The following is a 72,089-nucleotide window of genomic DNA, read 5'->3' on the forward strand; positions in this document are numbered from 1 at the left end:
ATCATCACCTCTCATCACTTTCTACTTTAAAATAGATTAATGCCAGGGGCGCCTGGGTGGCTCAGTCGTTAAGCATCCGCCTTCGGCTCAGGTCATGATCCCGGGGTCCTGGGATCGAGCCCCGCATCGGGCTCCCTCCTCCACGAGAAGCCTACTTCTCCCTCTCCCACTCCCCCTGCTTGTGTTCCTGCTCTCGCTCTCTCTCTCTCTCTCTGTCAAATAAATAAATAAAAATCTTAAAAAAGATAAAAAATAAATAAAATAAAATAGATTAATGCCAATGTTTTGAATGTTTCATAAGAGTCTACATTAAATTTCCTTCATCTTAATGCAATGCAGTTGTGTGTGTGAGAGAGAGAGGGAGGAAGGGAAGGGAGAGAGAGAAATCAGGGGTTTGTGTAGACTTGTTAGAGTGAATTACAGATTTCCTTTTTAGGAAAAATTTAAAGTTCCCTTTAATTTTGCAGATGAGGGACTTGAAACCAGGACAAATGGAGTTACTTGTCCAAGATAACAAGAGTAAGACCATCACTCAGATCTTCTGATTTCTTCAAATTGAGACAGACTATTCTGCCTATGAATATGAATTTGAAATGAATATGAAATTCCTTCCATTAGCTGCATCCATATTGAATAACTCAAGAGAACTTTATCTTGGCAATTCACAGAACACTACACAAATTCAGAATTGTTCAAAATATTTCCAGTGCTGTAGCAGAAATATACTTTTGCCCCATGGAGATTACCATACTGGACATACGGTGACATCTTCAGTGTATATGCTGCCAAAGCGAGCACAATACGGTGACATCTTCAAAAGATTGTGGAAAATACTGCCAATTCACCATTTGCATTGCTGACCCAGCATCAGAGTAGATATTGAACAATTCAAGAACTTTTCCTCTCTTTTTTTTTTTCTTGCCCACATCTTCACTTGGGTGCCATCACACACTCTTTACATCAGGTTTTTTTTTTTTTTTTTAAGGAGCACATTACAATCCATTATTAGTTTATGAAATAAACTAAATGGGACACAGCATCTTTAAAATGAAATTAATTAGATTAGAAAATGTATGTTGTACATTAGAAATTAGAAAATTAGAAAATTAGATTAGAAAATTAGAAAATGTATGTTGTACATACATAAGTTAGGGCAAGGACTATTTCATGAAATTTTTGTTTTAGTCGTATACATATGTGCGTACACTGGGTGACAGTATATTTGTTACTGTCAATCACAGTCAAAAGCACTTGAGAGCCAATGGTTCTCAGAGGGTCTCATAAGGACTTTAATGTTCTGATTACTCCTTTCTCAAGGAGTTTTGTCACATGTTTTGTTGTGCTGTTTGTGTTGTCTACATGTTTGTGTTGTCTACTATTTTAATTTTCATTTTTAGAACCACAGAAATGAGACATTATTATCATCACTTATATAATGTCTGGATTTACCTACATGTTTGCTAGTTTCTGTGCATCTATGAAATAAAAATTTTTTTGTAGAGAAGGGGAGAGAAAGCACGTGTGTGGGTGGGATGGGGGAAGGGCAGAGGGAGAGAGGGAGAATCTTAAGTACCCTCCGTGCTCAGCATGGAGCCTGACGCAGGGCTTGATCCCTGAGATCCCGACCTGAGCTGAAATCCAGAGCCGGACCCTGAACCAACTGAGCCACACAGGGGTCCCTGTACTTTTTTTGTATTGTGGCAAAATTCACATAAAATTCACAATTTTAGCCATCTTAATGTGTATAATTCAGTGACAGTTCATTTACAACACTGTGCAACCATCACTTCTATCTGGTTCCAGAACATTTTTATTATCCCAAAAGGAAACTCCACACCAATTAAGCAGTCACTTCACATTCCTTCCTCTCCCCAGCCGTTGGCAACCAGTGATCTTCTGTTTCAATGGCTCTGCCTATTATGCATATTTCAAATGGAATCATACAATATGTGACAACCTGTGTCTGGCTTCTTTCACTCAGCATAATATGGTTATTGTGAATAGTGCTGCTATGGACATTTGTGTACAAGTATCTGTTTGAATACCTGTTTTCAATTTGGGGGGGTAATATAACTAGAAGTGGATTTGCTGCTTCATACGGTAATGCTACGCTTTAACTTTTGAAGGAACCACCAAAATTTTTTCCATAGCTGCTGCACCATTTAAAATTCCCACAAGCAATGTACAGGGTTCTAATTTCTCTACATTCTCCCCAACACTTGTTATTTTCCATTAAAAAAAACTATAGCTATCCCACTGAGCATGAGGTGGGCATTTCATTGCAGTTTTGATTTGCATTTCTCTAATGACCAATGATGTTGTACATCTTTTCATATGTTTGTTGGCCATTTGTGTATCTTCTTTGGAAGATGTCTATTCAAGTCTTTGCCCGCACTTTTTTTTTAAAAAGATTTTATTTATTTATTTATTTGTCAGGGGGAGAGAGAGAGAAAGAGAGCACAAGCAGGGGGAGGGACAGAGGGTTGAAGCAGGCCCCCTGCCAAGCAGGGAGCCCGATGCGGGACTCGATCCCAGGACCCTGGGATTATGACCTGAGCCGAAGGCAAACGCTTAACCGACTAAGCCACTCAGGCATCCCTTTGCCTGCACTTTTTAACTGAGTTGTCTTTTCATTGTTGAGTTGTTTAAGTTCTTTCTAAATTCTGAATACTAGACACATGATTTACATAATTTACAAATAATAGCTCCCATTCTGTAGGTTCTTTCATTTTTGATCATGTCCTTTGATGCACAAAATCTTCAATTTTGAAGTCCAGTATTTTTGTTGTTGTTGCTTGTGCTCTTGGTGTCATATCTAAGAAACCATCCCCAAATCCAAGATCATGGAGATTTACCCCTATGTTTTCCCCCAAGGGTATTATGGTTTTAGCTCTCAGATTTACGTCTTTGATCCATTTTGGGATAATTTTTGTATACTTCATTCTTCTGCATGTGGGTATCTTGAACTTGCCTTTAGAACCATTTTTCTTCTTTTTAAAGTACACTTTTTTTTTTTTAAGATTTATTTTTTGAGAGCAGGAGGGAGGGGCAGAGGGTGAGCGAGAGAGTCTTAAGCAGACCCCATGCTCAGCTAAGAGCTCGATCTCACAAACCCAAGATCATGACCTGAGCCAAAACCAAGAGTCGACGCTTAACTGACTGTGCCACCCAGGTGCCTCAAAGAATATTCTTTAAAAATTCCTTTACATAAGGTTTCTTGGTTGCAAATGTAATCTATGTTTATCTGAAAGTCTCTTTATTGCCTTTGTCCTTGAAAAATAGTTGTGCTAAATCCACGAATCTAGCTTGACAGTCATTTTCTCTTCAGAACTCTAAAGCTATTATTCCGCTGTGTTCTGGTTTCCATTGTTGCTTTTGAGAAACTGATATCTACTTGTCCTCCTTTGTAAATTATCTACCTTTTTCCTCCCCCTACTTTTAAGATCTTCTCTTCGTCTTTGATATTCTTTGGTTTTACTAACATATATCTGGGTGTGACTTTCTTTTTATTTATCTATTCTATTTTGGACTCTTGTTTCCTCTATCTGTGGATTCGTGTCTTTTCGGCAGTTTTGGGAAAATCTCAGCCTTTATGTCTTCAAATATTGCCTTTTTTTCTATTTCCTCCTTCTGGAACTCAAATTAGATATGTTATACTTATTCATTATACCCTCAATGTAGCTTAACATCTCTTCCATATTTACTGCCTTGTCCCTATGTGTTATAGCCTGAGTATTTCCTTCAGATTTAACTCTCTTCAGCTACATATATTCTTCTGTTTAACTCATCCACTAAGTCATTAATTTTAATAATTATATGTTATCTATAAATGTTCTAAGTGTTAAATGTGCCTGGTATCTTTATTAGAATTATATTTTGACCCTTTTTCAGTTTTTATTCCATCTTTAATTTCTTTTTTTTAAAGATTTTTTATTTATTCATTTGAGACAGAGAGAGAGCATGAGCGGGGGACAGGCAGAGGGAGAAGGAGAAGCAGACTCCCCACTGAGCAGGGAGCCCAATGTGAGGCTTGAACCCAGGACCGTGGGATCATGACCCAAGCCGAAGGCAGATGCCCAACCATCTGGGCCACCCAGGCGCCCCCCATCTTTAATTTCTTGAAACACTGATCCATAATTACTTTATACACTGTTTCATAATTTCAATATCTAAATTCTCAGGAACTTCAATGTGTTGTTATTGTTTTCTCCTGACTTTCATTCATGGTAGGTTTGTTAATTTCTTATATATTTGATTGCATTTAATTTTAACAAATCAGGAGGCTTCAACTGGGGATTTATATTTGTTCCTTCATGGATCTGGGGTGGGGATCACTCTAGGCCCCTTCAAAGACTGTGGCTTAAGGGAAGAGTCTCACTCTCCACTTCACAGAGAGCCCACAACTTTAAAGGTCATATAATTAAATAACATCTTAAATTTACAAACAAATAACTTCAATCACAGTTTTAGGCAATTTATCCCAAGGTCACACAGCTACTATAATAAATTGTGGGAGTAGACCCAAAGTCTCCTGACTCCAAGCCATGCTTCTGTATTACACCACACTCTACCATTGAATTGACTTGATACAAATTGTTCAAGTATGTGACATTGCATACCAAAAAGAAAAGGGGGGGAATGCTCTCTTTGAACTAGTTGTTTTCTTCCTTGCCTTTTACAGAACTGATGACTTCATACATAATCTTGTTTGCTGAAAGAAGCACATATTCTTGATGAATATAAATCCTCTATTGTGTGTGTTTTTTTTTAAATAATTTGTGCTATGAGGACAAAAATCTTTTCTTTCTTTCTTCTTTTTTATTTTGGTGACAGTTCAACTCCTAAGTTCGGTAGATAAGGATGGATACTGCCCAACAGTAAATGAGAAACGCAGTTCTAGTTAGAGCCCAGGAAAAAGCTGATTGGTGCATCAGAGTCAAGGTCTCGGAGATATAAATAGAAAATGTCTGATGAATGAGGTTAAGAGGGAAAGGAAGAAGTGTACATGTGTGGAGTGGGGCAGGGTGAAATTTGAAATTCCGGAAGATATATATGCTTAGCTGATTTGGAGTAGGTTTTAAAGGGGAAAAGACTCAATGCACATTAATGTTATCTACTTTTCTACCTCCCTTCAGGGTGAGGCTGAGTAGAACTGGACTGGAGTTTCTTTAGTGATTTGCTTAGTGAAAGGTTGCTACATGGTTGAGCCTGTCGCACTAATAGACTTCCATTTGGTCATCAGGTGCTACACCTGTTTCCTCCAATGCTGGGAATCCAGAGTAACATATACAGGACATCCTAACTTCCTCCCCAGTAACAGAGGTGAGCTATGGAGGCAGAGTGGGGAGGCAGAATGTATAAGATAGATGTAGCTAGGCTGGGTAGAGCAGGGAACGGTGAAGGATAGGCATGTGTAAACATACAGGTGAGGAGAGAGAGAGACAGAAGTCACATACAATGATAACCCTCCATACCCAAGAATGGCACAAGACTCTGTCCCATAGCTCACAGCTGGGATTAGTAACAGACTAGCTAGGAAGACACTACACATGTTTCACTACTTATATAGCCTTCTCTGACATGTCACTTGTCATTTAAGGTCTTATAGCTCTTTTTGGCCCACTGATGGGTATAGCAGGAAATGTTAAAATATGGGGTAGATGCATAGCAGGTGGTTAGAGTGAATATGGGAGACGAGTCAGGAGGTTATGCAGTCAAAGAGAAATGAGGGCAACTTGATTAAGAAAAGGATTATTAGTACAGTCCAAAAAGATTTGAAATTTATAAGAGAACACTACATAAAATTTTGCCATAAACTGGAAAATCTACATGAAATAGATGATTATATAGAAAATACAAATTACTAAAAGTAATTAAAGAAGAGATAGAAAAATGTGCATAGACCAAGTAGCACCAGGTGGGAGGTGGGGTTGAGGGAGTAAAAAGCGTGTAAAAATGTCTACCCTCTAAAAAGTCCCCAAGCTAGGGTGATTTACCAAGAGAACTCTAGCAAACATTCAGAGTGCAGGTATTATCTATGATAGTCACATTTTTCCAAAGTATCAGAAAACAAGGAATTTTCCCAATTCATCTTATAAAGTTATAATAACGCAGGACCAAAACCTTGTCAAGAATTATTCAAAACTGAAGACCAGCCTCTCTAAATAAATAAGTAATCATAAAATATATAATAATTCATTCTAACAGTATATTTATAAAATATACTGTGCCAAAATAGGTTTTAGTTCAGAAATTAAAGGATTGTACTGAATACTAGAATAACTATAAAGTGATCCATTCATGAATTTTAGTTAATAGAACAAAAGATTTAAAAAGCAAAAGATCAAGAGCAAGTAATTACAGCAGAAGTCAGAGGCTGAAGAAGCAGCCTACTTGAAGTCTAGTCAAAATGCAATGAAGATGGGGGCGCCTGGGTGGCTCAGTCAATTAAGCATCTGCCTTCGGCTCAGGTCGTGATCTCGGGGTCCTGGGATCGAGTCCCACATCGGGCTCCCTGCTCCATGGGGAGTCTGCTTCTCCCTCTCCCACTCCCCCTGCTTGTGCACGCGCTCTCTCTGTCAAATAAATAAAATCTTAAAAAAAAAAAAAAGAAAAGAATGCAGTGAAGATGATTATTGTAAGCAAAGAGCAGGGACAAAGAGAAAATAAAGTATAGGGACTGTCTGTAATTTAGATGTGTTTGGTGATCTTTCCTGTCATTTTTTTCCCTTTGGGGACCTTCTACTATAGTAGGAAGATCCTTTCTCACACGAATAATTCAAGCTATTTAGTATCCCAAGAGGTTCCCAGTAGTATACTACCATCAAAGCTGGAATTAAAAATATACGTATTAAAAATATCTAGACTTACTGTGAAGTTGGCTGATGATGAGGAGTCGTATCAGCCTACTGTTCACACCTGTGAGATGTTAGGACCTCTGAGATTTCAATCAGTCAACAGATATTTGGGGTAGATGCTGAGTGTGGGCTATGGCTGCGGTTCGCCCCGAGGAGGACATACCTGCTCTTGTCACTCACTTGGTGGCCTTGGGTCATTTATTTCAACTCTCCAAGGCCCTATTCTCATCTGTAAAATGGGGATAATATGAAGGTATCTCATAGGGTTGTTATGAGAATGAAAATGAGATCACAAAGATGAAGAAGCACAGAGCCTGGCTATAGGAAGGCATAGGAGCCCTTAGCTGAAATTGATCACTACTGTGTTCTTTCAGAAAGACCCCGTTGCTAACCCCTTCACAAGCGCTCGCTCCTCTGAGCACCACGCAGCGCATCAACGCTGCCCTTCCCAAGTGATGACCCCTCTGAAGTTCTGCAGCCTGACACCTCAGAACTGCTCTGATTATACTGCTCCTCTGTGAATTTTGTCAGAGCAAACCAACATTCAACAGGCATAAGTGTAATATCTGCTTTCCTCCTTATGTTAATTGAGCAAGGAATCAGCAGGACGTAAACTAAATAGCCCTTGAATATGGACTTATACATAAATACTGAGATACACTAGGTTTCTGGCATTAAGAAGGAAGATAATTTGCGGTATTAATTTTTTTTCTTTTATATTTTAGAACACTTCACTACTGTTTTGAAGCACTATTCTACAGGTACAAGTATTTCATTCTGTCCTCACAATAACACTGGGAAGTACACAGGGTAAAGTACATTTTTCCCATTTAACTGGTGTAAAAACTGAGGCTCGGAGAAGTGTAGTGATTCATCCAATGCCAAACAGGTATTTCGTGTCAGAATTTGAACTACCACCAACTAGATCCTAAGACACCATATACAGGAATGCTTTTTTGTTTATCTTTCCTTCCCTCCATCCTTCCCTGTCTCCTTCCATCCCTTCTTTTCTTCCTCTCTACTTTTTCCTTCTTTCCCTACCTCCAGATCCTCCCTCCCTTCATTATGCAATATTTCACACATATATATTCCTGCCTAAATGAGTGTCTATTAACCCATCTTTCAGCTTAAGAAATGATATTACCCATACCTCTGAAGCCCACTGCATCCCACCCCCTACCTGTAACCACTATCCTGGATTTTGTAGTTATCATTCCCTTTTCTTTCTAGCTTTATCATCTTATCTTTTGTGCATCCCTACAAATGTCTATATTATTTCATTTTGCATGTGGATGGATTTTAAGCAAATGCAATCATACTGCAGATTTTCATCTCTGTGTAGTATTATATGTCTGAGATTCATTCATGTTGGTGTGTGTAGCTGTAGTTCATTTCCATTGCTTTAGAGGATTCCACTTTATGAATATACCACACTCTATTCATCTTTTCTCCAACTGACAGGCATTTGGGTTATTTCAGTTTTGTGCTATTCTGAACAAAGTTGTGCACACTCCTGTCACACACGGGCAAGAGCTTTTCCAGTAGAAATACTGGTTCATGGAATGCACCTACCTACAACTTTACTAGCTAATGCCAAATTGTTTTCCAAACCGATTGTACCAATTCCCATAAGCATATGAATTCCAAGGACTGAATTTTCATCAACTTGAAATTGTCAGAAATTTTAGCCAGATCTTGTGCTCAGATCTTGGTTTCCAAACACCACTCTAAGACAGACACCAGAACTCCTTGGAGAAATAGTTGATTCCAGGGCCAAGGCAGGTAATATGTGAGATGAACCTGGAATGTCTTGTGGCCCCATAAAGTAAGAACATGCTCCAAAACAAAACAGAACTGGGGACCAAACTGAATTAGCTTTTAAGTGCCACAGTTGGAACAACTTGAGCAGCAAGATAAATAATCACAGCGTTAGAGTCTAATCCATAAATATAATAAATATCCATGAGTCCATACTGAAAAAAGTAATTAAATAAGTAAGTGGGGGAGATGGGACGCCTTACAGTAGAATTTGAGTGAGTAAGTGTAAAAGGAAAGAGAAAAATAGAAAATTACCATGAAATACCACAATAATAATGCTTGCAGACAAGCTCCATCAATAGATGATAAAATTAGTGGGTCAGAGTTTGTGGAGAAATAAGGTTCCCATCACTTTAAAATATCTGCCCCAAGATATTTATTGATTACAAAGGAAAATTCAGTAATTTTAAGTGGGGAAACTTGGCAGAAACCACCTTAAACCAAGTGATCAAGGTTAATACCACCAATTATAAGATACGTCAACATCATGAACCCCGTTATAGGAGGCAGTACGAAGAACACAGTACTCCATGGTAATCTCACCAAACGTACGTCACCTCAGGTCAATTATGAGAAAACATCTGGCAAACTCAAACTGAGAGACATTTGACAAAATCATCTGTACTCTTCAAAAATATCAAGGTTGTGAAAGACAAGGAATGACTGAGGAGCGATTACACACTGCAGGGGACTCAGGGCAACTGCCAACTTCTTTGTACCCCCAGAGCCTCCCCTACACACACTTAAGTGTCCCCTAGCCTTCCACCAAAACACTGCCTTCCACCAAACCATCTCAATAATTGCACTGGCATTTATATTTGTTGGGCTGTAATTAACAATTCATGAGTTGGGTCTCTTTCCTATTGGGCCATGCTCCTTAAGGACACGGAAAATATTTCCCTTATATTTATATCTCTTGCTCCTAGCACAGTTCATGGTAGGCACTAAAAGTATTGTTAATTCAATTTATTCAAAATTCCTACCACGATTTTTTTAACTTTAAAAAATATTTATTTATTTTTGAGAGGGAGAGAGAAAGAGAAGGAGAGCACAAGTGGAGAAGCAGACTCCCCGCTGAGTAGGGAGCCTGATGTGATGCAGGACTCCATCCTAGGACCCTGGGATCATGACCTGAGCAGAAGGCAAATGCTTAACCGACTGAGCCACCCAGGTGCCCCCTGCCACAATTTCTTATGTTAGGAGACATTTAATGAATAATTGGTTACTTTTGGGTTTGATTTGCTGGTTGAGACCAGATCCTGTGCATTTCTGAAGATTTTACTATTTTCTTATTCTTCCTTTTCCTTTTTTGCTCTTCTTTCTCCTCCATTTTTAGAGAAGGCAGAGATGCTATAAAGCATAAGGAAATATATGAGTTTAAGCAAAGAGGAATACATATGTATATTTATATATTATATACCTAATAAATTATGTATATATTTCTTAAATTTACCCTTTTTTGGAGATAAAAATGTAACTTTTTCCATAATACTTTATTAAAAGTTGGTCTGTTATTAATATTTTGCCTAATATTATTGGGCTTGGAGCTGAGAACACAGGTTCTTTCCTATTGGTCTTAAAAATACTTTTCAGGGGGGCACCTGGTAGCTCAGTTGGTTAAGCATCCCACTCTTGATTTTGGCTCAACTCATGATCTCAGGGTTGTATGACCGAGTCCGGGTCGAGCTCTATGCTGGGCATGACGCTTGTTTGGGATTCTCTCCCTCTGCCCCTCCCCACTCCCACCCTGCTCTTGCATGAGTGCTCTCTCGCTCTCTCTAAAAAAAAAAAATAATTAAAAAAAATAATTTTCAACACAAGGGAAGTTTTCGCAAGATATAGCCGCCTGGCCTTTATACACTTGCTTAGGGTTCCAAAGATGAAGAAATGTAGGTCATGTGGCATTGTAGTTCTCTGCTTCAACTGTCACTGAGTAATCGTGGATCACAGTAATCAGAGTTTCAGCACGTCATTCAGCATGTCAAGAATCATCAGCATTGGTGCCTTTGCCATTACTCACCTTATAAATCGTAACTAGTTTACAGAATAACCTTTTTTGCTAACTTTTACATCCTGTGGTTACCAACAGGTGATTTCCCTATTTCTCTTACCTGACATCTCACTGAGAGATGATGTCAAGGACTAGTTAGGATACTCAATTGGCATAAAAAGACCAACGCTCAGTTGCTGGTACTGGCTGATGGTCACAAAACTGGTAACACATTGCTTATTCTCATTATTCTGTACATGATAAATGAAGCCAGTCAAGCTATTTTCTAAATTTAATTAGTGAAGATTCAAACGGGGAACGTGGAGAGCTTCATCTCACTCATGTTGAAGTCACATACCTATAGGTAAAGTAGCTTCTCTCTGGACACAAAACAGCACTTAGAAGTAGCTATAGAAGGGGCGCCTGGGTGGTTCAGTGGGCTAAGCGTTTGCCTTCAGCTCAGGGCATGATCCCAGGGTCCTGGGATGGAGCCCCACATCAGGCTCCCTGCTCAGCGGGGAGTCTGCTTCTCCCTCTCCCTCTGCTTCTCCCCTCTGCTCCTGCTCTCTGTCTCAAATAAATAATCTCTTAAAAAAAAAGTAGATATAGGAATGACAGCTCTGGAAGCCACCAGAAAACATTCTGTTAAAAAATTCTGGGACCTCAGGTAGCCTCAAAAATGTCTATTACATTTGACAAAATACAGCATCCTTTCCTGATTAAAACTCTTCAGAGTGTAGGGATAGAGGAAACATTCCTCAATTTCACAAAAACCATCTATGAAAAGCCCACAGTGAATATCATTCTCAATGGGGAAAAGCTGAAAGCCTTTCTCTTAAGATCAGGAACATGACAAGGATGCCCACTCTCACCACTATTGTTCAACATAGCACTAGAAGTCCTAGCATCAGCAATCAGACAACAAAAAGAAATAAAAGGTATTCAAACCGGCAAAGAAGAAGTCAAACTCTTTCTCTTCGCAGATGACATGATACTTTATGTGGAATATCCAAAAGACTCCACCCGCAAATTACTAGAACTCATACAGCAATTCAGTAATGTGGCAGGATACAAAATCAATGCACGGAAATCGGTTGCTTTTCTATACACTAACAATGTAACTGTAGAAAGAGAAATTAGAGAATGAATTCCATTTACAATAGCACCAAAAACCATAAAATACCTTGGAATAAACCTAAACAAAGAGGTAAAGGATCTATACTCTAGAAACTACAGAAGACTTATGAAAGAAATTGAAGAAGACACAAAAAGATGGAAAAACATTCCATGCCCATGGATTGTAAGAATAGACATTGTTAAAATGTCTATGCTGCCCTGAGCAATCTACACTTTCAATGCCATCCCTATTAAAATACCATTGGCATTTTTCAAAGAGCTGAAACAAATAATCCTAAAATTTGTATGGAACCAGAAAAGACCCCGACTCACCAAGGAAATGTTGAAAAAGAAAAACAAAGCTGGGGACATCATGTTGCCTGATCTCATGCTATATTGCAAAGCTGTGATCACCAAGACAGCATGATATTGGCACAAAAACAGACACATAGATCAATGGAACAGAATAGAGTCTCTAAGAATCGACCCTCAACTCTATGGTCAACTAGTCTTCGACAAATCAGGAAAAAATATCCAATGGAAAAAAGACAGTCTCTTCAATAAATGGTGCTGGGAAAATAGAACAGCTATATACATAAGAATGAAACTCGACCATTGTCTTACACTGTACACACAGATAAACTCAAAATGGATGAAAGACTTCGATGTGAAACAGGAATCCATCAAAATCCTAGAGGAGAACATAGGCAGTAACCTCTTCGACATCGGCCACAGCAACTTCTTTTGATGACATGTCTCCAAAGGCAACGGAAACAAAAGCAAAAATGAACTTTTGGGACTTCATTAAGATAAAAAGCTTCACACAGCAAAGGAAACAGTCAACAAAACTAAAAGGCAACCCACGGAATGGGAGAAGATATTTGCAAATGACATTATAGATAAAGGGCTGGTATCTAAGACCTTAAAGAACTTCTCAAACTCAACACCCAAAAAGCAAATAATCAAGTCAAAAAATGGGCAGAAGACATGAACAGGCACTTCTCCAAAGAAAACATACAAATGGCTAACAGACACATGAAAAAATGTTCATCATCATTAGCCATCAGGGAAATTCAAATCAAAACCACATCAAGATACCCCCTTACACCAGTTAGAATGGCAAAAATTAACAAGGCAGGAGACAACAAATGTTGGAGAGGATGTGGAGAAAGGGGAACCCTCTTACACTGTTGGTGGGAATGCAAGTTGGTACAGCCATTTTGGAAAACAGTAGGGAGGTTCCTCAAAAAGTTAAAAATAGAGCTACCCTATGACCCAGCAATTGCACTCCTGGGTATTTACCCCAAAGACCAGATGTACTGAAAAGAAGGGCCATATGCACCCCAATGTTCATAGCAGCAATGTCTGCAATAGCCAAACTATGGAAGGAGCTGAGATGCTCTTCAACAGATGAATGGATAAAGAAGATGTGGTCCATATATACAATGGAATATTACTCAGCCATCAGAAAGGATGAATAGCCACCATTTGCATCGACATGGATGGAACTGGAGGGGATTATGCCAAGTGAAATAAGTCAAGCAGAGAAAGACAACTATCATATGGTTTCACTCATATGTGGAACATAAGGAACAGCATGGAGGACATTAGGGGAAGGAAGGGAAAGATGAAGGGGGAAAATCAGAGGGGGGAGATGAACCATGAGAGACTATGGACTCTGGGAAACAATCTGAGGGTTTCAGAGGGGAGGGGGGTGTGGGGAAAGGGTAGCCTGGTGATGGGTATCAAGGAGGGCATGTGTTGTAATGAGCACTGGGTGTTATACGCAAACAGTGAATCATAGAACACTACATCAAAAACTAATGATGTAATGTATGGTGACTAACATAACATAATAAAATGTCTGTTACACAGGGAAAAGATACTTTACATAACAAGGCTTGGTTTAGAAGCTTATTTTAATTTCATTTGTAAATAGGTTGTCTTTTGTTTGCTGTTGTGATTTCTTTATACCATTTTAGATTTCTTTAGTATTTCCCCCCCTCCGTATTTTTAAAAACCACTAGGCTTCATGTTATCTCAACACACTAGCATCTGTGGCCTGGTCCTTGTTTTTATAAGTAATCATACGCCTTACCCTCCGTAGTGCAGCCCCTGCAACCTTATCTGCTAAGACCAGCCTTCCCCTGCCCGAGGAGGGCCTCCCAGTTGCTTGCTCTATCTGTTTTTCTCCAGAAGAAAACAAGAGAATATCAACAAGGTTGATTTTATTCTATACATAAGAAATAATATTGGGTCCTTAATCTATCGTGGAGACTTTTTAAAATGAAAACTTATTGAGCTCCTTTCCATGTGTTAACTTATTTAAATAATACAACTTTATAAGGTAGGTACCTTTACTGTGCTCATTATACAACAGAAGAAATAAGGCAAGGATGCTCAACAAGTTGCCCAAGTTTGCATGGTTAGTACAGAAGACGGCCAGGATTGGAACGCAGGCAAACTGGCTCCAAGCCCACACTCTTACACTTCTTTTGAACCTCCAAATCATATTTTCTTCCTGCTGGATAATTATTAGTCCCCAGTAATATACCTGCATTAGAGAGTCAGCCTGGGAGTTAGGAAACTTGGATTATTGTTCTGTGCTTTAACTGGGGAGGAAACAGCGTTCTAGGCAGGGAAAGTGCATGTACAAAGGCCTAGTGGTTGTAGGGAGGAAGAAGTAAGACCAACATTAGGAACAATGGGAAAGCACTGCAGTGTTTTTTGTTTTGTTTTGTTTTAAAGATTGATTTATTTATTTTAGAGGGGGTTAGGGGCAGAGGGACAGGGAAAGAGAGAATCTCAAGCAGACTCCCTGCTGAGTGCGGAGCCTGCCATGGGGCTCAGGCTCTATCTGAGGACCCCAAGATCATGATTTGAACAGAAATCAAGAGCCGGAGGCTTAATGGACTGAGCCACTCAGGCGCCCTCTTCCAGTAAAAAGATTTATTTACCATCGCAGTGTTTTAAGCTGGAGGGGGCTGGGAAGTTAGTTGTCAGATGACGACAAAGATACTCTACCCATATCACCTTGGCTGCATAAAAGAGAGCAACAGTGGATTCAGGAAAATTTGGTTAGGAGTTTACTGAGAAACTCCAGGCAGGAGGTAATGGTAGCTTGGGTTAGGGTGTTGATAGTGTGTGCGAAGAAGAGGAGGAATGGAAAAAAGGTATTTTAAAACAGGTACCCTTGATTGAAACTGACTTTGATTAGATTGTATAAAAAGACTTTAACAAAACGTTCTAGTAATTACACTTCCAAATAAGGATTATGGGCTTAAAAGCGTCATATTGGGATGTTATATACCCATTTCAAGAATGCTTCATGGCTCTAAACAATTCTGGAAAACCTTTTTTAGAATTTCCTCCAGAAACAGTTTATGAGCCAAACCAGAAAAACAGGCTTATTACTATATACATTCTTCATGTCATATATATCATACTTCAAGTCACATTTCATACCATATATACACATATACATATATATACACGCATACATATATACATATATACATAAACACACACACACACACGTACAGTCATACTTCATAACTCCCAAAAGCTAAGGGAGTGTAATATTGTTAAAATTGTTACAGGGTTTTAAGAGCTTCCTTTTATGACTCTAAACTTCCAATATATACAGTAAGGTCACTTATGTAAGAAAATAAGCAATATGTAGGAAAAAAGCTAAGTCATCTGACTGTTCATCAAAAACTGAAGATAGGGGCCCCTGGACGGCTCAGTTGCTTAAGCATCCGACTCTTGGTTTCCACTCAGGTCACGATCTCAGGGTCGTGGGATCGAGCCCCATGTCGGGCTCTGTGCTTAGCACGGAGTTGCCATGTCCCTCTCCCTCTGCTCTTCCTCCGTTCCCCTTGCTTGTGCTCATTCTCTCTCTCAAGTAAATAAATAAATAAAATCTCTAAAAAAAACCTGAAGATATATTCTGCAGGCAAAGAGTGAGCCAACTCGGAAAACCCACAGATGGAAGGAATTCTTGGACAGTAGGGGATTTTTTTTTTTTAGGGAGTAGATAACAAATATATCCTAGAAGATTGACAACAAATTCCTCACAGAAAAAGAATGAAGTTACATCCATCAGCTTTTAGGAACAGTGGGAAGCTTGGTGGGAAAAGTCCAAATTTCAGAACCAAGCGTAGGAGTCAATGTCTGGTTCTCTAACTAGCTCTGCAGGCTTGGACAAATTCTCTGAGCCTTACTCTCATCTATAAAATGGGCATATAAATGCCAGGAATCTGGTGAGGTTCTGTTAATGGAGTCCTGACTTCCACTCCCTCCCCCCATTTTCTGTCACCTAAACTCCTTTACTTCAGGTTAAAGAACCAGAAACGCTGAGGGAAGAGGCAGTAAAAGGGCAACCCTCCTTCCTGGAGCTTTCAGGCTTACATGGCTTCAGTGTTCAGGCTCTGCAATACCCCGCACAGAGAAAAGAATTCCTGGCCACCTTTATCATCAGCCTTGTCAAAAAAGAACTGTGGCCAGTAGGTAGTCCCTTTGGTTCAAAAGACATTCCCAGAACACCCTGTCATTTGGGGACAGAAGCAGCCCATTTAAATCCCCGAATCTTTTCAAGAAACTGAAACCCCCTCAATGTCTGAGAGCAGCAGATGAGTTGAAGAGTGACACATAATACTTGAAGGCAGGTGTACATGATGCAATTACATCTTGAAAAAGAGTATTAAATGACAGGGGGACATGTTCATGATAAATGAAGTAAATGTTGCTGTAAAACAGTATATACATTATAGATTCCTTTTTTTTTTTAAATAATTGATTTATAGGGAAAAACAGAAGGAAATAAAAATTGTCAATGATAAATTCTGAGTGGTAAGGTTATGGGGCTTTAAATTTTTTCTTTTCTAAGCCTTATACGATAAATGTAATATTTTTTTAATATAGAGTTATAATACGTAAATATGATACAGCTTTTAAACAACAACTCCACCAGGCAGAAATTGTGACTTTTTCTTCATCACCACAGAAAAACAAGCGTTTTAAAGAAATGTGGCCTTTTCCTCAGCAGTGAGGTAAAGAATTTGTATAGGGGCAAAGTGCCTCTTGATTTTCTATAAGTTTCCTCCCTTTCTCCCTTGTCTCACCTTTCAAAGAGTTTTGGGTCCCCACCCACCCTGAATTGAGTGTGGAAAAAAAAAATCAACCTGGCTCTTTTCCTGCCTGAAGATGCTCAATGTTGAGACTTAGAATAGGGAAATTGCACATCGTTCAGATTTCCCAATACCAGTGGCTCCTGGCCAAGCCGGTGGATCTGTACCTTCCCCACCTTTGCCTCCCGACAGTCACCTCCTGTATCCTCTGCAAGAGTTCAGGTCTCTGCTTGAGAGCAGGAAAGGAGGGGAAAGCACAAGGCCCAAACTTTCTTTGAGTTCTTAAAATAAGAGTACTTCTAAGTAGCTAGGACACTTTACATTTATCATTACTGTGATTGTTAAGAGTAACTACCATTTATTGAACGCTTTTCATAGACACTGTATTATTGCATTGAATTTTCACATTAGTCACTTAGGGCTTCTCCCCATTTCATGGATAAAGACGTAGGCTGTGGTCAAGCAGCATGCCTAAGTTCCCAGTGCTAGAAAATGGCTGACGTCAGGCGCTTCACAGATTACAAAATTATTTATTGCCTGTTATTCTTCACACTACTCTGTGAGATAAAGATTCTATGTTTTCACCTGTGAAATGAAGGGACAGGTGCCTTTAAAGTCCGTTCTGTGGGTCTACATGACTGATCCCTGAGAGTATTTCCAACTTTTGGTTTCACTGGAGGAGACCTGTACTTAATAGGGCAATGGTGGGAGCCAAACATAAGCCTACTATCCTATTCAAATTTTAATCTGAATCTGAAGAAGGTAGGGTGGGGTGGGACACTAGATACTAGCAGTGAACAACCAGATTATGATGTGACCTGATACCGTGAAGACAAGGAGACAGTTGTATATTGGCTATAGGGCCATAGAATTCTGTAGTTTGCTGGTGGGAGGGCGTGGGGTAGGAAACTAATAGCTCTACCAGGGTAGAAAAAGGCAGAATAGCCTAGGTCGGTGGATGCTTTGATGCTTGGTGGACGGGCTCAACCCTACCTCAAAGGTAGGGGCTCTGTACAAATAGCTGTGAAATTATTTGAGCCAAGTATGTATGCGATTATAAAAGTATTTTATTCAGGTCCTGAATAAGACAATCTGCTACCAATCTTTAAAGTACCACATGTGTTAACACTGACTTTTCAATACACATAACAGAAAAACAAAGAGACGACACAGCTTACTGCATTTTCATTTCTTGCTTGGATGAAAGTGGGACTACACCAAAAGTTGCTGGAAGTAAAGTAGTGAAACTGAGACACTGAGTTATTTTCATATCTATACCGTTTGCTATATCAGAATTAAATTTCTCCTGATTGGCCTTAATGGAAGCTAATTTTAACATTAGTAATCTTGATGTTTAAAAAAAAAAACTATTGTTTTTTTGGAGGGTGGGACGAGGCAGTGGAAGAGGAAACATTTTCTCAGAATTGTGAATTGGCAACCTTGGATCCTCACAGCTCTGCCCTCAACGAGCTATGTGACTGTGAATAAATCTCTTAAACTTCAAATTGCTCACCTGTACAATGAGATTCTAAAAGGCAGGTGATGTTTGATATTGTTAATGTTCTATATGACAAGCTAGCATTCCATGGGTATCCACAACAGTAAAACCAAATCCAATGAGGAGGTGCACTTAAGTCCTAGTAAGTATCCCTAAATGTCAAGTGCTCTAAGACTCTGACACATGTAAATGGTTGTCTTTATCCTCCAGAGTAGGGATGGTGGGCCCTGAGTAGGGACCTTTGATGTTACACTACAGTAGGAAAGTTTTTCCCTCACTTTGTCCCCATCTGATATGGAGAAGAGGAAAAACAAGTGAGTAAGAGTACAGGATTTGGAAGCTGCATTCCTGGGAGTCGAGACTTGAAGCTGCTTCCTCCAGTTGCTCTGACCTGACTCTAGTCATCTTGTGCAAGTTAAAAATTCCAACTATCACAAGGTGGGACCGATCACCTGCTGGGACCTGTTAAGCCTTGGATCTGTGTTCTTCCAGAAGTGAAGGTATGTTCTTTGAGATCCCAGGAGGAACTGTTACACTCTAAGACAGATAAATAGGATGTAGAACTAACTACAAACACTTAAGCATTAATGAAGTCAATACATAGTATGTCAGAGTTTAAAACGTGGAAAGATTATCTTTTCAAAATTATGTTTATCATTTGTTTGTTTACGCTTGGCGGTCACAAACCTACTGAACTTGTTATGGGGATGAAATAGGAAAAACTCAAAAGAAGACACTAAACACTAGGTAGAACGGCTTCTAGAAATCTAGAAGGGCGATTTCCCATGTGGTCAGACAAACATATCATTCCTTATCTTTCTCACCCACCCAAGAGTTCTGACACTTGCGTCAAAGTTTTGTGGAGTAGTTCAAGCCTACTTAGATGCCTAAAGGACCTAGTGCCAGGCTTTGGGTATTTTCATGGATTTCTCTTGTTCAGTAATTGTGGCCTCCAAGTTTTTATAATTCTCCTCCTCATTCCATTCCATCCTCCTTTCAAACTGTGAGCTTTTAGTGCAATCCGCTTATCACTTTTCTTCCCCAACCAAAATAGTGTCAGGGAATTGCCTAAGGGGAGTCCCTATAAAAGTACTAAGAGAAAGGGGGGGATAAGTTACTGCCTATAAAACAGGCACTTTAAAGGCTTTCGCTTTAAAGACGATTTAAGACTGACAACCGCAAGGAAAGCAGGAGCTTTCATCCGCGCGAACTCCCACCTTCATCCCCAGGTTGAACTTCCCCATGAGTAAAAGAAGGTATCACCTCATCACTCCCTGGACTCCGCGGACACTTCTCTACACTGGCAGGTACTTCCTTTGCGACCCGAAACGCTTTCTAGCACTTCAACGACTTAAACTCTCCCCGCGCCTGAGGTTCCTCTATCGCCTGGGCGACGCTCCCGGCTTTGTTTTTTTTTTTTTTTTTTCCCTACTTCCCCAGGCCTAAGCCCGCCCACCAGCGTCGACGTCAGCTCTTTACTGGTCCTTGAGTGTGTTCGTCTCCTCAGAGAGCCAATCAGAGCCTCGCCGTCCACGCTAGGGATTTGGGAAACGGAAAAGACCCCGACCTGTTCCCGAGAGTGGGGCGGGGCCTTATATGAGTGACCGCTCGACCCTCCAATACGCAGAGCGCTAGGACCTCCCCCTTCGGGCTCCAGAGCTAGAAAAGAGCGTCGATGCCGGCGGCAGTGATGAGTTATAGGAGGAGCTGGGTGCTTGGAGGAGCTGGGTGCTTGGCGGCTCTGAGGAGCGGCTGCTGCTACTGCTGCTGCTGCTGGTGGCCTCTTTACAGGTGAGTGGTTTTGTTTTAGAATTTTGCTCTTGCGAACCTTTCTGTTTTTAAGTGATGTGGTGTTTTAATTTGGAGTGCAGGAAGGCCAGTTCTTGACTCCTCCGATTCCGTCTTTGGAGGGAATCTGGTGCTCGCTCGTCTGCCCCTCGAGCTCCCACCCTCACTTACTCCCGAGATCCCTCTCAGGCCCCTTTCTCAGAATAAGCCTTCCTGGGACGCACGGATCTGTCAGCTGAAAGGAGGACTCCGCCTTGGTCGTGGTGTCTTGACGGCAAGAGTAAACAGGAGTTGGAGTGATGGACTCAACTCTCCTGGACGTGTGAGGCGCAGTTTGGCGGAGGAGGGGTCCTGGAAGCAAGCTAGGGGTGTTTTCAGGGCCACGCCACTCTATTTAGGGCGATGGCAGACCTGGCCCTAAACGTCTAAGTAGAGAGAAAAAACCCTGCATGCCAGGGAAGGAGAAAGAGGTGAATATCTGCCATGGTTTCACATAGCTCTCACATCGAGCTAAATCACAGGTTCTTAGAACCACTAAAAATTAAAAAAAAAAAAAAAGTATGTTTCTCCTCTGTTCAAAGGAATGGGGGCTGCATTACTAGAGAAGGACAGGAGAAATGCATAATGGAAGTAAAGTTCACAGTTACTTTGAAAAAGTAAAGTTAAAGGATAATTAGTTGTTTGCTAACTTATTATACTCCTCTTCCCCTACCACCTCCCTTCCAAATTATGGAGGCTTTACAGCTTGTGAGTGGTACCAGAATGCGAACTGACCGAATGCAGACTTTTGGGGAAAAAAAAATCAAATGGCATCTTTCACCAGGCGGTACTACAGTTTTCTGTAATGAAAGCAGAACACATGTCAGCTTGTACTTTGGTTTAAAACTCTCTCCCCTGAGGCCAGGGACTGGGTTTTATCCATCTTTGTTTTCCTGGAGCACCTCACACACCATAGATGCCCCTCATATGGTGGTGGGCCTTCTTTTGTTTTAAGTTTTTATTTTTAATCCTAGTTAGTTAACATGCAGTGTTATATTCGTTTCAGGGGTACGATGTAGTGATTCAACACTTCCGTGCATCACCCGGTACTCATCACAAGTGCACTCCTTAATCCCCACAGTGGTGGACTTTAGAGAACTGTAATTCAAGCGAATGGTGTAATGGAAGAAGCTCTGAGCTGGAAGTCAGGACCCCTAGGTTTTAGTGTCGAAGATGTTGCTATTTGTGTAATCTTAAACAAATCATTTCAACCTTCTGGGTTAATTTTTGCATCTTTAAAAAAGCGGATGTTGTTGAAGATTATTTTGGAGGGCCATGCCTGTGTTAAAAGTCTGTTTTATTTTTTTTTTTAAGATTTTATTTGTTTATTTGACAGAGAGAGCAAGAGAGCACAAGCTGGGGGAACAGTAGAGGGTGAGGGAGAAGCAGGCTCCCCGCCAAGCAGGGAGCCCAATGCAGGGCTCGATCCCAGGACCCTGGGATCATGACCTGAGCCGAAGGCACATGCTTAACCATCTGAGCCACCCAGGCGCCCCTAAAAGTCTGTTTTAAAATAAAGATGATTAGACATTTTCCACCACAAGTACATAAGCAAAAATCTCATAGCAGTAAATTCTGGGCCAATCTGTTAGCAAATAGAAGTTCCCATCTACAAAGGGTAGTACTTGTTCTTTTGTGCCCCTCTTTAAACCAAACCCAATGGATCATTGTAGAAAATTTGGTCATTGTACAGAATGACCATTGTACAGAGTATAATGTGGCAGAAAATGTCATCCTTTATTCCATCACTCAGAGGTAACCACTGTTAAGTGTTTGGGCAGATCTTCCAGTCTCTCTTCCTCTTTTGCCTTCTATGGTTGATTGAGATTAAGTGGCATATTTCATTTTAATAATGACTGATACATCTAAATTCAGCTGTGCCTTCATTTTTGTGGGTCTGGTGCTCAGAGAACAGAGGACACAAATATTTGAAACAACAGGTCTCTTGAACATCCTTGGAATGAAATCTGGTGTGAGAGAATGTTTACATGGAGAAATAAGACCAAAAATATTACTCTTTCATGGAAATTTGGCCACAAAAACTGAAAAAAATACTTTATAAAATGTAGGGAAAACGTTAGCCACTTGATTAAAGCATTTGGATTGTAGAATACTGCTTAATATTTGGTATGCTTTTAGAGCTATGTCTTACCATCAACCCCCCACAGCCCCAACACATAAAACATTCGCTTGTATTTCTCCTTCCACTGCCTAATTTAACCTTTTCTCTTTATCCCCATCCTCATTTTACTTTGTTCCCAGCTTTTACTTCCGCACATACCTCAGCAAGGTAGGATCACTTTCAGGGGCCTGAGGTCTGGGCAAGTTTTCATTAGTCTGCTCCGTTCAACCCAGAACACCTCTCACTCTTTGGCAGAGTGCTTCACCATAATCTCATTTAGTCTCCCTAATAGCCCCTTGAGAACAGCAATTATCCCTGTCTTTATGGATAAGGAACCTGAGGTCCAGAAAGTTTGAATCACTCGGTCCATATCAAACCATCAGTAAGTAGCAGAGCTGGGACTAATGTCGGGGTTTCTTGACTCCAAACTTCTGGGACTTGGTGGCAATAGTTTCTGTTGACAAAAGCTATTATCCTGGGGGAATAAGTAACCAAAGTTAGGAAGGAGGTGTCAGGAGTGGGTGTTGAGCTCATCAGTGATGCCGCACAGGCTGGAACAAGCAACATGCCCCGGGCAAACACTCATCTCATGACCCAAGTAGATCTCTTCCCTGTTAATAGGGGTCTACCTGCTGTGGTTTGCTACCTGTGTAACAAGTGATCAGTAGAGGCTGCTGGTAGCGGTAAAGTTGGAGAATGACTGGGGTTACAGTGCCTGGAAAACACCAGGAAGTGATAGCATTGGCTCCTGGTAAAGAGGTGCTCTTAGGGTGCAAGTGGAAAAGTTACTGTAAAGCTTTAGGAAGTAATAGATGGTGGAATGCAAGGTACTTTTAGGGACACTCATGTTTGAACTTTTAATATTGAGCTTGATTTTGGGGAAAGCATATTTTGTTAAGACTCTAAGGAACTGAGCTCTGGATTTCATTTCCCTTAAGAACTATTCCTTTTTTAATTTATCCGAAACATGATTAACCTCTCTTTTTTTCTATCCTCGAATATGCCAGCCTATCTTTTATAGAATTAGATTCCTCTAGAGTTAGATTAAGAGTTGTTCAAAGCCATGCAATGGGGATTTGGACTAGGGAAAACATCCGAGTGGTGAAGGGTAGCACTGGACTATCTAATATTTAAGGGGAAGCTTTTGATCACAGCAACTCTGGCTCTGTATCCCTTATTTTATGTTACTTCAACATTATATCATTGATCACACTTCTTACTCAGTTTTTAGAAGCAGAAAACTAAGTTTTTATTTTTAGACTGGTCTTTATCCTATAATTTTCCTCACCCGTTCATGAGTCATTATACTAGAGCATTAGATATTATGTTTCAGACACCCGAGGAAGGGAAACAGCAATATCTCAGGAGCATTAGTTTGGAAGACAGGACGAGCCTCAGTTATGGTGGGGGGCGGGGAAGGTATGTGAAAGTATATGGTTTAATGAGGGACAGGAGTCGGAAGCAGCAGCAAGATCGTCTAGTGCTACATTTGTTGAAACTACCTAGAGGTCCTGGAAATATTGTAGAAGTAACCTCAGTAAATGCAATGCTGTGTATTTGCACCAGTCCCCTACCTACCTACTGTCTCCAGCCCTGCCTTGCCTAAAGGATGTGCTAATTCTAAAAAAAAACATAACTTCAGTTTTATGGTGGCATTTATGGAAAGAATAGCTTTTGCTCTGTAGGCAATTGAGATGGAATCACTATACATACACATAGTGAGAAGTCTTTGAAAATATGTCACCTGCATAGTATGTTTTCTTTGAATCACTTGTCTCTTTGCTGCTAAGCCAGTTGTTCAGCTTGTATGCCCGAGCCAGTCTACATTCTCCTGAAGTGTGAGGCACAGTGACAATTTATGAAGACGGTGTTTGAGAGAAGTAAAGCATGTCAGAATGACATACTTTTGAAGTTGGTTAACAGCGTGAATACTTTTTCTCTATAATTTTACCTTGAACCCATTATTAAATCAATTAAGCAGAAGTAAACAGACTGATTTGAATATGTTCAGTATTGTCTTCCGCGAGGAATAAAAAACAATTATGAATGGGATTCTATTACTCAAGGTACTTGCAATTCTGGCCAAGAATAAAATCAGGTGATTTAATAATTCTGAGATTATCCCACGACAGGATGCTTAAAGGTTCAAAATGCTGATGTGATTAGTAGATCTGAGTATGGTATCCAGCTAGGCCATGGTTTGGCAAAATAAGGCCTGCTGGTCTACTACCTGTTTTTGTACAGCCTACAAGCTATGATTGGTTTTTATGTTTTGTTTTGTTTTGTTTTTACTGGTTGAAATACATCAAAGAATGGACTTCTTTGGGCATGAAAATTATATGAAATTCTAATTTCAGTGTCCATACATAAAGTTTTGTTGAAATAAAGCTTCATTTATTCATTTATGTACTATCTGTGGCTGCTTTCAGCTGCAGTGGCAGAATTGAGCGACTCTAACAGAGACCATAGAGCATAAAAAATTTACTGTTTGGCCAACACCAAATACAGAAAAAATTGCCAACATCTCAGCTAAGCTGTAGTGTCTTTCATATCCATCTCCTGCATCCCATCTCAGTAGCCTTTATCCTGGTCCAGTCAAGGTCCATTGCAAAAGCCTCTCACATATTCATATCAGTAGTTTTCCCCATCTCATTCTGTGTTTGTAAGTGTTGCCTGATCCTCCTAAGATACACATTATTAAATCTTCAGTGATGTCCCAGTACTTATAGAAGAATCTATCTTCTTTGGCACAAGGCCTTTCTGGGGCCACTATTCAATCTTATCTTTCTAGGCTTGTCTCCTCCCACTTCCTTGATATACCCTGTACTTAGGATAGGGATCATATAATTTTCCAAATGGGACACTCACAGGTGAAAGGGGCCCTATAATAATTATGTTGGGGAAATAGGCCTAAAGCAAGACTGTTCTAGGCAAACGTGGAAATGTGGTCACCCTTTCCATACTCCAGCCAGTTTGAATGGCTCACCATTCTCCATATACACCTGTTCCCTTGCCTCTACTCACTATTTCTTTAGGCTAGGATTCCTTTTCCTTTTTCTATAAATCTAAGTCTTGAACATCTTTCCAAACCCAGCTTAAATGGTACCATGTCCATGAAGCCTTACTCAGAAATAATCTCCCCTTTTTCATCTCCCTTATGAATGAAGTGCTTTCTCATGGTGTGGATTACTTTCTGCTTTAGTGATAACACACACACACATCCCTTTCCCCCATCAGTTCTTTGAAGACATAATCTATGTTGGATTCTGTACTTCTTACAGTCCTGTGTTATGCCCTGCTCAAATGGGGTTTGCAACACATGTTTAAAGAATGAGTTAATTGACTAGACTAGGGAGACTGATGAATATTTGGGACTGTCAATTTATAAATCATCCATTTTAATGTGAGCAAAGTAGTGAGAAAAGTTTCCAAGGACTGAGGACAGAGCCTTGGGTGCCAATGTGGTGATGTAGCAGAGTGGTTCAAGGCCTAAGGATAGGCTTAGGGGGTCCAGCCTGCCTGAGACTGAACTCCAGCTCCCGCCATTTGCAATCTGTGTCACCTTGGACAAGTCGACCTTTCCTTCTAAGTTTCTGCATCTGTAAAAGGGGAGTAACCATAGAACCTTCTCTATAGAATGGTTGTTGAAGATTCAAACAGTCCCAAACACATGATGAGCCCTCCATGAATATTGCCTGCTATGACTTCATATGCTGTCTTCATCATCATAGATAATACTGGTAGTGGTGGGTAGGAAAATATAGAGACCCAACACCAGGATGTAACAACAGAAGAGCTGAGAGAAACACAGCGCCGGAATCTCAGAATAATTCTAACCCCTCTATTGAGGTAGTCAGCTTCAGAGGGATCAAAGAGGTATGAGTCCTGAGAGAAGATGGTCTTCACTTAGTAAGAAATAACTGATTGGCAGTCTTTGGAGAGACCATTTCAGCAGAGTGGTCAAGGCTCAGTTTAGGTGTCAGAGGACTAAAAAAGTAATGGCCAGAAGGCGGGGAAAACAGCAAAGAGGGAGGGGTGAGACGATGAGACACAGAGTCATATAAAAGATATGTTTGTTTAGTAAACTTTTTCTTTGAGCAATATCATACTTTAAAAAGGAAGAAACCCTGGGGCACCTGGGTGGCTCAGTCCATTAAATGTCCAACTCTTGATTTCTGTTCAGGTTTTGATCTCAGGGTCAAGAGATTGAGTCCTGCGTTGGGCTCCATGCTCCGCAGAGGGTCTGTTCCAGATTCTCTTCCTGTCCCTCTGCCCCTGCTCTACGCCGCCCCCCCCCCCCCCCCCCCCCCCCCGCCACAAGCTCTCTCTCTTTCTCTCTTTCAAATAAATAAATACATCTTAAAAAAAAAAAAGGAAGAAACCCTGGGGTATGCTAATTCTGTGACCTGTGTGGCCCTTTTTGGTATGAAGTAAATCATTGACTAAAATTAGTGCTTAATTCAGGTGCTGGTAACCCTTGCCAAGGGATAAACAAGGAATCTTGAGAACCAACTCCAGAGTGGTGAGCTTTACCAAAAACAACACAAAAACAAAGCTCGATTTAAAAAAAAAAAAAAGTTTTTAATTTGAGGGTGGGGAGTGTATATTTGTAGTATGGTACCTCTTTGTAAATTGCCCACTTGACTTTGTGCCTTAAGGTTTTTCTCCAGAGCAGTCATAAGCTGAGCCCTCCTTTATACTCACCTTGTTTGTATGCACTTTATGAAATGACTGCCTGGGTTTGGAAGGACAAGTTGTGACTGGAGATGCTCCTGTGAAGTGAAGCCAAGTGAGCCTAGATACTCAAACCCGGACTCTGAAGTCTCCATGGTGAGGAGAAAGAGCACAGGTATTTGGAGGCCGATATGGATTGCAGTTCCAATTTGCCACTTAGTGGCTCTATGTGTTTTGTTTGTTTGTTTGTTTTTTGGGGTTTTTGTTGTTTCAGGTTTTTATTTAAATTCTAGTTAGTTAACATATAGTGTAAAGTTGTCAGTTGGAGTCTCTCTTTTCTCTGTGCAGATTACAGCCATTCGTGAATATGCTAAACCGTGAAGGATACAGAAATGTAATGGATGATCATGATTGGCTCTGGCTTTGCCATTAAATACACTGCAATTCTTGAATTAAGGCTTCCTAACCCCTCAGGCCTGCAGTTACCACTCAAACTGTCAAGCCTTAGGCTCATTAGCACAATGTAATCACTTCGGTTGACTTCAGTTCAGTCAACACACCTTCCTACTAAGTGCCCAACATGTGTCACATGTCACGCTAGGTTTTAGAGATCGGGCAGTGAGTGAGGGCTGCCGTGATGCAGCTGACAGTCTAACAGGGCACATAGAAAATGAACAAGTAATCCGTACAAGTGACCCATCACAATTCTACCCAATGTTGTAGAGCGGGGTGCTTCGAGTGTCTACCAAGCAGGACTGACTACTTCCCTGGGGGTAAGAAGGAAGGGCAGAGATGTCGGCCTAGAGACGAGGTGGTCTCAAACCAGCAGTATCTCAGCATCACCTGGGAGCTTGTTAGAAATCCAGATTCTCAGATTCACAGGCCTGTATTCAGATGTACTCAGTCGGGCCTTGGAAGTGAGGCCCAGCACTCTGTTGTAACCACTTCTCTTGGTGATTCTGATGTACGTTCAAGTTTGAGAACCACTGGCCTAGAAGAAATAACCTTAAAACCCAGCTCTAAAGCTGTTCCAATCAACATGGTAGCCACTGGTCACATGAGCCTTTGAAATGCGGCTGGTCCAAGTTGAGCTGTGCTTTAAGTCTAAAATATCCATAAGGTTTCAAAGACTTACTATGAAAAAAAGAATGTGAAATACCCCCATGAAGAATTTTATATAAATCATAGGTTGGAATAACATTTTGAACATATAAAGTTAAATAAAATATATTATTAAAATTAATTTTATTTATTTATTTTCCCTTTTTAATATGGCTTTTAGAGAAATCTAAAATTAAAGGGGTGCCTGGGTGGCTCAGTCGTTAAGCATCTGCCTTCGGCTCAGGTCATGATCTCAGGGTCCTGGGGTGGAGTTCCACATCAGGCTCCCTGTTCGGGGGTGAGCCTATTCTCCCTCTCCCTCTGTTGCTCCCCCTGCTTATGCTCTCTCTGTTTCTGTCTCTGTCAAATAAATAAATAAAATCTTTTTAAAAAATCTAAAATTACATATGTGGCTTACAGAATATTTTGATTGGACACAGCTGTTTTTTCTTTTTTAAAGATTTTATTTATTTATTCATGAGAGACGGAGAGAGAGAGAGAGGCAGAGGGAGAAGCAGGGTACCCACTGAGCAGGGAGCCCGATGCGGGACTCATTGCCAGGACCCTGGGATCATGACCTGAGCTGAAGGCAGACGCTTAACCATCTGAGCCACCCAGGCGCCCTGGACACAGCTGTTCCAAGGGATGACTAGAGGTTACCTAAAGCTGGGTGGGACCATGGTGGCTGTGGAGGGGAGGGGAAGCTGGGCGAGGGTTCTGGATAGGGTACAGTGTGTGCAGAGGTCCTGAAGCAAGAAAGAACACGGCATGCTCAAGGAAATAAGAGAAAACCAAAGCCTCGCAGTTCACATTAAGAATTTTGAACTTTATCCTAAGACCAACAGGAAGTGATTGAGGATTTTAAATTAGGGTGCTCACTTTTCAGGACTTTTGCAGCTAATCAGTGAGGGCATGAGAGCTACATCTGAATATAGCAAGACTCTCAGAATCCAAGCTTCTTTCCTCCCCCAAAAGATGGTTGGGGGGTGGAGGCATTTGGTCAGGACCGAGAGGGAGCAGGACCCTGCCCATCACCTGCGCGTGCCCTAGGATCCGAGGCACAAACACCCCTGACGAAAGGCAGAAGCAGACACCTGGGAGAGGTAGTTATGCTTTCAGTTCATTTTCAGCTGGGTTAAAGCTCAGAGCTGGCAGAAGCATTCCCGGAAGAGTCCAAAGTTGAGTGGAAGTTTGATTACAGAGCTGGGGCTCTGCAGGGAACTGGCCAAGGGTTTGGCGAAGGAGGATCAGGGACAAGGAGGCCAGTACGTGTGGAGGACAAAGCAGGGGAAGCCAGGATTGGAGCCTGGAGGCTGGGGGTCTGACCATCTCCCAGGGTATGGTGGCCTCTTCCTTCGTCTGTGGCCTGGAGGAGATTCTTTGTAACTCATGGACTCAATCTAGCCTCCAGACATTTCGTTGAGCTCACATTTTTCAAATGTATTTAAATTCGTCAGCAGTATTAATATTAGATGTTACATAAAAAAATGTGCATTTCTGGGGTTTTTGAAAATTGGAAGATCCAGGAACCCCAGTTCTAATCCTCACAGAAAAATGGGGGAGCTAAGTAGTCACTACTCCTTTTAGTTTTATATGAACTTTTAGGAGATGAAATGACCATTTTTATGTTTTTTAAAGAAGACTTTTTTTTACCCCGAAGACAAAATTGAGTTCATAGGTCACTGTGGTCTGACTCGAAGTCTTACATTCTCTCCAATGTTTGCTTTGAGGAGTCCCATCTTCTGTTTGTTCTCCAGAAAGTTTCTAAGAATGGGAGCCTTAGTTCAGTGAGACCAGGTTATACAAAAGCTCTGTCCACTGACAAAGGAATCACGTCCATCAGAGAAGCACGCGTGGTCCCCAAAGTTCTCCACAGTTCCCATCACCCTTGTGACCCAGCATCGCTGCTCTTCACCTCAGTCTGGCCCCTGGGACGTGTGAGTTTGCAGCCCCTGCCTGAAACTTTAAATGAGACTGACTGCACTCCGGTGTGTTTGTTGGTAAACACTTGGTATACCAGCTCCCATGGTGATTAAAATCTTAAAGATTGCAAACTCTAAACCTCAACAGCTCCTCTGTACATATTCAGCAGTTAATTAAGTAGGGATTCAGTTGATAGCAGCAAGGAAGAGAGAAGGAAGTAACTTTGTTTACCCAAGACATGCACTGTCTAGTACCTTATCCTGTATTCACCACTGTATGCCGGAGTGAGGGGACGGTGTGTATTTGTGTAGTCTTCTGGCTCTAGTACTGTTTCTCTGCTCCAGTGTATGTATTTGGGGTGGCGGGGGGGGGGCTGGAAACGGAGAAATTGTTCTATTTCTTTTTTTTTTTTAAGATTTTATTTATTTGAGAGAGTGAGAATGAGAGAGAGAGAAAGAGAGCACATGAGGGGGGGAGGGTCAGAGGGAGAAGCACACTCCCCGCTGAGCAGGGCGCCCGATGCGGGACTCCATCCCGGAACTCCAGGATCATGACCTGAGCCGAAGGCAGTCGCTTAACCAACTGAGCCACCCAGGCGCCCGAAATTGTTCTATTTCTTAAAGAAAGTAAGGATATAGAACAGATTCAAATACTGCCAAGCTTTGCAGTTAAGTGCCTGGGTGTTCATGATGTTATTGCTCTCTCTATATTTTGTTCTCTTGATATAATTCATAATCAAAGACAAGGGAGAAGTGCTTCTGCCTACAGAATTTGTCCATCATACCCTTTTCCATTTGAAGGGAAAATAGCTTCATTAGCATAAGGAGGCTTCTTGCTTGACAAGACAAAGTAAGGGTTGAGGTGGCTTCTCTTTTCTCCATCCCCCTTCACCAGCAGCAAAAAACAAAACAATAAATGTTACAAGGGGGTGGATCTAGTTTTTGACTGGTCAGAAGCTTCTACTGCTTGGTGAATTAGGGCTCTTTAAAAAAACAATACAAAAATGTCTTTCCTTTGCAAATTAAACACACATGCATACATGCATGCATGCATGCATGCATGTACAGACACATGCATGTGCGTGCGTGCGCGCGCGCACACACACACACACACGTGCGTGTGCATTCATTATTTGGTTTCTCCCAGTGCCTTAGAAGGAGTTTGTTCAAGGGAAGGAGGCTGAAGCTTGAGCTTCATTAGCTTCATAATTATTCTGCTTCTGGGCACCAGTAATCATGCAGCAGAACACTGCCCAGATGTCTTTCATCCTGTTCTCTGTTCTGCCACCCCAAAGGAGTGCTGAGGGAGGGTAGAGGCATCGCTCTCCCTCCAGAAATTCTCAGCTCTGTGAACTGCCTTTGCCTGAGCCCTGAGCCCAGTCTCTTCCAGATGCTTTCGCTTCTCGTGCAGTAAAGCTTCAGACTTGATGCTTGACAAGAAAGGGAAGTCCTAAACCTAATCACCCTCATCTTTCACCTCTGCTTCCTCCTTCAGGTCCTCTTCCGTTTGCTTCATCTGAAATAAGATGAAGCCTTATTTTAAAGGCTTTTTCCCCCCTTCAGAATCTCTAGGAATTATTAAAGAAAGGAAGAAACTCGATACCCAGATTCCAGTTAACTTTGTCACTGATTGTTATGTAACTGTGGGTGAATCACAGGTTAAGTGGGACAGAAAATCTCCAGTGAACGGGGCTTGCCAAGAATGGCAGAGGACCAGGCCCTGATGTTCCTATCATTTTTACTCCCCAGTGTGGAAAACCCTGGGGTGGAAATGGAGAGCGCTGGGCCAGGAGAGTGAGCGGCATTTGTCAGGGTAAGTACGTCTACTGCAGGGAGAGTGGGGCAGTCTAAGGCAGCCAGAACTTAGCCAGAACCTAAGGCAGCATACTCTCCAGGGGACAGAGTGGGCCCAGCAGACCTTTGGGCCAGCAGCTTAACTTGGGGAATTCAGAAACACCTGAAGGTTGTGTGTCCCACTCTACCAGATTCTTCACCTGCTGAGATGTGGCTGGTTTGTGTAGGACAGTTTAAGGTCAAGGAAGAGGAGACAGGGCCTCCTTATCAGCGTGCTTCCTCTCACTCCTCCAGACACCTGCTCCTGCTAATCTGTTTCCACAGGCAGCATCTCTTAGCTGCTTGCAATTGATAGCTTGTGTGGCATACGGATTTATGCCTGCTGAAAGCTCTACCTTGAGGCAGGTGAGATTATTTCGGTGAGTACCGCATTCAGTGTTAATGTTGCTTTAAATCACTTTTAGTGTTTGAATGTTGCACCTTAGATTTTCTTATAGATTGTGGAGCCTATTGCACTGAAGAGCGAGCTGCCCCCAGTTAGTGATTTATATACCGGATAAATGTGGTGGGTCATTGAATGAACATGTTTAACTTCTATAATAAAAGGAGACTGGTAAATATTTCTCTTTTCACCAGAGGAAAAACAAAGTGAGGAGGCTGCCTTCAACCCGGAGTCAGCTGCTAGGAGCTGGGAGTTCCCAGCTACTAGTCATACTTTTAGACATCTATAACTCATTCCACTAAATCCTCTCTTTTGTAAGCACGGACTGCCTTTTTATCTGGTGGAAATGCAGCGTGCCATTAGAATGACGTGGTCTGTTAGTGTACCTCATAGAATTAACATACTGTCCAGCCGTCAGAAAATTTAAGTCGACGAGGTTCCCTGTAATGAATTATTTGTAGAATATGCCTGTATGTGCCATAATGTATAAGGTGTCTGATGTCTTGATGTCAAATCTGGTCAAAGGAATGCCTCCAATTTAGTTTTAGACACCGACTGTTGTAAAGTTGTGCTTCCATTCCCAGGAGTCAGTTGAATGAAGAATATAACAATATACTTTTTGTTCCTTCTCTTTCTAGATGTATTGCTGTCATTGAATATTGGCCCATTTGAAAGTGCTAGGGAAGCTCAACCATCAGGATGTCCAAGTACAAACTGATTATGTTAAGACACGGAGAGGGCGCTTGGAATAAAGAGAATCGTTTTTGTAGCTGGGTGGATCAGAAACTTAACAGTGAAGGAATGGAGGAAGCTCGGAACTGTGGAAAGCAACTCAAAGCGCTAAACTTGGAGTTTGATCTTGTATTCACATCCATCCTGAATCGGTCCATCCACACAGCCTGGCTGATCCTGGAAGAGCTGGGCCAGGAGTGGGTTCCCGTGGAGAGCTCCTGGCGTCTAAATGAACGTCACTATGGAGCTTTGATCGGTCTCAACAGGGAGCAGATGGCTTTGAATCATGGTGAAGAACAAGTGAGGCTCTGGAGAAGAAGCTACAATGTGACCCCACCACCCATTGAGGAATCTCACCCTTTCTACCATGAAATCTATAATGACCGGAGGTATAAAGTGTGCGACGTACCTGTGGATCAGCTGCCCCGATCTGAAAGCTTAAAGGATGTTCTGGAGAGACTCCTTCCCTTTTGGAATGAAAGGATTGCTCCTGAAGTATTAAGTGGCAAAACCGTTCTGATATCCGCTCATGGAAATAGCAGTAGGGCTCTCCTGAAGCATCTGGAAGGTACCATCTTTATGCTACTACTTCCTAGAGGTTGCTGATTGTTATACTTGGGCCTTAATCTAGAAAGGACATGGTTTCTGAGCTAACAATACACAACTGGCATGATAGACTTTCTTTCCCGTCCCTTTTTGCCACTTTAGTCTTTTAAGAATCATTTTGTTCTATAAATGAAAAACCCTGTGCCTTTTACATTCATATTATAGACAGCAGTGATTCTCAAACTTTAGCAAGCATCAGAATTACCTGGAGGGAGAGTTTGATCTAACAGATTGCTGGCCCCACCCTTGGAGTTTCTGAATTCGTAGGCCTCTGGTGTGGCTGGAGAATTTGCATTTCTAAGACATTGTATGGTAATGCCCATACTGCTCCTTGGGGTTCTCCACTTTGAGAACCCTTGATCTAAAAGATTATATGGCTTTTGTTGTATTAAGGGAAAGGGAGGCTAGGAAGGGTATACATTTCTATAGAAATAGTATGCAAAGCCAATTTACTTATTTGGGTCTTTCCAGATAAATAAAATGATCTAGACTTTGGTTTTGCCCATGCTCTTCCAACTTTAAACAGTTATTCCGGTGTTTCAGACCTGGCCTTCTTGAACAATTCCTTTGTTCCAGTACTCTCTTTCCAGACCAGCCTGAGTCATTGCTTGGGAGAAAGTTAGGGGGACAGAAAAGGAAAGGATGGCTTTTTGGAGATAATCGGTTGCCTCCATTTAACTCAAGCATTTAACTACTTGATGTTGTATTCTTTTTTTTTTTTTAAGATTTTATTTATTAAAAAAAATTTTATTTATTTGAGAGAGAGAGAGAGAGAGAGAAAGAAACAGCATGAGAGGGGAGAAGGTCAGAGGGAGAAGCAGGCTCCCCACTGAGCCGGGAGCCTGATGTGGATCCGGGATCATGACCTGAGCCAAAGGCAGTTGCTTAACCAACTGAGCCACCCAGGCACCCTTGATGTTGTATTCTAAATGTATTCCGAAATGTACACTATTGTTATCTTCCTCTTAAGTAATGTGAACTAAATGAACTCTTGAGGACTCGAGCTCCCCAGTTTGGGGCATCAGTGATGGCCCTGTGGCACCTTCAGGGGGTCTTTCCTTCCCCTTTCTCCCTTCACTAAGAAATCCTAAGCAGTTGTGCATTTTGAGTGATCTGCTCCATCCACTGTTTTCCTGTCTGTTAGCCCTCTCAGCAATTAGCCCGTGACACTAGAATGCATTTCTCCAACATTCCCTTCCCATTCTGCTTTTTTTTTCTCTACGAGCCTGTGAGAAATAAAAAGGTTGACATTGCATATGAAATAAGTGAAAATAGGTTATTGGTAACAAAACAAAGTGATCTTTATGAGATTTTATTGTAAACTTTTTAGCATGTGTTTTTACCCCTGATTTTTATATAACATGGCCAGGAGCCAAATCATTACTCCTATACCTGCATCCATTAGTCGTGCAGAGATCTAAACTCTACAGATTTTATTGGCTATTAAAAATGTTACTGGCTAGACATGGCGCTCAATCTGTTGGTGTATGTTTGTGTATATATCTTATTTACTCAACTATATAAAGGGTTCTATTCTTCCTCTTTCAGAATAGTCAGATACTGGATTAAATGATAAATAACATCATCGTTATTGGACTATAGTACTTTATTGTTTGAAGAAGAGTTGAGCCTTCTCTTAGGACAACAACAAACTGAAATTGAGAATTCCGAAGTTTCTGCCAAAAGATGTTTTCTGTCCCACGACGCCAGTTCCTTTTTTCCAGAGATGGGACTTAGACCTCCTTGTGGACAAGCTCCCTTCCCTAAAGAAAATGCCATCACTTCCTTCAGGATCCTCTTTTCTTCCCTGTCTTAGCTAGGAAATTCTCCCTTTAAAAATGATTTCTTGCTGTTTAATACCATTTATTCTTCAACTGTCTTCAGGTTTAGATGTCTTTAAGATTATTCTGCATCCCCAACCACAGCTCATCTTAGATACCCCCTTCTGTTAGTGCATCAGTGACTTCACGATTTCTTACTGTTCTTTTTTTGAAGGGAATAGGAAGGTTTACAGATGGTGGTGAGGACAACTACCACCGTGGTGGGGGTGGAGGCCGACCTGCCTGTGGAAGGCAAGGTTACCCATAGAAAGCTTACTTTCTGCTTTTGAAGCAGGTTTTGAAACCACTAATAATTTATTTAAAAAACAATCATTTGGGATAGCTGCTGTGGAAAACAATCTGGCAGCTTCTCGATAGATTAAACATGCAGTAACCATATGAGCCACCAATTGTACTCCTAGGTATTTACCTGTATTCATTTCCTAGTGCTACTGTGACAAAGTACCAATCACTGCATGGCTTAAAACTACAGATACTAGTTTTCTCACAGTTCTGGGGCCTGGAAGTCCTAAATTAAAGTGTTCGCAGGGTCATATTCTCTCTGAAGTCTCAAGGTGAGAATCCTTTCTTGCCTCTTCTAGCTTCTTGTGTTCGTTGGAAATCTTGGGCATTCCCTGGCTTGTAGATGCATCATTGCGGCCCTCAGTCTTCACTTGGTGTTTTCCCCATGTGTGTCTCTCTTCCTTGTCCAAATGTTCCCTTTTTGTAAGAACACATAGAATAGTAGAGTAGGGCCAAAGACCTCCTCTTAACTTGATTAGCTTGATAAAGACCCTATTTCCAAATAAGGTCACATTCTCAGGTTAGGACTTCAATGTATCTTTTTGGAGGGACATAATTCAACCCATAACAGTACTTAAGAGAAAGGAAAACATATGTCCACACGAAAACTTGTACACAAACCTTCATAGCAGTATTATTCATAAGAGTCAAAACATGGGAGCATCCCAGATGCCCATCACGTAGTGACTAGATAAGTTAAATTTGGTACATCCATGCAATAGAATATTATTTGGCAATGAAAACAAATGGAATAGTCTTCTGTGCTGTAACATGGATGAACTTTGAAATCGTTGTTACCTGAAAGAAGCCAGTCCCAAAGGAGCATATATTGTACTTAAATGAAATGTCAGCATAGCCAAGTCTTGAGAGACAGGAAAGATTGTTTCCTAAGCCTGGGGTGGAGGTGGTAGGGGTGTGGATTGAAGAGTGACTGCAGTTAGGTATAGGCTTTCTTGTTGGGGTGGTGAAAATGTGCTAAAATTGAATGTGATGATGGTCACACAAGTCTGAGTATACTAAAAGCCATTAACCTGGACACTTTATGTGGGGAAATGGTATGGTATGGGAATTATCTAATTAAACCTGCAAAAACAGCTTAATCAATGGGATTGAAAGATGAAAGGATTTGACATTGACCTAGAAGAAAAATATTTCAGGGCAAATACATAGAATTGCTATCAAAGTAGACATGCATGGATGTGGAGTACAGAATAAGGAAAAAATAAAATAAAATACAACTTTGACCGTTAGGGCAGAAGTGGATTTATAGGGATTGCTGAGAAATTAGCAGACATTTGTCCTCAGGCTTTATTTAAACTTTCTTCTGAAGGTCTTTTTTTTTAACCTTGGATGTATAGAACTAAATTACCTTTCAGAGCTTACTGAAGTTTGAAGCAATCTTAAATTATAATTCCTATCCCTATCACTATAAATAGGCCTTAGACAAAATGTGTTTATTTGGGACATAGTTTAAAACAGCGGTATTCATGCTGGAAGAGGTAAATAGTACAAGGAGATTCGAGTTGGAAGTATGTGCAAGTGGAAGAGGTGTGGGGTTGGCCCAGGTCTGCAGCGGAGGACGAGGGAGGTGTAGATGAGGGAGACAGGGACTGGAAACGGGACAGTAGGTGACCAGGGAGGATGGCAGACATTCAGGGGGAAAAAATGGCCAAAAGTCCAGAGTATGCCATTGGCACAAGCCCACAGGTGGGGAAACCAATGGAGTGGATGGGAAAATTGGGATTTGTCCATGGAAGACATGAGCCTGGTATGTAATCTTGGCTCACCCATCCTGAGTAGAACAACTTTGTTCCTTTTTGGCCTGTAGTACCCCCTGGTGGTGCTGTTGTTAAGATTCATGGAGCTCTTTGATGTCGCTGTGATTTCCTATAATGACTTCCATGCCTAACATGGAAGAAATTATTTCATGTGCATGAAATGGACTAAACTAGATTTTAGGGTCACTTGATAAATTAGTTATCATGTCCTATTTTAGGAGGTCTCTAAGTACCAATCTCCACTAAGAAATTTCTCTTACGGTGTGTACTGAAAAATAAGATGCAAGTATTCTATGTCACGGCTCTAAGAATTAAGTATAAGTGACTTTCCCAAGATCAGAAGAAATCGTGTGTTATTTCTTCCATGTCATTTCTGTTAATGAGATTTTAGGTTTTTTAAAATTTATTCTGGATGTATATGGTCACCAGAATAGGAATCCCAACAGGAGTCCTCTTGCCTCGCATGTCTGACCTTCAGGAGCTCAAGTTATAGGGCTTTATGTGGCACTTCATAAATTCCCAACCTAAAAGAAAACATTCCTTTGAATTTGGATGCTAACTTTTTAAGACTCCAAAATATTAGGTTAATCTCCCTTACTTTTGGGGGAAAAATGGAGATTTTTATCTGATAGTAAGGACTACTTGCAATTTATTTGTGATTATATGTGTTTGGTGTGTTAAAAACGTATCATAAAATTTACCATCTTAATCGCCAATTTATTCTTACTGTAAAGTTACATGACTATACATACCACCATTAGCCATTCTCTGGTTAATACCTACTGTCCCAGTGCAATTATTAATAGCCTCTCCTTTCACTTTCAAAAGTGCCCCACTTGAATGATAAATCATGTGGTCATCTTACTATAAAGATGTTAGCCTTCACTAGTATTAAGAATGAATCCTTGGGGCGCCTGGGTGGCTCAGTCGGTTAAGCGTCTGCCTTCAGCTCAGGTCATGATCCCATGGCCCTGGGATTGAGCCCCGCATCAGGCTCCCTGCTCAGCAGGAAGCCTGCTTCTCCCTCTCCCACTCCCCTTGCTTGTGTTCCCTCTCTCGCTGTGTCTCTCTCTGTCAAATAAATAAAAATCTTAAAAAAAAAAAAGAGTGAATCCTTGAAATGGAATGGCTGTGACCAGATTCCATACTTCCTGTAAACATAAAAGTTGCTAAATTCTTTGCATTAATTACAAAAGTAAGAATGCTTGTGGCTATAGATTCATCTGATTCCTAGTCATACTTTCTAGATGTTTATATAAAATTCTCCTCTATAAACAGGATCTTTCAAGGAACTGGGTGATGTTTCCCTGTATTGTCCTTAAATTGTTTGACAGACTTAAAGCTGTTACTTCCTGCTGAGGAGGAGTATGGTAGCTGATAGAATCCAGTGACCGCATACTGTCATATCATAAAAACACATTATTGTTTAAAGACTAGAACTTGGGGTAGGAAGGGTGATGACCCTGTTAAATAACTACTTAGAATACTGGTTTACCCTGAAATCTCAACGTTCCTTATGATCTTTTTACTTAAAAAGTATACTCGTATTCCACATCTGCTCTACATTGTATATACCTCAACAATGAAGAGCGTGGGTTCTTAAGACATTATTTTGTTTCTCAGCTATTTGGTGCTGTGACTTTACCCTATAAGCAGTCAAGTCCTGACTGACACTTCTTCCATTTGTGAGAAAGAAGACAGGTGCTGTAGGAGGAAAATGAAACCCAGACAGACCTCAGATGACTTAGCCATGATCATGATAATTAGTTGGAGTCGTGAACTCCACCCAAACCCAGTTCACTGAGTCTCCACACATGATTACCACCTGGGCTTTTCTGTTTTAAATTTTTTCTAAAAAGTAGCCCTTCCCTTGATCCATTTTTTGTTTGGAGTACTAAGTTTTAAGAAGCTGAGTCAAGAGTATCCTTGGCAGGTAAACCATTAAAAGTTAATTTGATGCAACTAACTGAGTCCCCGATTATTATCGCTGTTACCCTAACGTTGTGGCTTGTGTGTGGTGTTCCCTGGTACAGCTATACAAGGTGGCCTTATTTTGAGTGCATACTATGTGCTAAGCGCAGTTCTAGGCATTTTACCTCATATCCTGTTTAATATAGGAACTAGTGCAAGGTTCTGAACTGGCTGGAAAGCTGTGTTTCAACCCTGTGTTTTACTCTGCTGTTTAGTGTATCTAGGTCATATTCTTTAATTTCATTTGACCAATCATTGATCACTAAGCTATTTTGCCTAAAGAAACTGCTTTAATAAAAAGGGGCGCCTGGGTGGCTCAGTTCGTTAAACCGCCGCCTTCAGCTCAGGTCATGATCCCAGGGTCCTGGGATCGAGCCCCACATCGGGCTCCCTGCTCATGCAGGAAGCCTGCTTCTCCCTCTGCCTGCCGCTCCCCCTGCTTGTGCTCTCTCCCTCTCTCTCTGTGTGTCAAATAAATAAATAAAATCTTAAAAAAAAAAGAAACTGCTTTAATAAAAAGGAACAGACTACTGATATGCCTCACATCCTGGGTGAATCTCAGCTGCCTTATGCTAGGTGAAAGACACTGAATTTAAAAAGCTTATGTTGTACATTCCTGTTGAAATCTTAGCCCTCAGTAGTTCAGAATATGACTGTATTTGGGCATAGGGTCTTTAAAGGGGCAATTAAGGTAAAATGAGGCCATTAGGGTGGCCCCTAATCTAACATGATGGGTGTCCTCATAAAAGATCAGGACACAGACACAGAGGGAAGACACAGGGAAATAGCAGCCATCTACAAACCAAGGAGAGAGGTCTCAGACATCAGATGTCTGCACAACTGTGAGAAAATAAATTTCTGTTATTTATTTTTTTTAAGCAACAAACAAACAAACTAGGCATTGTATGACTCTGTTTATTTGCCATTCAGGAAAGGGCAATATAATTGGGTCAGAAAACAGATCAGTGGAGGAAGGGTAGGCTGCAAAGTGGTACAAGGAAATTTGGGGGATTTATAGAACTATTCTGTACACTTAGAAGGGTGAATTTTACTGTGTGTAAATTATACCTCAATTTAAAAAGTCTTGCTTTTATCCAGCGAAATGACCAATGCCCTAATGGGGACCATGCCTTTTGTTGCACAAAATAATAGACTGGATTAGTTTGATTGTCAAATAGTAGAATTAAAGGAAGGGTGCTACATACACCTACCTTTGCCTTTGAAAACTAACCTGGAGGGCACTGGTATGCTTTCTCGGGAGCAATCGGTGCTGTCTCTAAGCACCCAAACCATGGACAGTGTAGGGAATCGCCAGTCAAAACCCATCTTCATGAATTATCTATAAGCTGCGGGAACACAAAGCTTTGTACTTGGAGGTTGTAAACTCCTCCAGTAAAGGTTTTTCTGCCTCAGAATGATTTCTCCTCACTAACCACCGAATTCTCTGACTTTTTTTCCTTCTCACAACCAGCCAGCCCAAGAGTAGGTCAAACCAAGGAGAATGAACGGTACAGTGAGGCAAGTGTTACTGATTCAGAGCGAGGTAACACTCTTGTGCAGGAATTGCAAACCCAGGACCCACGTGTCAGCACCCAGAATATGCTTCTTGCCTGCTCGGGACAGCCTCTACCCTGTCAATTACTTATTTAATATCTCTGCTTTTCAATTGTAGATCATCGGGGGGATTGCATTGCCTTTAACTTGAGAGTAGCTCTTAATACTTTCAGAAGAAAGAAGACTTCAGACAGACCTAGGAGATACTGTATAGTAAGAAAATGCCCTACCTAAGGGACGGCTCTACCTATTTTTAGCAGCCTAAATGATTACCAGTGCTGTGCTAGTAAGTCCGGGCCAAAGAATTCAGACCCACTTCTCCCAGAGCTGCACCATATGAAAGCTCCTAACGCACTTAGTATCTAAGAGCATCCCGTTCTGTAGCGTTCCAGACAGGCGTGTGACTCTTTCTCTGTGGTTGGCATAGTCAACTTCCTGTTTGTTTCCTGCTGGCCCACACTGAAGGAAAAGCCAGGGACTGAACTGGAGCGTTGGATGTCGTCTGCATCTTGCCAGCGGAAGTGGATTGTTTAGTCTGGGTTCAAGCACAGGACTAAGCAGTTTCAAGTTTGGAATCAGAGTGGCGTGCAGGAGACTCATGAACAACGGGCTTGATCCTGGAAGAACATTGTGCAGCTGCATACGTGGTGAGGCAGAGAAGCCTTCAGGCGGAATTAGAGAGCCAGGGAGGGCAGGTCAGCCAGGGCCAGCTGTGGGGGCGGGGCTGCGGAGTGCATCACCTTTGGCATTTTAGTGTGATATTTTCAGAAGCGGCAAATTCAGGCCTCCCTCTGGCGAAGCAAATGCTTGTCCAGTGGTACGGTTAAGTTTTCTCTTATTAGAAGTATCCTTGATTTATAAAAACGTTTACTTTTAAAAGTTGCAGGCTATTTTAACTATAAAATTCAGCGTGGAGTGGATTCTGCCCTCTGCCTTATTCTAAATTAGAGGCTGTGATCCTATCATCATGTTACAATATTCAAATAACCCCTTTCCAGTTGCTCCCCAGCCTGTCTTTAAGTTGCACACAATAGCATCCAAACCTTAAGGAATTCTAATTAAAGATAGGTAGATCATCTATGAAATTGAGAGTCTCTTGTGTCAGCTCTTATTTTTGCAATAGAATACAGACCTCTCCCCACGAATCGCCCATCGGTCGGGTTTGAATTGTGACTTACTTGCGTGGGAGAGGTACGTGGGGCCTGCATGGCACCTCACGGTTCAATGAACTGATCAAAGTGGTTTCCCTCTTTTCCTAGATTCCAAAAATATACACTGTAGATTTGGGGTTTGCTCTCGTCCTGTGACAGATCTGTCTCCCTGGACATCTTCTCTCCTGTTTCCCGAGATTCAAAGAAAATATATGGAGGACAAATTTAGTTTGAATTGCTTATTAGCACTAAATATGAACAACCTTTTCTTCAAGGCTAAGAGCCTTCTCAACTCTCTTCTTGGTAAGGTTTTAAAGGAAACCTAATCTTTCATCAAGGTTTCAGAGTACAAGACTAGATGTAATTGGAAAGCCCAGAGAGTTCAGGTTTATTCATTTCAGCTATGTGCTGAGGGCCTGTCAATTCAGGTACTGTTCTTGGTGGAGGATACAGCATCTAGAATTGGACACATGGAACCTTTACTTTTGAGGAGCTTATGTCTCCATTTTGATCTCTTTCTGAAATTCGGCCAATACCGTACCTCTGGCAAAGTCTTCGGAGTGCTTTCGTGTATAGGCTTTATGCATTAGAGTTTTTAGTTAATGCTTTATTCTTTATTGCTTGTATTTATATGTGAGGAGTAGATTCATATAATATATACAGTTGTAATAGTGGATCACATAGCTAAATGATTTCTGGATCCTGGAAGCCAACACATAATAGGGTTCTTTACAGTTGAACAAACCATTTTCTAAATTCTCACAGCGGCTAAGGCACTGTTCTAAGATATAGGTGACACAGGGATGGATGAGACATGGTCCCTGTTCTCAAGGAGTTTGTAATCCTGGTAGGAGAAGCAGGCATTTGCGCAGCCACCTCTAAGGCCAAGTGTGAGTGCCGTAGTATATGTATGGTGATCTTGATATCTGGCTGTGGTTCCTGTTCCTGCTGTATTGACTTGGGGGCTGGAGCTCAGAGGTGCAGATTTGACTTCTTGAAGTTAATCCTGTGTGCAGAAAATGAAGTTGTTTGAATTTCTCCCCATATTGGCATTGAGTTACCCCTTTGACTTACGATAAACTTTCATTATTTCTTACTTGAAATGCCCCAGTCATTTAGACTGATTGCAGTTAACTCCTAGGTGCTCCTATGTAAAGGTTCAAGAATTAAAGACAGGGGCGCCTTGCTGGCTCAGTCGGCTAAGTTTCTGACTCTTGACCTCAGCTCAGGTCTTGATCTCAGGGTCATGAGTTCAAGCCCTGCCTTGGGCTCCATGCTGAGCTCCATATCTGTGGAGCCTACTTTAAAAAAAAAGGGGGGGGGTGCCTGGGTGGCTCAGTTCGTTAAGCGACTGCCTTCAGCTCAGGTCATGATCCTGGAGTCCCGGGATCGAGTCCCACATCGGGATCCCTGCTGGGTGGGGAGTCTGCTTCTCCCTCTGACCCTACCCACTCTTGTGCTCTCTCTCTCTCACTCTCTTTCTCTCTCAAATAAATAAATAAAATAAAATCTTAAAAAAAAAAAGAAAGACAGTGGTTGGGAGTTCAAGAAGGGGTGGCTGTGGAGGGGGAGTGACAGAGAGGGGTAGTTGCAGGGTGAGGACTCTGATGATTCCCTTCAGTGCATTCTTGGGATGCCAGATAAAAAAATCTAAGCCCATTATCAGACAGGGCATGTGCTGTTTGTCCACTCATTTTAACCTTCATATGATGTTCCAGTTAATGAATTTCTAATACAGTATTGCATAATGTATTATTGATTCAGTTTGGCTTAATTCAGTGCAGATGCATTATTCTAGCCTTAGGACCTCTGCTTGCTTAAGTTTCTCAGAACGAAGAATGGCTTATGCCAAAATCAGGTAATGAGTAATAGCTTCACTGTGGTTTTTCCTAATTTGCTATTTTAAAATTTCAGTCTCTTAAGTCTCACTGACTGATTATTAACCAGTCTAGGTATTTTAAATATGTATAAGTAATTAGTCTGCCATGTGAATGATTTGAGTAGTCATTAAAGTGGAATGTCAACTTTAATTTATTTATTGGAAATGTTTCTATTTCTGTTGAGCTCTCCTTCCTTTGTAGGGGAAATATTCTAGTTCTCATGGCTTTTGTTTAGTTGGCTCTTTGATTCGGTCCCACACAAAAGCGGGTTGTTATCTAAGCCATAGGCGTGAGCTTGAGGGTGGTGCTACTAAAGAGAGGACTTGTCAAGGTCTGGTTAGATCTGGGGCCATGGTCAAACAAGAGAGTCCCATGTGTGCTCCAGCCCCTTGCAGAGACCTAGAACTCTTTTCTAAGGTCACAGACCACAGCCCCTAAACCTGGCCTATCGTGATCCCAGTGTGTTAGCTGTTTCAAAGAGCTCAGACGACTCTGTTCATGCCCTTTACCAGTCCTGAAAACAGGAGAACCCTAGATGCTACTGGTTAGTTAGTAACCAGCCCTTCACAAGGGCACAGCAGGGATGAAGACATTCTCCTCTCTCCCTAAACTGCCATGGAAGTAGCCTTGGACAGACAACCATGGTTGAAGTCCTGGGATTTGGGAATAAAAAACCCAGGTCCAGTTTTATTGCCTTAACAGTCTTGAGATTTGAGAAGCTTTATTTAACTTTTCTGGATCTGTTTAGTATTTTTTAACAGCCCTATTGAGATATCGTTTATATAATATACAGTTCACCCATTTAAAGAGTACAATTCAGTGGCTTTTTATATGTGTACAGAATTGTCCATCTATCACCACAGTCAATTTTGGAACAATTTCATTATTCCCAAAAGTAACCCTATACCTAGCTGTCACTTCCAACTTTCTCCATTCCCTCTAGCCCTAAGCAACCACTAATCTCTTTGTTTCACTCTAGATTTTCCTATATAAATGCAGTCATCCAACATGCAGTCCGTTGTGCCTGGCTTCTTTTCATTAGCATAATGTTTTCAAGGTTCATCAATGTTTGGCATATATCAGCACTCAGTTCTTTTTCATTACCAAAGAATATTCCACTGTATGGCTCTACCACAGCTATCACAGTTAATTTATCGCTTCATCACTTGAGGGACATTTAGGGTCCTTCCACTTTTTGCTGTTATGACTAATGCTACTATGAAAGTTCACATACAAGATTTAGATAGGAAACATGAAGGAACAACAGGTTGCCCCAAAGGGTATCTGCTATCCTAAAATTTGATGTGATGCAAATCTCTAAGGTTTTTTTCTTTAACTTCTGGAAAGTTTTTTCCCTCCAGGAACTATAGCTAGAATCCCTCCCAGGATCAGGCATGGTTCCAGATACATAGCTAATATGGGACTCAATAAATGTGCAGTGGGGAACCTGGGTGGCTTAGTCGGTTAAGCGTCCAGCTTTTGATTTCAGCTCAGGTCATGGTCTCAGGGACCTGGGATCGAGCCCCACGTCAGGCTCTGTGCTCAGTGTGGAGTCTGCTTGAGTTTCCCTCCCTCTGTCCCTCACTCCGCTCACTCTCTTTCTCCCTCTCTCTCAAATAAATAAATAAATAAATAAATAAAACCTTTTAAAAAATAAACATGCAGTTACACAACTGAATAGAACTTCCTCTTACATTGTCTTCAATGTCTTGTTCGTGCCTCTCCTGATCTACAGGTATCTCTGATGAAGACATTATCAACATTACTCTTCCCACTGGAGTCCCCATTCTCCTGGAACTGGATGAGAACCTGCATGCTGTTGGGCCCCACCAGTTCCTGGGCGACCAAGAAGCTATCCAAGCTGCCATTAAGAAAATAGATGACCAAGGAAAAGTGAAAAAACGAGCTGAAAAGTGAAGGCTTTCCCGTTTGCTGGCTAGGAATAGCTGAAAAAAAAAAAAAGTGGCATGCAGTGTTTTATGGGTGCTGATCTCTCTCTTTCTTTTTTTTTTTTTTTCCCTTGATTTTTCCAGAACTGGGCTATGGGGTAGAGTTTATATAGGTAATTAGGTAACTTATGTTGCCCAGGTAAAGGCTTTAGGATGCTTGAATACTTTGTCATGTCTTATGAATGAACTCTCCTGCTAGTCCTGTTTGAATTAGTCATTTGTGGGGCTAATTAGTAACAGCGGTGGTTAATCAATGTCCTAAATATCTAGGGAGAGTAACAAGTAGAGGTGAAGTTTAAGGTATTCATCATTCAATAAATCATTATTGAGTCACTGTGGACAGGCACTACTTATTCTAATAAGTAGTTCACTTTTATATTTACTAAGACTTTCTGGGATGATAGTAAGGTATATTAGATAATATACTCTAATTAAGTATTTATTACTAGGCTTCTCCTCTAGGCAAAGGGATGCTTTGCCAGTTAAAACTAGAGGCCCATTAAATGGGGGAAATCATAGATGGGTTTCTCCAAGAAAGCCAACAACAAACAATAAGGCTCTTTGCCTTGTCTCTAGTCCAGAGACGTCCTTTCTTTGACATTTGGGAGGAATGCCCTTTGGCTGCTAAAATTAGCAGCATAGAGACAGCCCTAGCTGTTGGTGTTCTCCTTTTGTTTTGTTCTGTTGAACTTCCATCTTTGGGTACTTAAAATTGGCTTAAAAATAAAGGTCTGTGACTGAAAAATGAATATCCCCAAAGCATCTCCATGTAAGTGATAAGCATTAGGTAAAGGCTTCTGAACTAGTCTTTGGCTCAGAATCTTCCTGTAACACTCGAAGAGTTGCATGGACACTCCCAATTCTCTACCAATTGAACATCGGGGTTTGGGGGAAGGTAGAATATAGTGCATGTAATTTTATTCACGTGAGCAGGGAAAACATGGTACATTGGGGCTTGTCATATACATGTATTGTTCATCAGCTGAGAGCAAATGATTATAGTACATACTGTAGAGCAGCATGGGTAGGCCATGGGGCAGACATGATTACTTCTCAATCTCAGTGACAGTTTTCCAGATCATATTTTTAAATGTCATGGGTACATAAGTCCTCATTTCTTTAAACTCTTGCCTTATTTCAAGGCAGGTGACCTGTAGTTCAGTGATAAAGTCATGGGGAAAGAATTGTAGCTATTTATCAGTTTTTCATGGTTTTTCCATTGGCAGATTAATCTGTTTGTATCCATTTGATGATAAATGGCAATAGAAGAAAACTAATTTAAAACCCTTGCTACTGCTTGGTCTTCATTTGGTCCTTACCGTAGGGTTCTGGCTGCACTGGTGATGAGGATGGCTGGGAAGAAGAGCTGAAGCTGGTGTGCTCACAGCTGACCACATCTGTGATGCATAAGGACATGGAACGTGGGTGCTTTACATTTCTGACAAACTCGTGGTGTTTGTAGGCCTTCATTTTAGTCCAGCTGCTTAACCAAATGATAACTCTTTAGAATTCAGAGATCAGATCTTCCTAGAATTCTAAACCTCTGGTGAGGCTATACCTCAGACCATTCTTTAACAGTTTCATCTCTGGAATTGGCCTCTGCATTTTCTAACCCGAGCAGTGACCATATCTTAATGTGGCTCAAGATCCTAGAGTTGGAGTCTTCCCTTGTCCTGCATCTAGATGTTCACTCCCAGGGTACCCCCTGGCCGAATGATGTGCTTCTACACACAAAGCTACACTGACAACCAGACACTTTGGAATCTTGCAGATTTCCTAAGATAGGATTAACTTTTGCTGACACTTTCTGATATAATTTGGTTTATTGTTTTTGAGATCTTGGCTGAAATAAATGAGACATTTATGAAAAACCTCATGTAAAATTATTTTTTTAAAGATTCTATTTTTTTAAGTCATCTCTATACCCAGTATGGGGCTCGAACTCACAACCCCGAGATCAAGAGTTGCACGCTCTACCGACTGAGCCCGCCGGGTGTCTCATTTTTTTTTTTTTTTAAGACATACAAAATTATTTCTAACAACTCCAACAGTTCAACCTTAGATCACCTAATGTACGTGTTTTTTTTTTCACATGGCTTACAAGATATCCAGAATTTTTGATGTAGAAATCTTTTTTTTTAAAGATTTTATTTATTTGAGAGAGAGAGAGAGAGAGAGAGCGTGAGGTGGGGGAGGGTCAGAGGGAGAAGCAGACTCCCCGCCGAGCGGGGAGCCGGAGGCGGGACTCGATCCCGGGATGCCGGGATCATGACCTGAGCCGAAGGCAGTCGCTCAACCGGCTGAGCCACCCAGGTGCCCCGACGGAGAAATCTTGAAGGCTGACTAAACCGCGTCCTCATCTTGGCATTCTTCTGTTCTCTGTGAGGCGTGGCCAGAAAGAAGAGGAATTTTTTTTTTTTTAAGAAAAGGTAGACAGCCTGTCTAGAAATTTGGCCATTAGAGAAGGCAACCCATCCTGCTGCCAGGTTGGGCTAGTCCCAGAGCCAGTAGGACATGTCTCCTCTGCCCAGGCTGAAGTAACTGTCCCAGTGTGGAACGAGTGTGGTACAATGAAGGCGAGAGCAAGATGCTCCTCCTAGAGTTTTAATTTTTAAATATCTCCGATGAGTACTGTATCCTCGTACACTGAGAATTTATTTTGCCAAAAGAGCAGAAGTTCTGCTTCAAAAAACAAAGGTTTGCGCATCATCTAATTTGAGCCCCGACAACAAAGCATCCCTGGGTAAGAATACATTCTGTCATGCATTTTTCTTTGCTAAGATGTGCAAGAAAGATTTCTAAATGCAATCTGGTTATTTTCAGGCTCGACGAGATTGTTTCGCCCCAGATTTGTAGGTTATTTCTCATCTTGGAGCATGATCACTTTTATCTAAATGCTGTTCCTACACGTGCACAGGAATGGCCATGGTTATTTGTCTTCCAGTTTGGGACGCCTCCCCATGCTCTATAGCTTTTCGGGGTCGGGGGGGGGGGGTGTTATTTATTTATTTTTTTGGTGAGTGCATGAGCCTGTTAAAACCAATCCCCAGGGGGCAGCGCTTGGCCAGCTTGGTGGCCAAATGCAGAAACCTAACTGGTCATGTTGCCACCCCAAGAAAAGAGAGAAGAGAGAGGTCAAATACTTCCCCACTCCTTTCGTGTAGTTACAGTTCTTTGTTTTCCTGGCCCCTCACCACTTTTGACAGAATGGGCTAGGGAAAGCAGTCTTACTAGACAGGCATTTCATCATCCCCTGGTGTCATTTTTAATTCCTTTGCTTGCATTTGCAAGCAACAGTCTCTTTTCAAAGTTCAGCTTCCTCGTTACCTGGAAAGCCTTTCATATGTTCTTCTTCCCTCAGAAACATACCAAAATTGCCTCAACATTGCAGTTCCTGATTACGTTTCCTGCTTTTGTGTTTTGCATAATTGGATTTTGCAAGTTTTTGGCTGACTCTTAAAATACCGTTTGTAGTATTAAATCATGCCTTGCCTCACAGCAGGTCCGGCTGTGGCCTGAGAGTTTTCCACACTGGACTATGAAGGGAATTAAAACCACCAATTCCAAGGGGAAAATGAAACATCCAAAATAGAAGAGTATTGTAATCCTTCTATCTCCCTCTTATGACAAAGTTAGTTGGCTAATTGATAGGCAGAATGAAAGTCACTCTTTTTCCACGATTGGTCATGTTTTATTTATTGGAGGATTATCTGGCTGTATAGCCTTTAAGACACTGGGACGTTAAGTTGCCAAAAAAAAATGTAAGTTCCTTTGACAATTTTCTAGAGGTACGCTAGAGTGTCACCATCTCTTCCTACGTATACATAATAGAGCCACATATTTCTTACTTTTTAAGTCAGAGCAGGCCACTTAAGCTTACATTTACGCTGCTTTGACAGGAATACATTTTTAAAAATCTTTTTATTATAAAAAGCTTTAAGCAGACACAAAAGCAGAGAGTATAAATAGCACAAAGAATATTCCTATGCCCGCCTGCCACCCAACTGCCACCTCATTCACTTATGGCCACTGTTCTGTATATCTCCCCTCTCTCTTCCCCAGCCCCCACTGGGTTATTCTGGAATAAATGCCAAACATCAAACAGGATAAATTCCGAAAAGGGAAACAGCTTAAATAGTCTCTGCACAGTTAAAGTGGAAGCCATCAATATTCTGTTTTGAACGTTGTCTTTTTTCCAGCACTTTAGAGAAATCTCACGGCAGCCTTTGCTAAGCTGTCCAATTTGAGTCTTGGCTCGTATACAGTTTGTATTACCTCTGGTTGCTGTCTAGAGACCTGTTAGTCTGTTATGTGTGATTTCTGCTGAATACTGTGGGATGATTTGGTGACTCTGATGTTAAATTCAACTGTTTTAAAGATGAAAATGTTCCCGAGACTATTTTAAATAATTCTGAAACCAATTGCATAGGTTTAAGAAATGAGCAAATTTGTTGATGTTCTTGTAAATCAGGTTACTCACTATGGGAGAAGGGAGATAGAACATGGAAGCAGATAAAGAAGAACGCGGTTTTATTGGTTTTGAACTGGGGATATTTATATGAGTGTGTGTGTGTGTGTGTGTGTGTGTGTGTGTGTGTGTGTGTGCGCTTTCTCTCCCTAACACCACCTTCTCTCACCCCCAGCTCTGTTCCTGTCCCCTGAAAAGACCTAAAACAATAACCTAGTAATGATGAGCTTACCTACAGCCCTGAGCTTGCTTTCTAATTACTCTTCACAGAACCAGGGGTGTTTGGGAAAATGGTCAATTCCAGGTTTGGGACAGATAAAATATAAGGGGAACTTGAAAGAGCTTGAGTCAGAAAAGAAGAAAACGCCCAAAGACTGATGGGACACAAAAATTGGCTTCAAGTGCCAAATTTGGGACAATTTGAGATTAAAGACAAGAGTGATGATCATGGATTATGGAACATTTGTCTCAGTCTGCTCAAGCTGCTGTAACAAAAATAAACCACAGACGAGGTGGCTTTAACAACAAACATTTGTCACAGTGCTGGAGACTGGGCCGTCAAAGATTAAGGAACTAGCAGATTTGGTGCCTGATGAGGGCCCTCCTGGTTTTCAGACAGATGTCTTCTTGCTCTCCCCTTGTAGTGGAGAGTGGAGGGGAGGGCACTGGTCTCTTCCTCTTACGAAGACACTAATCTCATCATGGGTGGGGTGTGCCTACCCTCAAGACCTCATGTAAATCTAAGTACCTCCCAAAGGCCCTCCCTCCAAAAACCATCACGTTGGGGATTAGGCCCTCAATATTCGAACTCTAATCGGATATTTTAATTAAAAGTTATAAAGGACATTTGGGGGCTGAAGAATTTAAAGGTGATGTGTCATGTCTGTAACTCACATTCAGAGTTCGGCCGACACAATGTCCCTGTATATTTAGCGAGCGACAGAAAGCAAATGCTGTGAATATTGTAAGTGATAAACTGAGGAAAGAATGTACTCTTCTTCCAGCTCTTCTGTAGGTTTGAAATTTTTCAAAATGAAACCAGGAAAACTAAAGTGACAGGAGGAAAAAAAATGCACAAAGAAGCAACTAAAACAACCTCTCTCTAGTGACTTGGATAAAGGTGCCTACTTTCTGTGCTGTTTGACTCTTCCTGAAATCTCAGTCCCTGTTAGGTAAGAGAAGAACTCCTCAAGCCTGTATTGTCAAGAAAGAAGTACCCTCATTTTATTTCAATTACGCTTGGCGCTGCAGTTAGGCATTACACCGACAATTAACTTTTCTGTTGATAGAGCAAATCAGGAACAGGATTACGATTGCCATTACCTTGTAGCTAAACAAATGGTAAATGGAATTTCTTTCTCCTGATGCAAAACTTTCTGTTTAATCTCCTTTACTGCCTTAGGGTGGCATTCCTTCTTACTGTCACCATTTGGCTCCAAAACCTTATGTAATGTCTGGGCCTAGGGTTCCTTGAATTTGAGGTCACTGCAGCAGCAAGCTTGCAAATGTTCCTCATGTCACTCTTCTCAGGGTCCTAGCCCCCACCTGGATCCATGTGACTCTGAAGCAGCCTTGGTTTCTGCTCTTCCTCCGTGCATGCTTCTGCTAAGACTGCTGAGGGTCAGAGGCCTGCAGTGACTGGTTCTCACTGCCCCAAACAACAGGCAAATGGACCGTGTTGGTACTAAAGACTTGCCTTTTATTTATGTTGTGATTGGCCATGTAAGCCTTCAGTCTAGTCTCACTTAAAAAACAAAGTTCGTGAAAAAGATCCCGTTTTCATGAAGGAAGCTCTACCTCTCAAGACAGTTTTATTGCTCAACCTGTTCATAGCCCAGCAAACACAAACGCAAGTACAAAAACCAGCACCTAGTTTCCAGTCTGCAGAAGATAGATGCCCACTGATAGTAACTTTAGCAACCGTTGGCCAGGATGTTAGATGGTCACTTTCTCCTTTCTCAATAAGGCAACTGCAGCACAGAGTTTACTCAAGGATTTTTCATGAATTCACTCGAGCCTCACGGCTACTGCAAAGGGAATGTCTGCCAACCATGCTGCCTTGCCTCCACTCGAGAGGAAACTTCATTTGACATATTGCTGACCTCGGTGAGGAATCAGAGGGTTATTAGTGAAATTAATTGCATAAAATCTACCCTGTTAGTGAGAAGACTCTTGGGACTAACTGAAACTGGACCTTGGAACAAAGAGGGTAAAGTCCATCACATAGTTATGTGCCCATTGGCCACTTGGATTGAGGCCCTTAATCCATTCTGACACTTGTTCTATAGAATATCCATTGGAGTTCTCCAAGCAGTCCCTGGCCATAGGTTAGCTAGTCAGCATTTTAATTTCTGAAGCACACTAGGATTCTGAACTGGACTGTAGGGAATGGAATTTGTAGCTGGAATTCCACGTACTTTCCCGGGAGTCTTGGTATTTTATAATCTTTATTTTTTAATCCTTATTTAATCTTTATTTCTACACCCAGACACTGGGGGTCAGTATTTGTTCATAAATGCCGCTGGATTTGCCTGCAAACCTAGTTCTGACTATTTACAAGAGGTCATGGCCAAAGAGGCCTGAAATCAATTGTGGGATTTCTTTCCCTGATTATGTAACTGTAGAGCTCAGCCGATGTAAACATAAAATGTAAACAGAGACCTCATGGATCCCCATGGGATTGTAACCTGGGAAAGAGGCAGACATAAGTAAATATAAATTTAGATTTTCAATCTAAAATATAAACTAATACCAAGTCCTTGCTGGTTTCTGGAGTCTTGCCAGTGTCTGGCAACAGTGGTCCTACCAATGCACTCAGATGCTCAGCCAGCATCCTGGCTGTCACCGTGACTTTCCTTCTGATCAGTTACAGAGTCCTGTTGATTTTCTTTCCTTGTTCCTTTCAAATCCATCTCCTCTCCGTCCTTCCCGCTCAGGCCCTGGGTCACATCCTCAGCTTTGCTCTCTTTAAACATCTCAAACATTGATCTCCCTCCTTCTACTTTTACTGTTCTCCAGTCCTCTCCAAAAACTTGTCGGGTGACTTTTCAAAAGCTCTGCCACACAGAACTTGATGCAGACTTTCGGGGACACCAACACGTTTTTAAGGATCTGCCTTTGCCCTCATCATCTATCACCTGCTCCTTGCCTGCCTAGTATCTGCTCATCCCTCAGGACTCGTAGGCTCCCTTAGAGTCCCTGACTTACCTATGCTGGACCTCACTTGTCCCCTGTCCCCTCTCTTTGCTGGCAGGAGAATTGGATGAATCCCAAGTCCCCTGCCTCATGAAGCTGAGTGCCAGACAAGGTCATGCAGATTTACTCTCCAAAATTTCAGAAATGTATCCCCCTTGAGCCCTGGACTGTTCATTTTTATAGATTCTTTAAAATATTTCTCGTCTAGCAGATATTTGATCTTAATCTGTACCGTGCTCTCTGGCTATCTTCCCATCAGTCCACACAGATGTGGAAACCCTGCTGCTGGTAGACAGAGAGCCAAGTGAAGCCAAGTGGCCTGACAGCTCAGAGCATTTCTCCATGGGCAGCTACCATCATGGTATGCAAACAGGTTGATGACTTGTGTTCTTGCTTTTTATTCAAATTACAGAGTTAAATGTAGTGGTATAAATATTTTGAAAATAAGTAGAGAAGATTCCTTAATCCTATTATTGTCCCCTGTCCCCTCTCTTTTCATTTATTTCTTCCTATATGCATTTTTCACATAGATATATTCTTAATTTACATTCCATTGTGTATTTCATTTATTTCTTCCTATATGCATTTTTCACATAGATATATTCTTAATTTACATTCCACTGTGTGTTTTTTTTTAATCATAAATATTTCTCCATGGTTCATGGGCTTCAAACAATCTTAATATATGGGTAAATATTGTCCCATCATTTGGATAGAACTTAAATGTCCCAACAGGGAAAAAAAATTAGATGCTTTCAATATTCTGCTATAATAACTAATTCTATTTCTATAACTTCCTTACAGGCCCATCTTGAATGTGTGTGAGGTTCAGTACAAGAGCACAATGGTGGCCCACATGCTACTTGTCTAAATATTTTATTTTATTTTATTTAAGATTTTATTTATTTATTTGACAGAGAGAGACACAGCGAGAGAGGGAGCACAAGCAGGGGGAGTGGGAGAGGGAGAAGCAGGCTTCCCGCCGAGCAGGGAGCCCGATGCGGGGCTCGATCCCAGGACCCTGGGACCATGACCTGAGCCGAAGGCAGACGCTTAACGACTGAGCCACCCAGGCACCCCTTGTCTAAATATTTTAAACTACCAATCAAGCTAACAAACTTACATGAAAGGTTTTGTGTGTTTTATATAACCTGACAAATACACCTTCAAAACAAAAAGTATTTTAAAATATGTAGACATTTTCTATGACTGAAAGCCAGCAAACATCAAGAATGGTTATGGAAGTCTTCTCTGAAAAGATTTCATATATACTAAACCTTGAATGATATAGCGCATGTGTCAGTGTGTGCGCATGTGCATATGTGTGTGTGAATGTTAAGGCAGAAAAGGGGTATTTAAGAAGCAGGTAATAACTAAGGTCAGGGTAGCTTGGGCACAGTAATGAGCAGTGAAGCATCATGGGATGGGATTAGAGAAGTAGACAGAAGCTTCGTTGGGCTATGTGAGAGGGATGGAAGATGTGAGGAAGGTCTTCTCAGCAGAAGAGTGGTCCAGTGGTCCAAGCCTTTCTGGCCACAAAGAGCTTCAGCCATTTGAGCATAGTCTCCCCAAGGCAATGTTTTACTTTCCACTGTTGTGAAATATAATCCCTATGAGAATCATAAATCCTATCATCTTTAAATAGAGATGAAGCCTGCCAAATATATGAATCATTGAGAGAACTGAAAGGAGAAATGGACAGCAATACAATAATAGTAGGAGACTTTAATACCTCCCCTTCAGTTAGGCTAGAACTACTAGACAGAAGATCAACAGGGAAACAGAGGACTTGAACAACACGATGGAACCAATTGGACCTAAGAGACACATATAAAACACTGCACCCCAAAACAGCAGAATACACATTCTTCTCAAATGCACATAGAACATTCACCAAGATAGATCACATGCTGTCACAAAGTAAGTCTTAACAAAGTTAAGAAGGTTGAACTCGTACAAAGTATCTTCTTTGACCACATGAAATGAAACTAGGATTCAATAGCAGAAAGAAAACAGAAAAATCACCTAAAATATGGAAATACATAATTCACTTTTGAAACAATGAGTCAAAGAAGAAATCACAAGGGAATTTAGAAGAAATCTGGAGGTAAAATGAAAATACAACATACCAAAATATATGGAACAGTAAAAGCAGTACTAAGAAGAAAGTTTATAGTGACAAATGCTTACATTAAGAAGAAGAAAGATCTCAAATCAACAATCTAATTTTGCATCTCAAGGAACTACAAAAGGAAGAGCAAACTAAACCAAAGGTTAGGAGAAAGAAGGACATAATAAAGATTAGAGAACAGATAAATGGAAGAGACTAGAAGCAATAGAAAAATTAACAAGACCAAGAATTGGTTTTTTGAAAATATCAACAAAATTGGCATATCCTTAGCTAGACAAAAAAAGAGATTAAAATTAGAAATGAAAGAAGGGACATTACAACTGATGTCACAGGAGTAAAAAGGATTATAACAGACTACCATGAACAATTACATGTCAACAAGCTGGATAACCTAGAAGAAATGGGTACATTCCTGGAAACATCAACCTACCAACACTGACTCATAAGAAATAAAAAAAAAAAATCAGAATAGACTTATAACTAATAAAGAGATTAAAGCAGTAATCAAAAGCCTCCCAACAAAGGAAAGTCCAGGACCAGAGGCTTCACTGGAAAATTCTACCAAATATTTAAAGAAGAATTAATACCAATCCTTCTAAAACTTTTCCGAAGAATTGAAGATGAGGGAACATTTTCAAACTCATTCTATGAGGCCAGAATTACTCTGATGCCAAAAAAGAAATAAAAGCCACCCAAATTGGAAAGAAAAAAGTAAAATTATATCTGTTTCACAGATGACATAATTTTATATGAGAAAACCCTAGGGATTACACAAAAAAACTGTCAAAATTAAATTATTTTAACAAAGTTTCAGGCTAGAAAATCACAAAAATCAACTATGTTTCTATACACTAACAATGACCAATCTAGAAAGAAAATTAAGACAACAAACTCATTTACTATAAAATCAAAAAGAATAAAATAATTAGGAATAAACTTAAGATGAAAATCTTGTACACTGAATGCTCCAGAACATTGCTAAAAGAAAGAAGATACAAATATATGGAAAGACATTCTGTACTCATGGATTGGAAGACTTAACGTTGTTAAAATGTCCCTACTAGCCAAAGTTATCTACAGATTCAGCACAATCCCTATCAAAATCCCAATGGCATTCTTTGCGGGGATAGAACTAAATATCCTAAAAAGGAATCTCAAGAGACCTGCAATACCCAAAGCAATCTTGAGGCCTCACACTGCCTGATCTCAGAACATACTACAAAGCAACAAGACTGTATAGGACTGCCATAAAAACAGGTATATAAACCAATAGAACAGAATAGAGATCCCAGAAATAAAGCTTTGCATGATATGGTCAAATGATTTTTGATAAACATGCCAAAACTACACAATGGGGAAAGGACAGTCTCTTCAAATGGTATGGGGAAAACTGGATATCCATATGCAAAAGAACTAAGTTGGACCTTACCTTACACCACACATAAAAATCAGCTCAAAATGGTTTAAAAACTTATCCACAGACCTAAAAATATGAAACTCCTAGAGAAAATTTAGGGAGAAAGATTCAGGACATTGGGTTTGGCAATGATTTCTTTGGTCTGACATCAAAAGCACAGGCAATGAAAGCAAGAATAGGCAAATGGAACTATATCAAATGTAAACCTTTGTGCATCAAGGGAAACATTGAACAGAGTGAAAAGACAACCTACAGAATGGGAGAAAATATTTGCAAATCATATATATAAGAGGTTATATCCAAAATATGTAAGGAATTTCTACAACTCAACAACAAAAAACAAATAACCCAATTTAAAAATGGGCAAGGGACTTGAATAGACAATTCTCCAAAGAGAATATACAAATGGACAACACACATATGAAAAGATGTTCAACATCACTTATTATAAGAGAAATGCAAATCAAGGGGCACCTGGGCGGTTCAGTTGGTTAAGCGTCTGACTCTTGATTTTGGTTCAGGTCATGATCTCAGGGTTGTGAAATTGAGCCCCACATCAGGCTCCGTGCTGGGGCATGGAGCCTGCTTGTGATTCTCTCTCTGCCTCTGCCCCTCCAACCCCTCTCTGCTCCTCTCTTAAAAAAAAGAAAAAACGAAAAATGCAAATCGAAACTACATTGAGATATCACTTCACATCCATTAGAATAGCCACTATCAAAAGAACAGAAAATAAGTGTTGACAAGGATGCAAAGAACTCTGGCACTGTTGGTGGGGATGTAAAATGGTGCTGCCATTATGAAAACCAGTATAGAAGTTCCTCAAAAAATTAAAAATAGCATTACCATAAGATCCAGAAATCCCACTTCTAGGTATATATCCAAAAGAATTCAAACCAGGATATTGAAGAGATCTTTATACACCTGTCAATTACAACGTTATTCACAACAGCCAAGAGAGGGAAGCAACCCAAAAGTCCACTGACAAATGAATGGATAAAGCAAACGTGATATATACATACAGTGGGATATTATGTACACTTAAAAAAGAAGGAAATTCTCTCACCTGCTACAACATGGATGAACCTTGAGGACCTTCTGCTAAGTGAAATAAGCCAGTCGGAAAAGGGGAAATACTGTATGATTCCATTCATATGAAGTATCTAAAGTAGCCAAAATCATACAAGCAGAAATTAGGTGATTGCCAAGGGCTAGGAGGAGAGGGGACTAGTAGTTAATGGTTATAGAGTTTCAGTTTTGCACGTTGAAAAAGTTCCAGGGATCCTGCTGCACAACAGTGTGAACATACTTAAACTGTCCACTTAAAAATGCTTACATTGGTAAATTTAATGTCATGTGTTTTTATGACAATATAGAAAAGAGATTAAGAGAAAGATGTCTATACTTTTTTTAAAGATTTATTTATTTTAGAAAGAGAGAGTGTGTGTGTGTGGAAGTGGGGAGAGGAGCAGAGGGAGAGGGAGAGAATCTCAAGCAGACTCCCCACTGAGCGTGGAGCCCAATGCGGGTATGGATGCCACAACCCTGAGATCACAACCTGAGCTGAGATCAAGAGTCAGACGCTCAACTCTCTGAGCCACCCAGGCGCCCCAAGACTTCCACACTTCTAAATGCACCACTGCTGGAAATGATGTCATGACAAGCATCAAAATGAAACGAAAACGACGAAGACTATTTTTATGACTGTCAAAGTCATGCAAAAGTACTATACTTAAAATCTTGATTTTAACTTTTATCATACAGGTGTCATGAATTACTCCCAAAGATGATTCTCTGATGCAAAGTAAGCCTGTCTTAGATCTCATTAAATCCTCACAGCAATACTACAAGGATGCATTCTCACCTGACAGAGGAGCCTCAGAGAAGTTGAGTAACTGGCCCAAAGTCACAAAGCTAATATAGGGCTGCCTCAGGATTCAGATCCAGGGCTCTCTAACTCCACAGCCCATGCCCTTGGCCACTACACCATACTGCTTTTAGTTTGAAAAAAATTTTTAAATTGAGATGTCCGTTTAAAATTGGCCAAAGATCATCCAATGAAGCTACAGTGAGCAAATACCATTTTCATTCTCTTACAAACTAATATGGTGCCACATAAGTCCAACAGAACACTGAGTGGAGCTAGAGAGCTTAGATTTTTCACACAAAATTTAAGTGTTTGCTTTTCTCCGTGAGACAAATAGAGTTCGCTTTCCTTCTTTTCTCAAACCATCTGCTTTGATATTTGGGGAGTCCTGAGCTTGTGTGTTAAAGCCTAGCTGGATTATATGAATACATACATAGGAATAGGTGAGCTGAACATTTTACTTGCCAAAAAGTAAAACAAACATTGTGCCTTCTTCAGTATGGGGTATTTAAAGCCACAGCTCTCCAGCCTTGGAAAACTATCAGTGCCAGGATCCTCAGTCAGACACAGTAGAAACCACTCTCGCTAGTCTAAACAAAACAGGAATTTGTTAAAGGATATCAAGTGCCTCACAGACTTCTTGGGAAGGCCAGAGAATTGAGCTTGGAAGGCCACTCTGCTGAGAATAACACCCAGAGCACGGAGTGGGGATGACTCCAGCAAGGACTCCAATGCCCCCGCCAGTGGGCACAGGCACTGTAGCTCCTAGCGATGACTGGGCACTGTGCTAGAACATCTGCTGCTGCTATCCCAATTGGCAGAGGTCTAGTAGATTGCAAAAACGGCCATAAATTCTTCTTTTCTCCTGTATCCATCCATCCATGCTCCTTCACCAGGAAACTTTGAATGACCTCCCACCTGGTTCTGGGCTCAGCCAATTGGATGTCAGGAAAGTGATGCTAGCAGAGACTTGAGAAGCCTGCGCACTATGGAGCTTGTCTTCTTTTGGAACCCTGATGCTGCCACGTAGAGAAACCCAAGCTGACCTGCGGGATGTTGAGATATACATGGCACAGTCACTCCTGCTACCCAAACATACAGCTTGTCAACCACCAGACATGGAATTTGAGGCCAACCTAGATCTCCCATCTATTAGACGACTTGCCAGTTCACCATGGACACATGAGTGAGCCCAGCAATGATCAACGAAGCTGGCACAAACCACACAGTCTGGCCAACCCATAAAATCACAAGCTAAATAAATGGTGGTTATTATAAGTCGCTATGTTTGGGGTATCAGTAGCAAAAGGTACCTGATATTAGTTTACTAAATTCTTTCACATAGCTTATCTCACTCTCCTCTACTCACAACTGTCTAAGGCAGGAGAAGCAGATATATTATCCACATGTTCCAAGGGGAGGAAATTGAGCCCCACAGAAGCTTAATGACTTGCCAAATGTCAAACTGCTAATAAATAAAAAAGGTGGATTTAGAATGCAGGTTACCTTGACCCCCTAGTCAAAATATACCCATCAACCATATTGTTTTGTTTGAGGCAAAGCAATAGTGTAATATGGCTTCAGCTTAGCCAATGGTTCTGCTAATATAGTCCTATCTCCTCTGATTACCATCTAAACTCTTAAAACTCAAGAGGGGATCCCTCTGTCAAAATCTGTTCCAACATTTAGAGGCAACTATCAAGTAGCCAGACTGGGCTAGAGTTTCAGGTGATCATAGGGAATAAGCAGGCAAATATCTCCTATGAAGAGCATACTTTGGAAGAAGTCAACATTTCTTCATCTCTCTGGATCTCTGCTCTGGTCTCCCACTTGCTGATAAACTCTTACAGATGCTCGCATAGGTAGGAGGTGTTATAGGCAAATATCTTAGTCAGGACTAATATGAAGGCAAGCTCTTAGTTCTATTAAGGAGCTTAATTCAAGTTTGTCGTTAGCTATGGTTCTAGGAGGAACGTGCAGGGTGTTATGAAGTGGGAATGATAAAATACTGTTGGTGTTCATTAGCAGGGTTCACAAAAGCTTTCATGGGGAATGTAGCATTGGAGCTGGGTTTACAGCAGAAGGATGGGAGGACAGGGAGTTGAACAAGTCTGGCAGGAGGCTGGCTAGAAGGCGTCTGAGAAAATGGGAAGACCTAAATAGACAGGTAGGTTTTAAGCAGGAATGACCAGAAATAACCTTAACTGAAAAAGAGAAGTGGTTCATAAATGCACCAATTCTAGGATTTGCTGGTGATAAGAAATCAATGAAACAGGTACTACTAGCTTATAGTCTAAAGAAGAAGGAAAGGGACTGGTGTGGGGAAACATAATGAGTTTCATTTTGAATATGTTGGGCTTAAAGTATCAGTAGATTATCTTTATGGGCATGCCTGTGACCAGTAAAAAACATAGCCCTGGACCACAAAAGAGAAGCCAATGGGTTCAGCTGTGATTCCTACCTTGTAGAGTTTTGTGAGAATGAAATAGGAAAATATACCTACATGTCTAGTGGAGTGCTTTGCCACAGAAGAAAGTTTAAATTACCATTCAGTTCCTAAAATAAACAGTTTCCTTACCCCACTTTTTCCTTCTCCCTTGGCAGTAGGGAATCCTGACTTTGAATGTTTCCTAAGATCCACCAAGACTACCTGAAAGACCTTTGCCAAGTGCCCATCATCAAGAATGGTTTGGGAACCCCATTCTAGAGAAAACAGTATGGTGGTTTCTGAAAAATTAAAAATAGGATCACAAATATGATTCTGCAATTCTACTTCTGAGCATATGGCCAAGATAATTGAAAGTAGGGTCCTGAAAAGATATTTGTACACCCATGTTCTTAGCAGCATTATTCAAAATAGCTAAAACAAGGAAACCACCCAAATGTCCATTGACAGATGAATGGATAAACAAAATGTGGTATGTACATACAACGCAGTATTATTCATCCTTAAGAAAGAAGGAAATTCTGACATAGGCTACAACACAGATAAACTTTGAAGATATTATGCCAAGTGAAATAAGCTAGTCACAAAAAGACAAATACTATATGATCCCACTTGTATGAGAATTTAGAGTAGTCAAACTGTAGAGACAGAAAATAGAATAGTGTTCGCCAGGAGCTGGGGGAAATGGGGAGTTAATGTTTAATGGGCAGAGTTTCAGTTTTGCAAGATGCAAAGTTTTGGAGGTGGATGTTGGGGATGGTGGCATAGCACTATGAATGGATTTAATTCTACTGAACTGTACACTTTAAAATGGTTAAGATAGGGGCACCTGGCTCAGTCGTTGAACGTCTGCCTTCAGCTCAGATCATGGTCCCAGGGTCCTGGGATCGAGTCCCACATCGGGCTCCCTGCTCCGCGGGAAGCCTGCTTCTCCCTCTCCTACTCCCCCTGCTTGTGTTCCCTCTCTCTCTGTGTCTCTCTCTGTCAAATAAATAAATAAAATCTTAAAAAAAAAAAGGTTAAGATAGTAAATTTCTGTTCTGTGTATTTTACCACATAATTAAAAAAAAAATCACATGACCTGGAGAGCTTGGTAAAATACAGATTCCTGGGCCTCATCCACCAGGGTGCAGGCTCAATAGCTCTGAAGTGGGGCCTACGATTTGAAATTTCTTTTTCTTTTTTTTTTTAAGAAATACATATTTTATTTATTTATAAAGATTTATTTATTTATTTTTATATTTGTTTTTTTAATTATGTTATGTTAGTTTCTAACAAGCTTTCAGGTGATGCTGATGCTGCCCCTGCCTGGGCCATACTTTGAATAGCACTGCCCTAGGGGAAAACAGATTAACAGTAGGGAAGGAATTTGAGTCACGACAGGATCTTCTGTACCAGGGAAGACAGAAATCAACTCTCTTAAGCCAGTGTCAGTGCAATGTATGCCTTCGTCATCCAGCTTAGCTTCCATCCTGATTCAACTGGTACTCGGTAATTGCTTGTTGGGGACGCCTGGGTGGCTCAGGGGGTTAAACATCTGCTTTGGGCACAGGTAGTGATCTCAGGGTCCTGGGATCAAGTCCCAGGTCGGGCTCCCTGCTCTCCCTGCCCCTCAGCAGTGAGAAACCCCGACTGCTCCCCTACTCCAGGCCATGGGCTCTGAGAGCAGACACTGCACACACCAGTCCACCGTGCAGGTCAGACCGCCCCCTTCCCCTACGCCTCCAGCTACCACCCCTTCCCAGAGTTAAAAGGCGACTTATCTCTCAGGGCACGATGGGGGCACAGGCTTGCTGAGGGAGCTCAATTCCAAGTTCATGAGCTGAAGAGACTCAGGGGCAACGTCAGACCGGGGAGGCGCTGCCGTGGTGGGAAAGAATGCTGGTGGTGACCACTTCCTTCTCTTTATTCTGCAGAGCAGTTAAATGCTGGCCTTGCCCGAATATCATGCTGAGACTTGGACCTCAGTAAGTCCAAAACACACACCCTTTTCAGAAATGTGTATTGTCATCATTTATTGACCAAAGGACTCCAACCACAGAGAGGCACACATTTTCCATTGGGATTTATTCTGCTGCTCCCTTTTGGTGGGTATACTCTTTCCGCCTTGCTTTTGAAACCCCAATTCATTATATGAAGTATAGGTTTTCCAAACTGATTTTAAAGTAGCTTGTTATTAAATATACATATCTCTCGTCCCTCTGTCTTTCTCACTCCACTTTATGGATTTGAGAACTGAGACGTAGAACAGCCAATGGCTTAGAAAAGCTAAATTCGCTTTTTATTTGGACCATGGACCATCATCTGGACTTTGAAGTCTAAAGATCTAGGATTACCGGCCCTCTCCCCAACCCTCAGTATGGCCAGACCCTGATGCAAAAAGCCAGGAACCTCATTCTCCAAGTACAAGCAACCTAAGACTTCCAGTTTCTGGTTGCAGTTGAAGGCTAGTAAATTTGGAGAACAGAATGGAACTATTTCTTGCACAGGCAAACAATTTGTAATCATTAAAAAGTATGAAGCTAATGAAAAGCAATTAGCTCAATGGCAAGCCTTGCCATAAATTTTATTCCCAAAGTGAACACATGATAGAGGCACGATTCTTGATTTCAGATAAAGTAGAAAATGTGGAGTTATTATTAAATACAAAGTAAAACGACATGAAAAAAAAAATGCCAGAAGATAGAAGGAATGCAAGCAGGAGCCCTGGGGCGGATGGAAGGAAGGGCTAGCAAAGGCAGGCGGATGTGTAGGGAGGGCGAGGGGTGAGGGGCACCCTGGAGCCGTGCCAAGTTGATTCAGTCTCCAGGCTGGCAATGCTGAGTGGGGCCAGGGACAGAGCCAGCTCCCCTCCCCACCCCCCAGGAGTCCTGAGTTTGGATCTCTGCAGCTCTGGCTGAGCCACTCGCCCTCCCCACCCTGCTGCCCCTTCCACAGGGAGTCACATGGTGCCCTCCCCTTATGGAGCAAGAAATAAAGAATGACTCCTCATTTCCTGGAACACTTGAGACCACAGGGGAGTTGGCAGAGGCAGGGGAAAGTGAAGATTTTTGGTGGAATGGGGGCAGGGAGAGAGGGCACTGAAACCACCTCTGTATCTCTCCCTACCAGATGGAATTCTGGCCAAATGCGTGCGACGGCTTTGGAGATAGCCTGTGGTTGAAAAATCAGCCCGGGGTGCTTTACGTTCTACTCAGAGAACCAGACTGCCAGGGAGGGATTTCTTCCTTTGAAAGATCAGAATATAATTTGCCCTGAGGCCACCTTAATTGTACCTTGAATGAATACCTAATATGATCACAAAAATCTTCCCAGCCGCTAAAAAAAAAAGGGTCTTCCCCTTTTTCCATCCCAGATGCCTGAAATTCCTTTAATACAGGACAAAAAAGATCTTTATGAAATCATTAAACATAACATTTTAAAAGCAAATACCACAAAGGAACAGAGCATACCGAAGACACTCATCTGCAAGGAAAAGGTAGTCAGGAAATTGAACGACAGGTGGAGATTACTGGCAGCAGATTTTTCCCCGTTTTGATAGAAGAAAGGGGCGCTAAAGGAGAGGAGGGATTTATGTTGAAGAAAGACCCAGAAAACAAAGAAAGCTACCGACTAGCTGATTGTACTGAGGGTTGGCCTTGTTTATCTTCAGTCGGTGTGGAGGAGAGAAAGCAGTACCCTTTCCAGCCGGGTGTGAGGATACTTGTCCCATGGGTTGTTGACAATAGATAATCTTTTGTATGCTTTATGGAGATTTGGGCACTTTCTTTCTTAATGCTTTCTCAAAAGCATTATTTGAGCGTTCCGTAGCATCATTATTTGAGATATATATGTACATGAGACAGTTGGTGGCACAGCACAGTGAGATGCAAAGGGTCTGGCACTGGAAGCCCAAGATTTGTGTTCTACCCCAGGCCCTTGCCATGAGCTAACTGAATGACCTGGGACCAGCCACTTCCTCCCTGATGCTTCATTTTCTCAGTGAGTGCCCCAGATCAGGGTTTCCTTCTTTCCAAACTGGGATGCTTTCTTTGAAAGCAGAGCTGCCCCAGTGGAAGTAGAGGAGGGGTCCCAGAACCCTGCCCACCCAGCTCCTCGTTTCCTCACCCACCTGTGAGGCTCCTCGTCAGAACCCTGGAGAGTGTGAACTACACTGCCTGAGGTGGCGGCTAACGTCTGCGGGGGTTTATCAGAGAATAGCTTCTGCTGGGGGAGTGTTACAGACAGGCTTGGAGAATCGGGCAATCCTGTTCTAGAATAAGGCACGTGTTCTAGGAGCCTTTTTCTGCTCACGGGTTGTGCATGGGAGTCAGAGGAAGCTGCTGTTAGTGGGCCTTGGGATGCCCCCCAAAAAGTAGATAACCTTAGCTGCATGGGCTGTCAGAATATAGAGAGGGTCTGGGAATTTTTTTTTATTAATAATCCTTTTGTTCAGAATAGCTCTACGCATTAACGGTTCTGTAATCTGCCTTCCAGTTCAACTCTTCCTTGCTAGCCCAGGTTGCCTCTCGTCCTTTTTCATCTCAGCCATCCTGCTGGAGCCCAGTGATAAATGTCCCACTGTGTGTCGTGGAGGACTTAACACGGTTCGAACGACATACTTCCTGTCTTACCTGACAAAGTTATCATCCATCCACACAGCCCACTCCCACCAGACACAGAGGAGAGAGGAGGGCTGTGCCCTTGTCCTGAAAATTACTAAGCCCTGGAGGAAATAAGAAGTGACATAAAAACTGAGAAGTGATGGAACTGGTTCTTTACGTCTCCCTGCAAATCAAAGGCATAACCAAAGCCACATCACATATAGGAGAGAAGCCCGGCAGATCCTTGGACATTGGAGTGGGGTGAGAGAAAATTGTATTTGAGAGAAACTACTCTGGCAAAGAGATGGTAAGGGGATCAGGGCAGGGAAAATTCACAACAGGGAGTCCAATGGCAGCCGGAATCCAGACCCTGGGTGTGGTGCGGGTCTGTGCTGGGAACGACAACCCTCCTCTTTCTGAGAGCAGTGCCAGGTAGTGCGGAGAACTTAGTCTGGGATGTGAGACGGGGTCCCAGGGGCAGGGCTGCCAACAGTCCTGCCCTCAACTTGTCAATGAGAGGCTTTTCAAACAAGGAGGGGTGTCCCCATAGTCTATGAGGACCTCCCTGCACTGTACAGTCTATGGCTCTCGCCTTCGTCAGCCTTTGTGACCCAGAAGGTCGCTAGGCATGTTTCCCTGCATGCTCTGCATGTATCTTAGCTTGTCCCCAGATCCTTCGAGAATCTTCCGTGTTGGTGGCTGGAAGTCTAGCCTAGAAAAATTATGTAATAGTAACTAGCATTTGTGTGGAACTTGTTCCAGGCAAGCCTTGCTCAGTTGCTTTGTATATTAGCACATGAAGTGCATACTATTATCATTCTGATTTTATAGGTAAGGAAACAGAGGAACAGAGCAGTTGAGTTGCTCAAGCTCACACAGCTGTCTGTGGTAGAGCTGGGCTTTAGACCTAGGCAGTTGGGCTCTGGAGCCCGTGTGTTAACCACCTGCACTACCTCTTCGTTATAAAACATACAATAATCGCAGTGATACAGTAACATAGGTGTGAACTTCTTGACCATGCTGAACAAGGAGAGTTTTGAGCCCTTAGGAGAGAGCCAATGCAACCAGGAGGGGCGCAGAGAGGGGGCTCAGGACATCTCAGAAGGTGCTAAGGGGCTTTGGAGGATGTCACAGCTACTGTGTACATACCCTGCTGCCACTGTATCTGCTTCTCTCTGAAAATTAACAGCAACAAAGAAACACGATCATTTGCCACTTGAAAAAGGAGCTAGCAGCTACAGGAATCTGGAAATAATATCCCCTTAACTCAAAGGACTGATGCAGTGGTTTAGAAGGGGTTGACTTTAAAGCTGGTATGTGAGTTTACTGGGGCCATTGGCAGGGATGCTAACAATTTATGGAACGCATTTTTGGAAAGGATTAGGGGGAAAAAAACCTGTCGTGTCTTACGAACCCAGAGTTCGGCAGACAGCTCCGAGGGCTGAGCATGAAGTAGCAAGCTTTCGGTATGCAGGGTTTTTAAGGGAATAGGTTTGCCTTGTTTCTTCTCCTTCTTTGCTTTTTCAGATCTTACCCAAAGGATCAGATTCGGGCCATACCGGATGTGCCCCAATCATTCCCAGCTGACGCCCAGGCCGGCCCAGGAGGCCTGGCCTTGAGGGGCAGCTCCCTGCGAGGGACCCAAACAGAACCACGTCACTTGTTTCTGTTGGGGCTGACAGGCTCGCTGGTTTTCTTCTGTCAGCTGAGTTTTCCAGACGGGCTGCTATTTACATTCTGGAAATGGAGTCACCTGGGGGAAAAGAAGCCCTTCATTCCTGTTCTGTTTCCCTCCCAACTTCTCCCTCCCCACCATATGATGACAGGTTTCCGGCAAAGCAGGGGTTATTTCCAAAGATGGGTAAACCAAGGCACAGAGCAGTCAACAGATGTGTCCCGGCTCGGCTTAATTCTTATGTAACAAAGAAAGGGACGTCTCTATGCCCAGAACAGAACCTTTGGAAGTGACGAGAGTGTTAGTTAAATCAAAAGCAAGACACCAGACTTTGTAAAGAATCCCTCTGTTGCTCTTTCTGGGAATTCTGCTTGGAGCCCACCTGCCCGGCCCCAGATTTTCACTGCTCCCCAAGACACAGTATTTAGTATTTAGTTCTGTATTCACCTCTGCATGGATCAGGCATGATCCGACAAAATACACCTGGCAGAAAGGGTTTCAAGCTGCTTCTGAAGGGCAGCAGGGTTTGCGCCAAGGATGGAAGTCGGACAAGCTAGTGTTCACAGGGAGGCAGTGCCTAAACTGACATGAGGCAAGGAGATGTGACCGGCAGCCCAAGGCCCTGGGCCAGGCCTTCACAGGACCTCTGCCTCTGCTGGCTTGATCTATCACAGAGAGCGGTTCGACCCCAGCCTTCTAGGTTGTTGTTTAAAAGGACTATTTTTTAAGGGTAGTTTTAGGCTCATAACAAAACTGAGAGGAAGGTACAGAGATTTCCCTTATAAACCCTATCCCCATACATGCCCCCCATTATTTACACCATTCACCAGAGAGATGTATTTGTTACCAAGGATGGACCTACACTGACACTTCATTATCACCCAAAGTCTTAGGCTTCACTCTTGGTATCATACGTTCTATAGGTTTGGACTACATATAATGACATATATCCATCAGTATAATACCACACGGAGTATTTTCACCGCCCTAAAAATCTTCTATGCTCTGCCTAATCATCCCTCCTTCCCTACCCATCCCCCAACCCCTGGCAATCACAGATTCATTTACTACCTTCATAGTTTTGCTTTTCCCAGAATGGTATATGGTTGGAATCATGGATTGTGTAGCCTTTTCAAGTTGGCTTCTTTCACTTAGTAATATGCATTTAAGGTTCCACCATGTCTTTTCACGGCTTCATGGCTCATTTCTTTTTTAGTGCTGAATAATAGTCCACAGTCTGGGTGTACCGCAGTTTATTTTCCCATTCACCTACTGAAGGACATCATGGTTGCTTCCGAGTCTTGGCAGTTGTGAATAAAGCTGCTGTAAGCATCTGTGTGCAGGTTTTTGTGTGGACATGTTTTCAACTCCTTTGGGTAAATACCAAGAAGAGTGATTGCTGGAGCATGTGGTGAGAGTATATTTAGTTTTATAAGGAACTGCCAAGCTGTCTTCCAAAGTGGCTGTACCATTTTGCATTCCCACCAGTGATGAATGAGAGTTCCTGATGCTCCACATGCTCACCAGCATCTGGTGTTGTCAGTGTTCTGGGTTTTGGTCAATCTAATAGGTGGATAGCAGTATCTCATTTGCATTTCCCTGATGACATATGATGTGGAGCATCTTTCCATATGCTTATTTGCCATCCGTATATCTTCTTTGGTGAGGTGACTGGTCAGGTCTTTGGCCCATTTTTAAACTGGGTTGTGTGGTTTCTTATACTTGATTTTTAAAAAAGTTCTTTGTCTATTTTGGATAATAGTCCTTTATCAGCTGTGTCTTCTGTAAGTATTTTCTCTCCGTCTGTGGCTTGTCTCCTAATTCTCTTGACAGGGTCTTTCACGGAGCAGAAGTTTTTATTTATTTATTTATTTATTATTTTTTTAAAGATTTTATTTATTTATTTGAGAGAGAGAGAGAAACAGCATGAGAGGGGAAAGGGTCAGAGGGAGAAGCAGGCTCCCCGCTGAGCCGGGAGCCCGATGTGGGACTCGATCTCGGGACTCCGGGATCATGACCTGAGCCGAAGGCAGTCGCTTAACCAACTGAGCCACCCAGGCGCCCCAGAAGTTTTTAATTTTAGTGAAATCCAGCTTATCAATGATTTCTTTTGTGGGCTGTGACTTTGACGTTGTGTCTAGAAAGGCATCACCATTCCCAAGGTCATCTAGGTTTTCTCCTGTTATCTTGTTGGAGTTTTATAGTCTTGCGTTTTTCCTTTAGTTCTATGATCCATTTCGAGTGTAAGGAATTTTTGTGAAGGATGTGAGGTCTGTGTCGAGAGTCATTTTTTTCATATGGGGATGTGTAGCTGTTCCAGAACAATTTGCTGAAGAAACTGTCTTTGCTCCATCCTATTGCCTTTACTCCTTTGTCAAAGATCAGTTGACTGTATTTATGGGGGTCTATTTCTGGGCTCTCTGTTCTGTTCCATTGATCTATTTATCTATTCTTTTGCCATTACCACACGTTGGTGTTGACTACCATAGCTTTATAGTAAGTCTCGACGTTAGATAGCATCAATCCTCCAGCTTTGTTCTTCTTCTCCAATATTGTGTTGGCTCTTCTGGGTCTTTTACCTCACCATATAAACTTTAAAATCAGTAATTGTCCTTGCCTTGTACCTGATCTTGGTGCAAAAGCTCCAAGTTTTTCACCATGATGTGTGATGTTAGCTGTAGGATTTTTGTAGATGGTATTTATCAAGTTGAGAAAACTCCCTTCTATTCCTAGTTTTTATCATGAATGGGGGTTGGGTTTTGTCAAATATATTTTCTACTGCCAAAGGTATTTCGGCAATTTTTTTCTGCATCTGTGGATGTGATCATATGATTTTTCTTTTTTAGTCCATCAATGTGATAAGCTATTTTTTGTATAAAATTTTAATACTATGAAAAATGTTATTTTTAAGAATAAAATATTTCTGGGGCATCTGGGTGGCTCAGTCAGTTAAGCATCTGCCTTCAGCTCAGGTCACAATCTCAGGATCCTGGGATCGAGATCCACATTGGGTTCCCTGCTCGGTGGCGAGTCTGCTTCTCCCTCTCCCTCTGCTTCTCCCCTCCACTCCTTCTCTCTCTCTCTCTCAAATAAATAAATAAAATTTTTAAAAAAGGATAAAATATTTCCATCATCTCAAATTCTTTGTTTTTGCTATTTAAATTGAGAGACTTTATAGAGAGATTTCTGTTTTTCATGCTACACAGAGCAATCTGCTCGATACTGGTCACATTTCCTTTACTAAAAATCAAATAAATCACATCAAAAAAACATTTATTGAGCATCACTTACGTGCAAAACACAGTGCCTGACATCAAATAGTAAATCCTTACAGTCGTATTTAAACTTCCTGCTTTGAAATCATTTTCGAGGTTTCAAAGGAGTTGCAAAATTAGTGCAGAGGGTTGCTGTGTACCCTTTATCCTGCTTTCCCCAATGATAACATCATACACAATTGTAATAGATTATTGAAACTGGAAACAACCCTCCAGTTTTATGGGTGAGAAAAAAATGGAAGCTTGGGAAGGCTGGGTGACTTGCCCAAAGGCACATGGTGAGTGACATAATTTGGTGTCCCCCAGCAGGTACACTCCACTGGGGCAGACAAAGGGCAGTTGGCCACCTTGAGGTTCTGTTTGAGTCCAGCCTCTGTGACTTAAGAGCTGGGTGACTTCAGACAAATTCCTTAAATTCTGTAAGCATCAGCATTCTTATCGGTACGACTGAAATAATAATAGTACCTAACTTAAGGGATTTTTCTAGGGACTGGACGAAGGGTCTGCAAAACGCTTGGGACAGTGCCGGACATATAATAAGAATCCATGTTCATTGAAGGCTTCTCTGTTCCTGGCACTGTTCTAGAGCTTTCCATGCTACATTATTTGATCCTTATAACAATGCTAGAATACTTCACCACCATTATCTTATAAATGAGGAAATGAGGCATAAGGAGGTCATCGATCTCGTGACAGACAGGGCTGGGACTCAAAATTAGACAGTCTGGGCTGAGGCTTCTTGCTTCCAGCCTCCCAGAGTTAAGACTTAAAGAGCAATTGCTATTCCAGCACACTGCTGCCCACCTGGACCCTCTGGCTGGCCGTGCTGGCTTCCATGAGCCATTCACTGGTGCCACCTGTGTATGAACTTGAGGCCAGGCACAGAAGCAATCCCAAGGCACTCATCATGGGGCCATCATAAGCCTAGTGGTTAACGAGCTGCTGGATTGACTTTACTAAGCTCTTGGGCTTCAAAGGAGCTCAGCAATCATCCAATCCAA

The 72,089-nt window shown here is 41.6% G+C and overlaps 1 protein-coding gene across 2 annotated transcripts; it reads left to right on the forward strand.

Moving 5' to 3' along the window:
• Positions 1-20,056: 20,056 nt before the first annotated feature.
• BPGM (bisphosphoglycerate mutase) lies at positions 20,057-48,015 on the forward strand. 2 transcript variants are annotated; one of them, XM_027574878.2, is made up of 4 exons: positions 20,086-20,199; positions 31,804-31,867; positions 32,929-33,590; positions 45,821-48,015. In XM_027574878.2, exons 3-4 carry the CDS (start codon positions 32,990-32,992, stop codon positions 46,000-46,002), a joined length of 783 nt encoding a protein of 260 aa, XP_027430679.1. In that variant the 5' UTR covers positions 20,086-20,199; positions 31,804-31,867; positions 32,929-32,989; the 3' UTR covers positions 46,003-48,015. The 2 variants fall into 2 exon arrangements, with proteins under 2 accessions (XP_027430678.1, XP_027430679.1); XM_027574877.2 differs by lacking the exon at positions 31,804-31,867 and having other exon boundaries at positions 20,057-20,199; positions 45,821-48,012.
• Positions 48,016-72,089: the final 24,074 nt, after the last annotated feature.

This window comes from Zalophus californianus, chromosome 12 (genome assembly GCF_009762305.2).
Source record: "Zalophus californianus isolate mZalCal1 chromosome 12, mZalCal1.pri.v2, whole genome shotgun sequence".
Classification (NCBI taxonomy): domain Eukaryota; kingdom Metazoa; phylum Chordata; class Mammalia; order Carnivora; family Otariidae; genus Zalophus; species Zalophus californianus.

What these genes read in the sequence shown, in the direction of transcription:
- BPGM (XM_027574877.2), top strand. Translation starts at nt 32,990, where the DNA reads ATGTCCAAGTACAAACTGATTATGTTAAGACACGGAGAGGGCGCTTGG. An exon ending in TCTCCTGAAGCATCTGGAAG is followed by an intron (nt 33,591 to 45,820) that starts GTACCATCTTTA and finishes CCTGATCTACAG; the next exon opens with GTATCTCTGATGAAGACATT.